The sequence below is a fragment of the Calypte anna genome, chromosome 5A, assembly GCF_003957555.1.
Source record: "Calypte anna isolate BGI_N300 chromosome 5A, bCalAnn1_v1.p, whole genome shotgun sequence".
Classification (NCBI taxonomy): Eukaryota; Metazoa; Chordata; class Aves; order Apodiformes; family Trochilidae; genus Calypte; species Calypte anna.
Genome location: NC_044251.1, coordinates 3,570,353 through 3,640,498, shown reverse-complemented (window position 1 = coordinate 3,640,498; position 70,146 = coordinate 3,570,353). Strand labels below are relative to the sequence as shown.

The window sequence follows — 70,146 nt, the reverse complement described above, 5'->3', positions numbered from 1 at the left end:
GGATGTGAACGGAAAGCAGAAGAGGGAAAACAAGAAGCTATCTGAGTGATAAGAAAGCTTCTGAGGAGAAAACAAAAGAATCTAAGTGCTGCAAGGTATCATATTAAACCTTTCCATCCAGTGCACACAGAGCAGACCTCTGCAGGGCCTTTCAAATGCTCCATTTGATAAGGGCTCCAGTTCTCTCCCTATCCCACCCCTTCCAGGAAGCGCAGAGCCAGGAGCTATGCAGGTTCCTGATCCCAAACCCCTTCTAGCTGCCTGGTTTCCTTGGAAACTGTCCAAAGCAACCTTGGTGCAACAGTCACTAACCAGGAGCATGTCCAAAGAGGACAATTCCCTTTGACTCCTGCTCTTTGAGGGCCAGCACCTGATGCAAACGAAATACAAGACACTGTGGGAGAGGGAAAGAGGCAGAGCACTACAGACAGGTCTAGTTCACTCCAGCTCTCGGGGGAAGAAGTGCTGCCAGTTCATCTCCATAGGAGTCTGAATGGAACCTGTCCTCCTATATCCTAGAAATAAATGCTGACAAGTTGTAAGATTTTCACATAAGACCTGTGATGCTTAACAACAGCTTGAGCTGGGCTCCCATCTGCTTCGTAGCAGCTCTTACCTCTTTCTTACAGCACAACTGGTTGTACATGGCTGGTTTGGGAACTGCTTCTATCTTCACCTCCTGGGTAGATGTTCAGTACGAGGGGTTAATGTAGGTGAGGTTGCCCAAGGCAGGGTCTTTGAACTTGGATTTACTATGCCTAAAGAGAGAGAACTGTCAGAAAAGACACAAGGTCCTACTGCCAGGATAAAAAGTTCCTGAGTGCTCAGTGAGCAGAAAACTCCAGCAATCTTCACTGACCCTCAAGAGACAGAATGCTGCCTTCACCTGGCTGTTCAACTACCAATACAAGGCACTGCCACCATAAAAGTTATACTGGCAGGAACTGGTGAAGTTTGCTGGCAGAAAGCACATGAGTTCACGCAGGTACTGAGACATGAACTATCTCAGATTTCTGTCCATAATTCATAAACCCTGCAGAAAATGTTGTCAATAAGGCTTCCAATAGTAGACTTGCATGCTCAACACTCCAAAGGCACAGAACTCAAACTTTGCAAATAGTCATCAAACAGTGCTTTTCATGGAGAACAAAGGGATTGTTAAGTGACAGTAAAGAAAAATTAAGTGCTTTCAGGAGCTTTCTTCTCCTACAAACCTAGATTTTCACTACTGACCAGGAGAGGGGAAAAAAAAATCACTTACCTATATATAATTAAAGCAGCAGTAAGCAGCAAAATAAACAAGACACTAAGAAGACCTCCAATGATGTAGCTGACATGCAGTCCTTCTCCTGAAAGTGAACAGCAAAGGTAATTAATGCACTCTACTTTCACTGGATAATACTGACCTTGGTGTAATACCCAATACACAGGTTTCACACCTCACAGAAGTTTGTGAAGTGTCAGCACACCAAGGTTTATCACAGGGTTTTGTTTGGCTTCAAATTAAACCCAACATATGATGACCACTCCTCCCACCCAGGCCCCAGCAAACCAAGAAGCATCAAGATATTTGTAATGGGGTTGGATAAGGGTGAGTCAGACCCCCTTGCTGAGAGCTTGCAGTGGGGAACAATTACCCTACTCAACCATCCTCAACTAAACACAAAGGGAATGGTGAAGAAGAGTATCATTAATGGGAAGAGCCCAAAGGATGAGACATGGGATGAAAGAAAACAGAGCTATTTTTCAAACGAATGTGTCACTTGGACAAGTCCCCATGTGGGCTAATGAATGGCTATGACTAAGGTTCATCCTTATGACACACTTTGCTCTGCTCAGAGGGCATTTGAGTAATTCAGGTTTGAGTTTCAGAAACTGGTGTTTCAAACACTATGGACTAGAATTCCCTGGGTGTAGCGGGATGAGCCTTTCTTGCTCCTGAGGCTCGATGAGCTGCTGATCTCTCCATTGCCTTGCACAAGAGTGAGCTGCTCTCTGTGGGTGTGAGTCCCACCTTTATTGGCCCCCTGGTAATAGGGGGCCTGTCCTAACCAGGCACAGGTGGACTCACACCCACTCTTTGGCAACTCGAGGCACCTGGTTTATCTTGTTTCTCTACACCTGGGCACATCTGGAGGAACAACTCATGTGGAGAAGAGTTAAAGAAAAGGAACTCACCCATGGTTGCCAACACTGCCTCATTGGAATGGGCACACAGACCTCGCCTGGCATCTTTGTCAGAGTAGCTGAATGACAGAAGGACAGTTAATTACTCAAAGTAGTATCAGCAGTATCAAAGGTACCAAAGGCAACAGACAGGGTGGAACGAGCTACCACTGATATCCCTTCCATTTCCCAGTTCAACAGTAGCCTTCTTTTCTCTTCACAAATCACAGACTGTCAGGGTTTGGAAGGGACCTCTGAAGATCAACCCAACCAATTCAACCCAACACAACCTCTTCTTCAGTGTCTTTCTGTATCTAGAGGAGAGGACTATATACATATATATAAACCTTTGTGTGGAGACACATCAAATATAGGTCTGCTATATATTTGTACCTGAGTCATTCCAGATTCACCTCTCAGGTACACACATATGCCTATCTATCAGTACACAGCATTGATGCTGAATCAAAAATCAGAACAACCCAGAGTCAGCACAAAGATCTTTGTCTAATACATCATATTCAACAAAGTGCAAGTTCTGCCTTGTAAATAACCCAGCTATATTTATTACAGAACATAGTTTTTTCCTGGGCAGTAGGAATAGCAGGCTGTAAGGAATTAGCAGAATTAGCAGAAAAAAAGTCTCTTAACTACCTGCATTGTAATTTAAATGCTAGAGCTGCAAAGGTTCTGATCTGCCCCAAACTAGCTATCCCTTTGAGGCCAGGGCAGAACCACTTCCTCAGATGTCCAAGTCATGTCTGAGATGCCTCAGTGAATTAAAGCAACAGCCTCTTGGCCAGGGAAGGGTACATTTGGATGATGTCAACCAGAGGGGGCTTGCATGCTGCACCGTGGGCAACCTGTGATTTTCACACCCCAATTCCAAGAGAACAAGAACACTTACTTTCCTTCCACTGCTTCCAGAGATGTGAGAGGTTTCGCTGTTGAGGTACCCACTCTGCCAGGTGGTGTCTGACTTCTCTCACTTACTCTAGTAGGTTCAGAACCAGGGGGTACCACGCCAGGATCTAGAAAAAGAACAAAATAAACAAGCAGGATGCCAACTTTATGAGACAGATGAACAAGTCTGGTAAGCTATAAAAGGTTCTGAAGGGTCCTGTACGAGAAGCTCTTCTATCTCAAACCCAGCCAGCACAGAATGCTCACACCCGCCTCACTTTCAGTATATGACTCTGTAGAGAAATAAGATAAACCAGGTGCCTCGAGTTGCCAAAGAGTGGGTGTGAGTCCACCTGTGCCTGATTAGGGCAGGCCCCCTATTACCAGGGGGCCAATAAAGGTGGGACACACACCCACCAAGAGGAAGCTCACTCTGGTGTGAGGCATGGAGAGGTCAGCAGCTCTTCAAGCCTCAGGAGCAAGAAAGGCTCTTCCTGCTACATGACTCTGCATGAGGTTTTATACAGTGGAGGGCTCCAGATGTGCTGGTTGCCACTGCATAAGTAGTGTCAGGGGGAGTTACTACCCAAGTAACACTCAGCAAACTCACCAGTAGAACAGGGACGCCCATCTGGTTCATCTGGACACAAAAGTCAGAAGCCCTGGCAAAGCAGAGACAAGTGCAGTCTCCATTGTTCACTCCACAAGCATCAGTACCTGGAGGGAACAAGCAGTTTTCTAAATATGTTGCAGATTACCAGGTAGGAGCTAAGAGCAACAACCTTCTTTCTAGCTCAGCCAATAATCATTCCTAGAAATCCAGCAACTTACTACACCCTGATGCATGCCCTTCATCTGACTGCATCTGTGATGGCAACAGCCAGGTACTGGTAGGATTAGGGGAGTATTGAAAGGAAAGCACTGGAAATTTTTAGGGAGGAGCCCAGTCAACACAGTTGCAAAGACTGAAAAACAAAAAGCTAACATTCTGTTTTTAAAAAATGTCAGCTGAACAGCATAGAAACTGACGTTTGCTAATCAAAGCTGTAACAGAACACCGTTAAGGTGTACTTGACTGAAACATCACAGGCAGGCAAGAAATGTGTCCTGGGAAGATGCATGAACAGTGAATACAAGAAAGGATGCCAACATCACTTCACATCTACAGTAGCACTGTAGCTCCAGAGTTCTTTTTTGTCTGCAGATAGTAGTTGTCTGAATCAAGGTCCAACTATTTACCTGTCTGTCTCTGAGGGGAAACCACAATGATATCCATCAGTCCTTCAACATTGGCTAGGATTGTCTCTTTGTTCTGCCCAGAGTACTTGTCCACTCTCTGGATAGATTTGGTTTGCCAGTCAGTCCAATATATCCACCTGTCCTGCTGCTCAGAAAAATCAGTCACTAGCATATTTAGCTGCACAGACAAAAGATGCCCATCAAAAACACATCCTGATGGCAGAAGGCCTCAGACAAACACCTTTTCAACTGCTTCCCCTCACAGGACTGTCTTCACCTCACAGGAGTTAAGAAAAACTTCCTTTGTTAGGTACACAGAGGAGCTCAGCTGCCTTGGTTTCCCCAGACTATAACATTTTGCTGCCCCCAAGCTCCACTCTCCAAACTCAACAAGACACCAAGGAGAACAGTGGCAGCAAAATAATAATCTTACCTGTGTCAAAGCAAAGGGATGTGACACCTGGCTGACCAACACTTGCCGTAGCTTTCCATTGAGATCACAGCTCTCTATTTGATCAAGATGTGCATCCACCCAGTAAATCCTGGAGGAACAGGCAAAGAGGTGAGCTTCCATCTACACAATTACTTCTTTACTTTGAAGTCATTCATGAGCCAAGATGGATCAGACAAAAAAAAAAAAGAGAAAAAAACCCAACCCAATCCCACAATGCTACTCCAATACACCAAGCTAAGGATAAAAGTTCATTATGTCCCTTAACCCTATGCAACTGTAAGAAAAATCTCTGACCTCCTCGTGTCATAATCCAAAGTCAAGCCATTGGGCCATCCTAGGTCAGTATTAATCAGGATTTTACACTCAGAGCCATCCAAGTTTGCCCGTTCAATTTTTGGCCCCAATCTGTCCAGAAGAGGTACCTGAAGAGGAAAAAGGCAAGTATGAGATGAAAAAAATATTTCAGTAAGTCTAATGGAAGTTTTAGTTGTGAATTCAACTTCCAGATTCTTCAGGTTCAAAAAAGATCATGTGGTCTGCAAGCTTGCTTCTCCCATATATCTGCCCAACCTTAAAATTAACCTGATTAATTAATTAAACATTAATTAAAAAATTATTTACCAGCCTCCACCACTGGCCTTTATACTCTCGTTGCATTGATCTTCCAGTAACCCACTTAAGGAAAGCAGATCACACTTTTATTCAAGACCTTTAGTGCTTCTAAAGCAATGGCTGGCAAGCTCTTTCCTACCCAACCTATCTGCAGCACCACAAGGCCTTATGATTCAAAAGCAAAATCCATTACTGAAAGACTTCTTTTCTGTTCCCGCTTTTCATAGCACAGCTGATGATTCACACTCAGTGCTTTGAAGCCAAAATGCCACTAATGTTACAGCTTGCTTGAGATCAGCAATAATTTACCTGAGGAAATCCTTCTGACTGAACTCCAGTTGATAAGCAGAGAGATTGAGTGCAAATTCAACAGTGATGTGAAATTAAGAAACAGAAAAGGTCTAGACAGCCTCATTCTCAGTATTTTTGTACCACACCTTTGTTTATCCTGAGGATATAATAACTAAACAAAAACACCAGCCAGCTCCTGCAAGCTCTACAGCACAGCAGGCAATTATCTTGTTCCACTGGCATCCAAAATCAGGTGTCTAATTTCAGACTTTGGCAGGACATAAAACAATGCCACCAGAGAGAAAGATGACTGCACAAAACCAAAGAACCCAAACGTTGTTAGATATGCAAGAATTGCCATGTCATCCCAGAGGAAAGAATCTCTCACCCTCCAACAGGGTCCACCACAATATCTCTAGGTCTGTCCAGGTTCTCCCAGATTAGAACAGTTCTCATGGTCCCATCTGTGTTGGAGACCTCTATCCGATCTGTTCCTACAAAAGTCAAGAAAGAGAATGAGAGAGAGATCAAAGACCTCTGGAACTGCAAGAGCTAAGGCAGAAAACATCCATACAACAATGTGTAGAGAGACATTGTCAACCAGGTGCCTTGAGTTGCCAAAGAGTGGGTGTGAGTCCACCTGTGCCTGGTTAGGACAGGCCCCTATTGGGCATGAGCAAGACCAGGGGGCCAATAAAGGTGGGACACACACCCACAGAAGGCACCTCAGCTCACTCTGGTGTGAGGCATGGAGAGGCCAGCAGCTCGTCGAGCCTCTGGAGCAAGAAAGGCTCCTCCTGCTACACTTCTACCCTGGAAGCGCTGTGTGGTGGCTGGAGTCCTGAAAGAGACCAGCAGCTCGTCGAGCCTCAGGAGCAAGAATGGCTCCTCCTGCTACAACAATGCATTCTTCCCCCTCACCCATTTCTGTTCACATCTGGAAGACAGGTAAGAAATGTGATCCAAAGCATCACCTTCCCTTAGATCTCAAGTCACCCCTGTGGCTGTCACTGATGCAGAATCCTGTATATTTGTGAACCAGCTCTTTCATAAGACCCCATGGTATCCATACAAGCATGAGAGATCAGCTAGAAAAGAACTGCCTCTCCAGTAAGGTACATCTTCCAAATAAAACCTGCTGCACCCCAAGATACACTGCTGGGAGATACATCAACATACAGAATCACAAGTTCTGCAGAGGGACAGGAGCAGTGCTTGACTTGACCAAATCCTTTCTGCAGAATTAGTAGTGAGGATACTACAAAGAGAATTAAAAGTAAGGATTCATCTCCATTGCCATTTTGTTAGAAGAACATGAGATGAAACTCCCCTTTTTGCTAGACAGAAACAGGCACATCTGGAATGAGACAGACAGAACTATCTAGCTGCTTTTCTGTTTCATTACTCATAAGGAAGAGAGAAGCTTATGTAAAGCAAAGGATCCCAGTACCTGCATCAGTCCAGTATAGCTTGTTGGTGACCCAGTCAATTGCCAGTCCAGCTGGACTTTCCAAGCTGGTGTCCACCACAACCTTAATACAAACAAAAAGAAAAAAGCCTTAGTGAGATTAGACCTTGGAGAAAAAGCACTCGAATTCACTACTTGTTCACAATCAATGTTAACTTTCAAAAGGTAAAAGCCCAAGCAGAACTATGCCATATGAGAGAGAACATTAAGGACTTCAATGTCCAAAGAATTCTTCCATTTGGAGAAACATCTATTTTTCATATCTGTTCAAACTGCAACTACAAACCTCAAGCTTTGTTCCCCTTATTTATGACAACATTAGCCTAAGGGCATGTGCAAAAAAAGCATTCCCAAGGAGTGTGGCTTGTCTTCCAATGTAGTACATGACAAAGGATGTAATACTTCCTTTCAGATGCTAGGGCTACAAGAAGGTAATTGATGATAGCTTAAAAATCAACGTGCTTTTTGTCCCAGTTCAAGGCTTGTATACAAGCAGAAAATTACACTGAATTTGTATATAAAGTGTTCAGTAGTCTCCGGGCTCTTCTGAGCCAGAACTAGTCAGACTAATAAGCAATAAATTCAGCACAAACTGCAGCTCCTTAAAAGGCCAGGGGATCCCAATGACTCCAGATCTGATACCCAAGGAGTCTCCTGACCAGACAACCTCCACACAGAGTTCACACTGTATCTCCTGGCTTGATCCATCCCATTTTGCTCGGCTGATTGAGTCAGTGCTAACATCTGTCCAGTAGACATAATCATCCTTTGAGTCCCAGTCTAGAGCCACAGCACTGTGAATGTCAGCGAGGGGGATGACATCATCTGAAAGGTCATCAGTGTCAAAGCTGATCTGACGGATGTCCATCCTTCAGGCAAAAAGCAGGAACTTGTCAAGACCTGATCAAAGGTCGAAAGGTCTTCTTTTAATTTCTCTAAGTTCAACAAGACAGCAACAGACACACACAATTCCCTGCTATAGCCAACCTTAGCCACTTACATCACCTCTCATTGGCAGGTCACAGCCTGGGATTTTACTGGTAGCAAAATGGGGGGGTGGGCAGGTGGGGACAGAGGAGTAGTGAGTTGTGTTCTGGGGGTAACCTATGCTGAGGGAACACAGCCAACCACCTTCTTCAAAGAATGGAGTAGACCTCCCTCCAAATCAAGTAGCTATTTAAGAATAGCTCTTGAGAATCTAGGAGATAGTTGGCCTAATTCTTCTACATGGTTGCAAACCAAAAAAACTATGGCAATCAAGACAACTGAAATTTTTGTTCATCACTGACACAGCTCCTATGGGAATTTCAGGGACAGCTGTGACAGGTAGCATGGCACCACCAGCAGCCCTGAAACAAGGATCCAAGGATTGAGCTTCCCTGTATCCCCATCCATCAAGCCTAGTAAGGACAATGGGAATGCATCAAAAAGGTGAAGCATCCTCTGGCAGGGAATACTCTTAACTCAGTCTGTCCAGATGCACCTCCTCGGAAGCAACTCCCGATGCTTATTCCCACTGTCAACCCTCAGCCACCCACTGAACATCTGAGCACACAGGCTGAGGTCCCACCTCACTTACTCTGGGCAGAGGCATGGCTGCTGGTCTTGCGGAAGCCTGTAGGGCAGGCACAGGTGTAATCCTTGCTGCTTGGCAGGCAGAGGTGAGTGCAGCCCCCATTGTTGGCCCCGCAACGGTTTCTCCCTGCTGAAGTAGCCAAAGAGAAAAACAACCACGCATAGAACAAAGAGTAAAGACAAGAGAAAAAAAACACCAGCTGAGGTGTTAAGAACTCGTCTACCCAGAAGTTAACTGAGAGCAAGGAAATGGATCAAATAAAGCACTAACTCCCTTTGTAGGGCTCAATTCTAAAATAAAGCGTTTTAACTCAATCCCTTCTAGAGCACTGCGTGGCAACTGAAGAGATATAAGAGAGGTGTCAGGCATGATTTTTTCCCCCTTCCGAAAAGATCTTGCCTAAATAAGACTCAAGGATTCCCGACTGGAAAGGCTTCTCTTCCAGGTGTCAGCAGGGGGAGCTGGGGTAACACTAAACACAAGGCTACTGGGCTGAGGAACCCCCACTGAACTGCCAGAGGGACCAAGTTCGGACACAGCTCTGGATGGAGGGGGTGTACGTGTCAATACACTGGCTTCACAGTTACCACCTCCCTCATTTACGGGTTGTTGTGTGGTCTTCTAGTGGCAAAAAATGTTTGTCTACACTCTGCAGTTATCTGCTGGCTGGCGCTGAGGATGCAGTGTGTGGATGTCCATCGGGAAGTGGAGTTTGTTGTGGATGATCTCCTGGTTCTTGCCTGTGAATTTGTTGGCACTGTTGATGCTCTTGGTGTGCCAGTCTGTCCAGTACAAACTGTCCTCAAACACTGTGATAGCAAATGGGTGTGGGAGGCCTGTAGCAGACATTCAATAAGGAGATATAATCAGAGACAACAGGATTCAAGCTCGGGGAGACAAGGAAAAGAAAATTCTTTCCATAGCCCCTTAGACCTTGCCACAGTCAACCTGCCCAAATCCACCTTACACTAATACAACAGACAATTCTTTCCTGTCCATCAGAGACTGAGTAGCAAGACCTGCCCCCTCAGTGCTGGCAGAATTCACCCCACAGTGAAAGGAGACAAGCACAGAAGCCACCAGCCTCTGGAACCCAAAGCAGCACTGCGCTACTCCATTTCCTTCACTGCAGAGAGCACTCCCCATACATAACCCAGTTACTGACCTTGACTGGTAACAACCTTCCTGTTCTGCCCATCCAGGTCAGCCCTCTTAATGACATGGTGCTTGGCATCCACCCAGTACATACGATGTCCTGCATAGTCAATGGTCAGCCCGTTGGGCCAGAAGAGGTGTGTGTCAGCAATGATGTGCAGGTTAGAGCCATCCATGTTGGAACACTCAATGCGGGGAGCGTTGCCCCAGTCGGTCCAGTAGATAGTGCTGGACAAGGCAGAAAAAGACAAGCTACAAAACTCACCTCCCACACAACGCCCCCAGCATCACACCCTAACAGGACTGAACAGTATCAGTCCTGTGACCTCGAGCGGGAAACTGGCTCGCAGCCCTGAGGGAAGTGACAGCCAATAAGGTGACACCCAGCACATTCAGGCTGGTGAAACCATGATGAAACATGTATGATTCTATACATTGGAATGGGCTGCCCAGGGAAGTAGTGGATTCTCCATTCCTGGAGATATTTAAAAAGAGACTGGATGTGGCACTCAGTGCCATGGGCTGGGAACTGCAGTGGTAGTGGATTGAGGGTTGGACTTGATGATCTCTGAGGTCCCTTCCAACCCAGCAAATTCTATGACTCTGTGATTCTATGAACCAGAAGGGCCCAGAATAGGATTAAGGCCCTGAAAGCTCCCAGCACTGCCAGAGTCCCTAAACTGGCAGTACTAATTGAAGGCTGAACTTCTTTTTACCCAGAGCTTTGCAGCTGTGCTTGTCAGCTCGCAGCCTTGCTCACACCAGCACTGGAATCCTCCTTCACTGTTGGTACAGCCTTGGCTGCAGTAACAGAGGCAGCCACCATCCAAGGGTGGAGGTTTTCAATGTTCACCTGAAAGCACCTGCGTGGAGGGCTCCCTGGGGTCCTATGTTTTCACTCACCCTTCAATAGGATGTAGGGCAATTGCTCGAGGCTTCTCCAGATTCTGCCACAAAAGCACTTTCCTGTGAGTGCCATCCAAGTTTGCTACTTCAATTCGAGATGTCCCAGAGTCTGTCCAGTATAATTTGTCATGGATCCAGTCATTAGCAAGTCCACCTATTTCCACGGGAGAATTAAGCACAGAATAAGAACGGGAGAAGGATCTGCTCAGAAAATAGTTCCCTTTATCTCTCTGCCTCCCAAGAGGCCCAATTCAATCCTCCTGTCTCTTGCCCCATCAGCCAACATGAACTCCAGGGGGACAGTAATGCCACACCCATTCCACCCCACCCACTCCCTTGCTCGGGGTGATGCACTTCATTTTGACTGCTCAGTACTCACTGTTTCCTGCACACCCACCCTTATTCTCCCCCCACAGCCAGTTCCCAGGCTTTTGTCCTTCTTTTTTTTGTGTGGTGATGCACCTGGGCTCTCCAGCCCCATGGAAACCACCTCTTCCACATTGCTGCTATTGAGATTGGCCCTCATGATGCGATCCAGAGTGACATCAGACCAAAACACCAGCTCCTTGCTGTGGTGGAAGTCCAGGGCAATGGCATTCTCCAGGTTGTTGAGGAGCAGGGTGTACTCCGAGCGACGAGGCAGCACTTGGTGGATGTCAATCCTATTGGCAAAGAGCAGCACTGGCTCTGGCCCTGGGAACACACAGGAAGGCAGAATTAGAGGAGTTTGAGAGGGTGCTGTCTGCCATTCCCTTTGCACCGAGTCCTGGGACATAGTTTTGCAGTACTGGCAGCAAGAGTTTAACTTCCAAGTGCAAAGATGTTTTCACATCCTCAGTACCCAGTCCTAGCTCCAAGATGGGGAGTTTTAAACGTTTTGGCAAACATTCACTCAGCAAGAAGTGATCACTCCAGCTCCCACCTAAGCCCACTTCCTCTCACCACTAGGCAGCCACCTGACAGCTGGATTAGTTTCCTCTTACTATATCCATCTCCTAGCCATACAAACAAATGCTCTATCACAGACATGACACAGCTAAAATCTGCCTCAGACACATAGAAACTCAGCAGGTACTTTCACTACAGAGAGAAGAGGAAAAAAAAAAAAAAAAGAGAGGAGAGAGAAAAAAATAAGAAAAGTAATATTTACATTCTTTATATATTTTCTTATTTATTTTCTTATTTATTTTATTTATCATTTCTGAATAAATCTTAATTCTTCACATGGACTTTCTAGTTCCTCAGCTTCTACGTTAAAGGACCCAACAAATAAAATCTAACAAGTGTGTAGATGCCCTTAAAAAACAGCAGATGTCCATACAGCAGCCACTCACAGCATTCAGGACTGGTGACCAGCATCAGGGGTCAAACCATAAGGAGATGTGATACAACCTCACTGACTGGAAAGGTTAAGACACTTCCTGAAGAGAGACAGAGGCGGGAAGATGGGGTCCCAGGGTCTGGGTCACCAGGAATGACAGAGGACTAGAAAAAGAAGGCCAAGGGTGTCCTGCTGGCAGGGAAAGGAAACAGTGAAATCTCTCTCCATGGTCAAAACCACAGAAAATTTTCATGTTCACCAACAACCTGAGCATGTCTAATACAAATACAGTACTTTCTTTTCCTCACGTGTTGCCTTGGTGAACAGCTGCCAATAAAGCGTTTGAGACAAAATTAGGAGAAATGGAACAATACACACACACCAGAAAAAGCCTGAACTCCTTTTTACCCAGAGCTTTGCAGCTGCGCTTGTCAGGTCACAGCTCGTAGCCTTGCTCACACCAGCACTGGAATCCTCCTTCACTGTTGGTACAGCCTTGGCTGCAGTAACCTTCCTCAGCACATTCATTCACATCTGCATGGCACAGAGAAAGGGAGGAGCTTGAAGGTTACCACTGGATCATTCACAAGCCAGGCAATCTCACGGGTAGTGTGATTCTGCCTCTCATGCTGTGATATGCGCTGTATCATTGACGTCAACTTCAAGCACAACAACAAGCAGCAGAGAGGAGGCTGCTGCTCCAAAAACCCACCTTGGCATGACCTGCCATCTTCCACGGACTTTGCCAGCATTTTTGTGTAACAAACCTGTGAGGAGAAAGTTAGAGGCAAGAACCTATGCTGGGAATAATTCACTGTACCTCAAGTGTGGACAAGACATTCCAAGCCCTGAGAGAAGTCTCCAGAAGGGATAGAGGAAGGGGGCAGACAGGAGATGATGCTTGCCTACATAGGAGTCTGCTGTCAACAGCGTTTGAAGAGGCCTGGAGCCACAAAGCAGGAATTCAAGGGTGAGCATCAGCCCTGTCCTTCCCCCCACAGATGAGAGGAACACTCAGCCCTGGGAGGTTCAGGCTTTTAAGTGCTGCCAGCTGTGGCAGGGAAGGGGCTGCACAGGTTCCTGACAGGTGAGTTCTCCAAAGAACAACGTTTGCTCAGCAGTGTGAAGGAGTGAGGGCTGGAGAGTTGAATGCCTGAAACTCTTTCATCCCAGCCCAGCTTGCCAACAGCATCCCCCATCTGTCACCAGGTGGGCCAGCCCTCTTCTGCTATGCTGTTACATCTTCTCCTGCCAACACTGCCCTGGAGATGGGAGTGTGAAAGGAGGGAGGTAGGTAAAAGAAGGTGAAGACAGCAGCCACACACACAAGGAGGAGGATTTAGTAAGAAGAACAAATAGCCACATTTTCAGCTTTTTCAGCTTCCTCGACCCTCCATTTCCCCTTGGTCCAGGACTGCTGTCAACATCCTGGATTGCACTATGCAGAATCATCCACTGCTCTCTCTAGCAGGTCCTCCCACGTTTCTCACCAAGTGTCTGTCCTAAAAGCCTCCCACCCTATGGGTACACTAGCACAGTTACATTCAGACTTGTTCTAACACTGCTTTTCCTAACCACAAGTTCAGATCATCTTCTCAGCTGTTTCTGTAGTATGGCAGACGTAGGCATCTCTAAGCAGATGTCATTGCTCTCAATGCTGAACTGTGAACCAAGTGACAAAACACAGAACCTGGCACTGGGCCTTGGGAAAAGGTTCTTCCCACCATGTCCAGGATGCCCCATGCAGATTTATGTTCAGGTCAGGTTCAGCTGCTTCTAGGCCCCAGAGAGGTATGAAGGGACGGGAAGCACACAAGTCTGTGTGTTGGGCAGCACTCTGGCCTCCCAAGGGCTGACCCATTTCCTCACACTTTGCTGTCACTGAGCACCTCTGTGCTGTTATCAAAATGGAGCGAGACCTTACCCTCCTTCCCCAGGGCAGGCAGAAGGGGAAAACACTCCAGTTCCCAAACCCTGCTTCCAAAGAAAAACGAGACAGATTTTTCGATTCTCAGGCTCAGTCCCACAGATTTGCCAGCCTCTCTCCACCCAAGCATCACTTCCATACACTGCATGCAGAACAAACCTTCCCTGGCCTCAGCTGTGGTTTCAGGACTCTGACCATCCCCCCAGCATTTGCTTTTCTGTCTGCTCTCCCCAGTCCCAGCGTGACTAATCACCAAAGGACTGCACAGGAGCCCCTGGAAGGGAATTTGCATGCTGGCTCTCCAGGGGAGAATTCTTCAGGCTCCCAGAGGGTTAGGCCATTAGCGCTGGTTCAGAGCCCATACCATTATCCCACTGAACTGCTGCATCTCTTCATGAAGTAATGTGAAAAATAAGGGTTTAAAATTGTAGTTTATTGTTTTGTTGAGTGTATCTTTCAGTTTAATAATGTTTGTTTGGTCAGTTTGTTCAGATAGTTTGTTGTATCATGTTGTTTTGGGGTGTATTTGTAAGTGTATGTTTAAGGAACAAAAGCCAGACAAACAGGAGGAGGGGCCGACTGCAGGGGCCCGCGAAACAGGGACGTAACGTGAAACCATTCCCCTCAGCAGCAGAGCGAAGCCCGCGAAACGTGAAACGTGAAACCGTTCCCATCGGCAACAGAGCGAAGCCCGGGAAGCAAGAACCAGTGCTGGGAGAGCCCTCGGGATTGAAACCTTGATGAACTGATGGGAGACTGAGGGGAAGGGCTTTGTGAAAAGTATAAAGGGCCGGCTTCACCTCATTGAAGGTGCGAGCCGGTGGCGGGGCTGTGGCCCCTCCGGCCGCCCAGCGTGCTGCAGCACGCTGCTTTACTTACATCTCTCTCAATAAAAAGTTTTTAAACATGTCAGCGTTTTTGACAGGTAACAACACAAAATGAAATTCCACCCCTACAGGGAGCAGTTTAGCCAATTTCATGCTCCCTCTAAATATAAAAATTTTGCTTCAAGCACAGGGGAGGGGGGAGCAATGGGAAGAGGGCAAAACACAAAACTGCCACATACAAAGGAGGACCTAATTCCCACCCCAGCAGACAGCAAGTGTGTACTAGCCCATACAACACCATCAGGGAGATAAATCACCTTCTATGGGAGCTCTCCTTTAAAGGAGAAGAAAAAAAAATACAAACCCCACTTAAGGTAAATAAAAACCAACCCAAAACCCTAAAGAATGAAGGCTGATGTCTCACAGAGCAGAGGAATTGCCAATGGGATGAGGGCAAGAATTCACTTCAACTCATATCCTGAATCTAATAATCATCAGAAACAGATACTTCAAAGGAGAATGCAAGAGGTTCTCAGACAGCTTCCACACAGGGCCAGTCTCCTCCTAACCTCCACTTCCAGCTCTGCCTTTCCAATCCACAGTCCCTTCTACCTGTTAAAAAGCAACCTGCCTCCACAGACACATTCCTGTTTTTTTCTATTCATTCTAAACACATCAGGCTCCAGTTCCACTGAAACCCTTTGCTTTAGGGCTGTAATTATTCAGCCTTTCTGTTGGTCATTTTTTACTTGATATTTTGATGAGTGTCATTCCTATGGACTTAAAGCCAAGGGCATGCCACTAGCCCAGAGTCAGTGTTTAGTGCTGTTGTAAATATATCCAAGGTGTTTGGAATTCTGAACTCAAAAAGAAACTAAAAATTTAAGAGGTAACTTAAAACACTCAAACAACCTTCACTATATTTTGCCCTGACATCACAGAGCAGCTCTGTAATTTGTTATGTATTGGTTTAAGTCATATAACTCATTTTAAAAGCCAGACTGCCATGGTCAGAAGAGTGGTACATAGGAATACAAATGAGTTGGTAGGAACTTAATCCCTGCCAGAGATGGAGCACAACCTCTCTGGACAAGCTGGTCAAGAAGACCAGAAAGAGAACCTCTATATCCTATTCCCAACTTGATATTGATGTTTGCTTTGTCTCTTCAGCCCAACCTGTAAAATGGAGGCTATTTATTGCTTCCTAAGAAAGCAACAAGTCTTTTATCAGCAGTGATGAGTGATCACACAGTGCAGTAACATGCTCTTACCATAGAACTGGTTAATGCCACAGTAAACACAGTTAAGCCTCACTACCTGCTCAATTTCCCTGCTCAATGTCACCACATCTGTGCTAAGAAACATTATTTTCCTAAAAGAGATGAGCACATGTAAGTCCTAGGATGGAGCTGAAGACAGACAAATGCCCAAAACAGAGAGGGACTACTCCAGCTCCCCAGGCAGAGCAGAGAGGCAGGATGGGGATCAAGTCCAAGGAAAGGGAGTGGGTGGGAAAAGGGAGGCTGGGCAGAGACAGCCCAAGAGAGCACATCTGTCAGCAGAGAGTGAGCAACACAAAAAGGCCTTTGAACTTCCAACCATTTCCCTGAGCTCATCCCTCTGCATGGTCACACTGGACATCATCCAAGGTTTCAGAAAAGCTAGGTCTATCATAAGCCTGCTGTTCCTCTCCCAACTCCTGTTACACAGGGAACTCTTTTATGGCAGAGTAGAAGGGGAAAGGGGGAGGGCGGGAGAAAAGGGAAGCTTATAAGGTGAAACGCAGGCTGAATCACGTCCCAGTGTCCTTTGAAGACTTTACCCCTGCTTCCTGTGGTGGGCAGGTTGCTTTATATATATACATATACATGCTTTATACCCAAGGCCAGCAAATGATTGGTGTTCGAGCTCTGGAGCACAGTGGTTTGAACTAAATTACTTGTTTCATTAGACAAAATCCTGTTCACATGAAGAATCAGAAGGTGATTTAAAATAAAATTTCAAAACAAAACAAAACAAAACAAAAATCATGCCACCTGCACTAGAAACAACAGCAGCCTGACCCCTATCTATATCCACACTTGTGAACGTGTATGATGAGCACAGGCTTATGCACAAACGTGGATTTGTTTGCTGAGATCTGCAGCAAAGTGAGCAGGAAGTCCAGGAACAAGGATAAAGGTTGTTCAATCACTCTCAGAAATAGGAGACACTGCATTTTACTAACCACATTTTGCAAATTCTAGTTTCAGAATATGGCACGTTGCTTCCAATTGCACTGCAGAACTGTATTTAATGGATGTAGCTGGTCAAAAGGAAGAAAAAAAAAAAGAATTAGAAAAGAGTATCAGCACCCAATCTTTCTCAGTCCTTTGATCACAAGCGTTCTGCCCAAGGGGACACTGCATTAATTCTTATTCCTTTTAAATGAACCACACCTATTCCAGGGCCAATAAAATGGTTAAGTATGGCTGCAGATATGGAACTGGTGTCACTTCAAGAGAAATTTGGGGCTCTCATCAAGAGCTCCTAACTAGTGAAACTTGAAGTTTAGAAGTGAAGTTTCACCTGAGCTCAAGATGACTGATTTAAGTAAAGGGCAGAGGGAAAATGATTCTTCTAAAAGTTTCCATTAACTTTACTAAAATACCTCAAAGGAGCAAGGCTCTGCTTGGATGCTTTCAGAAATGAAATTGAAGGGCATTAAGTCTCTAAATACTTTTGTGGATCTTAGCTTATGTAAGAAGTATTAGTGTCATAGGATTGTTGGTTCCACTCCTTTACTCCTTCAGGTAAATCCTGCCAGTTTTCCACACATTTCCCTGAGAAAATACCCAGCCTGCCAGTGCCAAATCCTCAGTGCTTTCATTTACTTTGGCAAACCTTGAGCTGGCTGCTTCTTCTTTGGGTTTTCTGAAGTGTTGATGTTAACTGGACCGAAAGGGGTGACTTCTCACCAGCCCCCAAGACTGAGGGTGTGGAATTAATACTGCCTGAGCAAAAGCATCTATTCTGGCATACCCCCAAATGCAGATCAACAGGGAAGCTTTGCTGGGCACTGTTCATTCCCCTCAATCCAAAGGAACAGATTGCTAAAAGAACTGTCAAGAAACAGATGAGTTTTTAGACAGACTTCGTCACCTTGAAGTACAGACAGAGCTGGTCCAGATTGGGTGCCTGGGGGGAATCACATCTGAGGTTTGCTCTGATGCACCCAGGTTTCTCTGGTGCCAGTTCTGCTCTTCCTAGCTGGAAAGCAAGGACAGATCTGCATTAACTTCACAGACAAGTTCTGATCTTCAGAGCAAAGCAATCTTACTGATAGCACTCTGGCTCCTTCTTCCTACTCTGCAGGAAAATGCAGATATTCATCCAGGCTGCCTAACCTCAGAAACACTGTTAGGGAAAAGATACTGTGCAAAATAACTCGGATCTTCTGGGAAGGGAAGGAGCTCATGGTGCTTTGGCATTTTGGAACATCTGTGTGCAAAGCAGGGTATCAAATCCAGAAAAATCACTGAAATCTGTAAATTTTAGGTCAAAACAAGGTTGTGTTTGGAACCTATTGTGCTCAAGCAGGCTGCTGTTGTATGGCATCAGCCACCTGATGCAATGAACTGTGTGTCCCAAGATACAGGAGATGGCACCTCATGAGCTTTCATTTAGACCACAGAAAACAAGACCAAAAAAATTAAATTAAAGCATGCTCTGATAGGTTTATGTTTTGTTAGTTTAATAAAAATAAATGTTTTTTACATTTCCTGTTACCAAATATATATAAATATATATATATACACACAACAGCTTTTCATTCAAAGATATATAATTAAGAGAAATCAAAGGTTTCTGTTCATAATCCACTGGTGGAAAAAACTGAATTCAGTCACGGGCTTCTTCTCAATCCAGAGATGTCTCTGAGCTTCTCACACTTTTGAGATCTTTTTCTCTTAAGAAGGCTTTTAAAAAGGGGGAACATCTAGAAAGCACAGAATGGTAAAACTTGATCTGCCTCCAAAATTTCCTGTCCCAAAGGTCAGGTTGGCATCCAGCTTAAGGGACCATATGCTCCCATACTTGCAAATGCTCAAAGGACCACAAAAATCCAGAATTACCAAAGCTACTGCCCAGGCACATCCTTATGAGCTGCATTTTCCTGCACTCATGGAGGCAGAACCAATGTTTTCCTGCAAAAGTTTGGGAGTGTAGCCACCTCTGGAAGAGTCAGCTGTGAGAGACCACCAGAATAAACCAGCTACAGAGGAATCTGCTTCCCAGTTTTCCTTTGGCTTTTCCAAGGCTGACTTCTGCTGGAAAATCCCAATAGTCTGCATTCCTCATTTCAACCAGAGGAGGGCACCTGCTCATCAGGAAAATTAATCCAGTTTCCCCAACCCAAGTTCACCTCCAAGTCCTAAACCTCAGAATTAATAAACACAATGAAAAAAACCCCAAACCCACAAAATACTTTAAGAACATACCTTTTGATAAACCTTTTCCCCTTGATGTATGGTGAAACAACCTCTCCTTGCTCCACCAGCCCCAGCAACCACTGCATTTTTATTGCTCTTCAACCATTATTCATTGTGTGTGATTAATCTGCTAGGAAATCAGAGCTTTTGCCAAATAAAAGACTATTCCCCTTACAGTGCCATGAAAGCACTTCTGTCAAATGAGACTTGACAAAATCTGTAATTTTAAGTTGTGCTTTGCACCCTCTCTCTGTTTTATGCTGTGTTATTAAACAGATACTAACTGGGAATTGCAAGGTGTTGGTGGGGGGTTTAACTTTGAATTTCACCAGAAGGAAACACATCAATTCTTTGCTCTGTTTCTGAAGTCTTTTGTCCTCATCAAAGCAATTGTGAAAGAACATTTTTTTTCGAAGTTGGGAAGTTTATATTGATAATTACAGCCCTCATCCCTGTGTCACCTGAACCCCTGGACACAGAAATCCTTTCCCTCTTAAAGCCATGGTAGTGCATGGACAATTCAAAGGCATTTTAAGTGAAGGAAATGTGCCAACATTATAAACCTACACATCTTCTTTCTCTGTTCATCTTAATGCCAAGGACTAATTTCCTGCTTCTGAGGGATGCAACCTGTGCCAGATGAACCTCAGACCCCTTCTTCTCAAAGACCCTCTAGAGAAAACTTATTTAGTCCTTTTCACTCTGCACCTTCCTGCAGAGCATCTCTGAGACCTTAGAATCATAGAATCATAGAATGGGCTGGGTTGGAAGGGACCTCAGAGATCATCGAGTCCAACCCTTTTACCACCATTGCGGTTGCTAGACCATGGCACTGAGTGCCACATCCAGGCTCTTTTGAAATATCTCCAGACACGGAGAATCCACTACTTCCCTGGGCAGCCCAATCCAATGTCTGATCACTCTCTCTGTAAAGAAAATCTTTCTAATATCTAACCTAAATTTCCCCTGGCACAACTTAAGACCCTGCCCTCTTGTCTTGTTGAAAGTCGTCTGGCAAAAGAGACCAACATCCACCTGGTTACACCCTCCTTTCAGGGAGTTGTAGACAGCGATGAGGTCTCCCCTGAGCCTCCTCTTCTCCAGGCTGAAAAGCCCCAGCTCTCTCAGCCTCTCCTCAAAGGATCTATGCTCAAGCCCTTTCACCAGCCTGGTTGCCCTCCTTTGGACCTGCTCCAGGACCTCGATATCCTTCCTGAACTGGGGGGCCCAGAACTGGACACAGGACTCGAGGTGTGGCCTCACCAGGGCTGAGTATAGGGGACCTTCTATCCCTGCTTCCCCATGAGCCACCCCAAGGTGCTTCCTGTACATAAAAAGCTGGGAAGTTGCTTGCTTGCATCTCGCTGTCCCAGAATGGTTCTGATCCAGCCAGGCACGGCTTGAGCAACACCAGATGAGGGGGCTTGAGGCTTCTTGCACCCCAAAACAAGGCTGCAAAGAGCCAGAAGGTGCAGCACAACCAGCTCTGTGCCTGAAGGAGACAGACCTTGTGTACAGATGAAGCAGAACCTAAAGAAGGATGCATCATCCCTGGAGCTTGGAGTCCCAGGGATCCCAGAGTCCTACTGTGCAGGCTGATCCACACAACAGCCATGACTTGGTTGGGTAAAGACATTAAGTCCTTCCAGAAAGAATTTCTTTGACAGGGAATGGTGGTTGGATTTGAAAGGAAGATGGCCCAAGGCAAAACCAGATTTCTTGGCTGAAGGACCTGTTGGCTGCTCTCTGGCTGCCTTTGAGATAGGATTTGTTCTTCAGCCTCACCAACCCCCTAACAATCTGCTTCTCCAGCCTGTGTGTTTTCTTACAGCACTCGTGTCTATTCCCTAGCTGAGAATCCAGCCTACTCTGTTTGTACCTTGCAAAAGATGCTGTTTATACTAGGGCTTTTAGTTTCCCATCTGTGCACAGCTCAGCTGCAGCATCTCTGCAGATCTGTTTCTCCTCTGTTGCCAAGTCCCTCTTGCAAGCAAACGATTAATTTCATCCCCTCTGATCAAACTCAGCCTCTTTGCAAGCTCTCTTTTAGAAGTGACCCCAGATCTCAGTAAATGCAGTGGTGTAGATTTAATGCTCCTCTACAGCCCCACTGATTCATACCCAGGCAGCACTGAAGCATAACCAGCTCTACACACAACCACTGATGCATCCATAGCTCCAGGCTGCCCTCAAAGCCATTGACACAAATTCATTCAGGCAGGGGCACAATCCATTTGCACTCCAAAATAATCACTTTTTATTTTAAACCCATTTTTCTTGAAGAAACAGCTTTGGCACGAGTCCTCCAGGGGGAATATTTTGAACCCAGGCTTCCTCCCTCAAAGTAGGACATTTTTTTGTGAGAAGCAGAACCAACCTACATGCTCAGTACAGCTGTCAGGGCACAGGTGAGGAAGGCTGAGAATAAGAACAAGCAGGCATTGCTTCACCTGCCCCACAGAGCCTTCTGTCTTTATAGGTTTTATACGTTCTTTATAGGTTCTATATTCTGGCTTGGACATTATGGGTATAAGCCTGATGAGATATTTAAATTAAAGGCAAATGCTGTTGCAGAGAGTGAAAGGAGAAAGAAAGAGGGCTTTTGATATGCTGCTTGAGAACAGGAGTGGGTTTCATTGCAGGTTAATTCTGCTTGAAATGAGATGCTGGAGTGCTATTGATTTCCAAAGAAAATCACTAGGCCCAAGGCTGGCTGTAAATGGGTTTTCAGACACCACCCCAAATAATTCTGATGTGAAATTTGTCCTCATGTTAGATACTAACAACTGATCTCACGATGTTTTTAAGTAAGAGAGAGGAGTCTGAGCAAAGTTAATTATTTTAGGCAGCTTGCAGGCCATGGGTATTGCTGTGGCATATAGAGGTGATAAGCCCAAACCTACAAAAGCCCCTGGGCAGAGTCAGTAATTTCATTTCCACCTTATAATCCTTGTTCTGCTTCAGCACCTGCATTTCAACCACCTCTCCCTGGCCAAGCCCAGATGCCAGCTGCAGATACCTGCCAGGAAGGGTGCAATGTGTGTGTGTGTGACACTCAGCAAGTGCCACCTGCTCTCCAGGTACAGCTCCTTCCCATGGCCCCTCCTGTCCCATGATGTCCAAGATGCATGAAGGAGGGGATTTCTTATGTGTTTGCCCATTACACGACCCTCATCCTGCCAAGAAGGTAAAATGTTTGTAGGATAAAACACAGGAAAGCTGCTAAGCACCACTGCTGCAAGAAGGGGATGTTTATTCCTGATAGAAGAAGGTTAGAAGAGAATGGCAGAAAATGTTCAAACTGGGTGAGGCTCTGAATGGAAGAATAAAAACCAAGTGCATGCAACACATGAAGCAGAGCACAGGAAAAGGAACTTTTAAAAAATCTTCAAAGCCAGGTGTCATAGTGAGGAATCATCCTGCAAGCACAGAAAAGGGACTGAGAGGCATCTTGTAAGGACAAAGTGAAGTGGCCATTGTATACCTGCCTCGGGACAAAACCCAAACTGGTTCTTGCTGCCCCAAGGAATAAGGTCTGGGACCTTGAGCAGCCCGAACATGCTATTCCTCCTCCTGCCAGGACAGTGGGAAACCTAAAAGTGAGGAATGCCACTCCTCCACGGGATGAGGGACCTCTTGACCTCCCCTCATTTTAGGATTGTTCCGATTGATTTGGTTTTGGTGCCTTGGAAATGAGGATTTAAAGTGGATCGGGTTTAGGTTACTACTGGATTGGCTCAGCATTGTTAGTTTTATTCCTGTCCTGCTAGGAGAGAAGGAGGCAGGATCCTGTTGGGCAAGTTCTGCTGCAGGTCAGGAACAAAGAGCCCTGAGCTTGCTGCCTGCTGGGTGAAGCGGATGCAGTGCACAAACCAGGGAAGGCCGAGGGAACAATGCAATGGCTCTGGGTCAGCAGAGCAAACAGCAGCCACAGCACCCTGGCACCTCAGCCTCATTGCTGCACTCACTGGGGCAAACAAAAGCTTAATATGGGCTTTGGATGGAGAACAATGTGGCAGCCCTGCTGATGTTTACAGAGTTCACCAGGGCAGTAAAATTGCCTGGTTGGAAAAAAAAAAAGAAGAAAAAAATCTTTCTGTGGGTCATCAGGCTTGCTTACACTTGACAGAGAGTCTCAGCATGCACATCACAGGAGCAGAAAAGCTGTGAGCGACCTTAAATAGTGTGAATTTACCTACTTAATAGGCTACAGAGGGAGAGCTTTGCATGAGGGGGGTGACACAGGACCATGGCAAGCAGGGACAAAGGACCTTAGAGCAGCAGCTGGGCAACCGGCCTTAAAGGACCAAGGTCATAGAATCATTGAATTATTTTGAGTTGGAAGGGACCAGTCATCCAGTCCAACCCCCCTGGCAATAAGCAGGGACACCCTCAACTAGATCAGGATGCTCAGAGACTCCTCAAACCTCACCTTGAATATCTCATGGAATGGTTTGGGTTGGAAAGGACCTTAAAGCTCCCCCAGTGCCAACCCCTGCATGGGCAGGGACACCTCCCACCAGCCCAGGTTGCTCCAAGCCCCATCCAACCTGACCTGAGACACTGCCAGGGATGGGGCAGCCACAGCTTCCCTGGGAAACCTGGCACAGGGGCTCAGCACAGAATGCTGAGCTTGGAAGAGACCTCCAAGCTCATCCAGCCCAACCTTGCACCAACACCACAGCCAGCTCCTAACCCATGTCCTTAAGGACCAGCTCCAAATGCCTTTTCAATGCCTCCAGGGATGGGGACTCCACCACCCTCACCCCAAAGAATTTCTTCCTCATCTCCAACCTCAATCTCCCCTCTCCCACTTGGAAACCATTTCCCCTTCTCCTCTCCCTACCCCCCCCGTGTCCAAAACCCTCCCCCAGCTTTCCTGTAGCCCCTTCAGATACTGGAAAGCTGCTCACCTTGAACATCTCCAGGGATGAGGCCTCAGCTACCTCCCTGGGCAACCTCTGACATTGATCCTCCACCCTCATGGTGAAGAATTTTCTCCTCACATCCAATACAAATCTCCTCTTCTCTAATTTAAACCCACTGCCCCTCATCCTGTCAGTCCAGCCCTTGCACACAGTCCCTCTCCATCCTTCCTGTAGCCCCTTCAGACACTGCAAGGTCACTCTTAGGTCTCCCTGGAGCCTTCTCTTCTCCAGGCTGAACACCCCTAGCTCCCTCAGCCTGGCTTTGGAGCAGAGGTCTCCCAGTCCCCTGACCATTTCCATGTCTCTCCTCTGGACCCAATCCATCAGCTCCATGTCCTTCCTGCGCTGAAGGCTGCAGAGCCGGATAACTTGCCCATAGCCGGAGAGGGCGAGGTAATGCCCAAAGCCTCAGGGGTGAGAGGTGCGGACAGGAGCTCAGCCCCGATCCACGCTGTTCGTTCCGTTTGAGGAGCGCGGACAAAGGGCAGGCAGGAGCCGAGCCGGAGCCTGGTCCGGAGCAGGGAGCCCCGGGAAGGAGGGGGAAAGGGGGGGAGAGGGGGGGGAAAGAGGTCTGCGGGCAGCTGAGGGCACGGCTCGGTCCCGTCGGAGTTCCGCATCCTCCCCGAGCGGGGGGCAGCGCCCGCCCCGGGGCTGGCTCAGCGCAGCCGCCAGCTCCGCCCCGCGGGGCCAAGAACAGAACCGGGGCCACAGCGGCGGAGGGAGGGAGCGGACGAGCGAACGAGCAAACGGGCAGCTGAGACGTCCCGACCCCGCCGAGTAGGTAGGCGCCGGGTTCGGTTCGGTTCGGTTCAGTTCAGTTCAGTTCAGTTCTGTTCTGTTCTCCAGGGGGCAGCCCGAGAAGGGCTCAGGGCTCCATCTGCCGGGAACCCCCCTCTTGCCCCCCTCATCTCTGCGGAGCGGGGAGATGCGGAGGAGCGGTCCCGGGTGTAGGGGACTTCCCCGGGGCTTTCCGCGGAGCTCTGGAGGCCAAGCAAGGCTTCCCGGGCCCGCTGGAGAAAGTCCCCTCCGTGGTTGTCGCAGCCCCTTTCAGGGGATCAGCGGGGCCCGGAGAGCCCCCGGTTCGGTGTGGGTTGGTGCCGGGGCTGCGGGAGCCTCTCCGGGGCCGAATCCCCATCGGTGCCAGCTGGGTGTGTGCCCACCCGGATTGGTGGGCGAGTTTTGATCCTCTTGAGGAGCTGTTCGGTGGCCTAAAAAATAATAAATAATAATAAAAAAATATCGTCGTCAGGTGCAGTGGAGCTGTTGGCACGCAAGGATGTGCCCTGCAAGGCAGGATGTGCTGGGAAGCGATTCCTGCAGGATCCGTGTGTGCTGGGCAATGCAGCTGTCTCCAGCAGCACTCTGGCTGCAGTGGTTTTTAGGATTGTTGATTTGATGCCTCTGTAGCAATCCTAGCCCTATTGCAGCTCCAGAAAGCTGGTCCCGGCCCAGCCTCCTCCGTCCCGGCCCCCTCTGCCCCGTTCCTCATAAGATCCCAGGGAACGGAGCAGTTTGGAGCAGTCCTTGGATTTCAGCAGCTGGCTGGCTGTGAATCACCCTGCTAAGAAATTTGTTGATGTGGAGCCGGCTGTGCTATTTCTCACCCAGGGCATGAAATCTCTGCCGGGGGATGATTTAACATGCAGTGGAGCACTTGGTTGGGAAAAAAAAAACCAACAAAAAAACCCCACAAATCAGCCAAGCAACGTCCTGGAATTTAAATGCTGGCTTCAGGAAGCTGTAAAGCTAGTTCAGGATAAAGTGTTCCTATGTCTTGGACCGGTTCTTTTCCATCTTGAGCGTGAAATGAGAGCTTGAAAGTTAACTCTGTGTAGCAGGGAGGCTCAGTGTCATACTGCAGTGCTTTGGGAGGGGGTGGCTGCAAAGAAGATGGAGATGTTTGAGTAGAGGTTCACAGGGGTGTAAACCTACCCCAGCACCAGTGAGACCTCTCTGTCCATGTGGAGCTTCCGTGCAAGCAAGGGTGTGCAACTGGAGGGTGCTCCAGTGATCTCTGCCATCAGCAATAGTTTCCACAGAAGACATTTTTTTTTGTTTGGTTTGGTTTTTTTTAACTTTCTCAGGCACCTTGGGGTTGAGAAAATTCTTCTTCAAAGCCTGAGGCAGGAGCTTGCTTGCTGCATCAAAGCAGAAGCACCTGGCCAGGATCCTTTTGGTGGGCCAGAGGTTTGAGTTGTAGAAACACAGCTGTGAAAATCCAGAGGGAGGTGTTGAATGGAGTGGTCTTGGTAGGGTGCTGCTGTGTGTCTGGCACACAGGCTGTATAAATGACAAATTCCTTGCATCTTACCAAGTGTTTCATGAGGACTAAGGGGGAAGGAAGTGTTAATGGAGAGAAATGCAAGGTTCAATGTGTCACTGCACAGGTGGTGGCAGCCCTGGCAGTGCCCCATCACAGGGAATCAGTGTGGTTGGTAACATTCATGCTTGTTTTCTGGTCATCTGGCTGAAGCAAAAAGCTGGGCTTCAGCTGTACTTCTTTCAAAGAAATCAAACAGGGCAAGAAAAGAAAAAAAAGTAAAATCCATGGGTGCTTTCTCGTGTTGTGTGGCCACATGGGTTAAAATTTCCTTTGCCAACTTCTCTGCAAGCCAATGTGGGTTTGGAGTGGCTCTGGAAAATTAGAAGCTTCTCCTCACTCCTAATGTCCTTTCACTGAACGCTTTTTTTCCCCAGAAGGGTCTTGCTTCACATGGGAGAGCTTCTCCAGAACTGAACCCCTCTTGGCCTGGGCTTCTTCTCCCTCCTTGCCAAGGGCTCTGAGGGTTGTTGAGATGCCCTCCTTATCCCAGTGCTGCAGGAGGGTGGTTGTGTGAAGGTTTGCAGCCTTCTCTTAGCTGTGAGCAAGAGAAATGGAGCAAGATGCAAGCTCAGTGTCTGGAGAAAGCTCTCCCCGTGGGCCATCTCTTGTCTTGATGCACAGCAGCTCCTCCCTTAAGAGGATTTAGCAGCTTTAATGATGCAGCTGATCTGGACTCCCTTCGTTCCTGTTATTGTCTCTATTTTAGTTCTCAGGGGACAGACAGGTGTAGTGTGACCTACAACTCTAAGCTTGGGCAGAAAATCTTCTAAGAAGACCTTCCCACAGCTCCAAGGAGGTTTCCTGCACTCTCTGCTTCACACTCCCTGAAGTGTGGGGGGGATTTTTGAGAAATTCCTCACCTGACTGTAACTGAGGAAGATTTTTTTTCTTTCTCCTGTATCTTCAGGTCCCTTTTGTCACAGCTGCAAGGCAGCAGGGAACTCTCCAGGGCTGCTGTAGGGTTTAAACTGGAGAGGTGCTGGTGGGAATTTTGCTGGGAACCACGGGCTCTGAGGCACTTTCCAACTCCAACCTGGGTTCATGGCTTTGGTTCTTGGTCCCCACTGACACTGTTACCTTGGGAAGGAGACAGCAGGGACAAGAAGCACTGCTGCAAGGACATTGGGCACTGGTGGCACTGGTGACACATCACACAAAGCCAGGGTGATGCTGGGAGGTGGACCATGCCCCCTGCTATCTGAAGTGGTAATTATTGCTTCACTCTAATGGTGCCAATGGTATGGCAGCCACTTTCTTCCTGGTTTCTCTTCTGTTTCTCCTCCCTGAAGTGAGAGTGGGATGTGCCAGCAGGGCTCAGGTTGTTGTGGAGTGTGGATGAGGTAGGGATGCTCCCAGTGGGCCTGAGCAACAAGGGATGGGAGGAGCCTCAGTTTTTGCACTGTAGTTTCTCTCAAAATTCACTTCTTGCTGCCAGGAAGTCTGGCCCTCACCCTAGAGTCCCTTAACTTCATTGCTCTTAAAACAGGAGCACCAGATCTGCATCCCCTTCTCCTTCCCTGCCTTCCCCGGTGGAGCTTTGCCCTCTTTCCTGGGAGGGCTGAGCAATGCACGGGGCTCTTGTGCTGATGTTTCCATGGGAGGAAGCTTGAAATCAGAGCTTTAAATGATGAACACCACGGGTACCAGGGGAGGGTTCTGGGAGCTGCCTCCTGACTCCCTCCTGTATTCCTAAGGAGGGGATGAAATGGAGGAAAGGCTAAAAATTGCAGGGTCTCCCTTGGCATAGTAAAAGGAAGAAGATAGGAGGCAGAGCTGGAGCCAGCAGTTCCTTGAGGACTGTGGCAGATCCTGTTTGCTGGGAGCTCTGGGCTGGGGAGCACTGACATTAACTAATGGCTGGCTGGGTGCTGAACAGGGTGAGAAGTGAAGCAGCAGCTCTGGGTTGGAGGTGCCTGAAATCATCACTGTGTGTGCTGAGAGTGAGCTGGTGTTCCCAAGGGAAGGAAGGGAAAGGAAGGAAGGAAGGAAGGAAGGAAGGAAGGAAGGAAGGAAGGAAGGAAGGAAGGAAGGAAGGAAGGAAGGAAGGAAGGAAGGAAGGAAGGAAGGAAGGAAGGAAGGAAGGAAGGAAGGAAGGAAAGGAAGGTAGGAAAGAAAGAAGTGAAGGAATGAAGGAAGGAAAGGAAGGAATGAAGGAAGCAAAGAAAGATGTGAAGAAATGAAGGAAGGAAAGGAAAGAATAAAGGAAGGAATGAAGGAAGGGAAGGAAGGAAGGAAAGAAAGAAGTGAAGAAATGAAGGAAAGGAAGGAATGAAGGAAGGAAAGCAAGAAGTGAAGGAATGAAGGAAGGGAAGGAAAGAAAGGAAGGAAAGAAGGAGGTGAAGGAAGGCAAGAAGGAAGGAAAGGAATGAAAGAAAAGAAAGAAGAAAGGAAAGGAAAGGAAAAGGAAAGGAAAAGGATGGATCAGGTGTTCGTGCGGGCAGCTCTGTGCAAGTGCCTGGTAGAACCAGGGAACAAGGTAGTGTCCTCTGGGGACTTGGGGCTCAGACAAAGCTGAGGAGAAGCTTTCTCCTGTGGGAAGGGACACGTGCTGGGGCTGTCTGGCTGACTGCTCCAGTTCTTTTTCTCTCCTTGATGGAGCTTCAGAACTGGGGCGCAGGCATTTCAAAGGCAGTCAAAGCAAAGTGCAAAGCCCGTGCTTAATTTCTGGCACTGGCTGGGGAGGGAAATGGCCTCTCTGTTTATAAGGAGCTTTTTGGGAGCTGGGAAGGGCTGTGCCAGCAGGAGCCTTGCCTGTGGATGGAGGTCTGGAGGTGTTTGGTGAGGTTGCTGCTGGGTTGCTGTTTCAGTTTCTTTTTAGTGCAGCCCTGAGCAAACAGGTGTGTCAGGCAAGAACTTTACCCTTTAGAAAGCAAAATTATAGCAGATTGTTGATGTCTTCCAGTGTGATAATTCCATGGCTTGTGCACACTGGAGAAATGCTGGTCTGGAGTGAGATAAATAAATATATTAGGATACGCAGCAATCCAGAGGTTTGAAGTTACTCACTGGGGAGCTCCCCTTGCAGGCAAAACCCAGTTCTGCTCCAGTCAGAGGGAAGTTTCTGGTACCAAAGCAAAGGAGGGGAAGAAAAAGGATTTACATCCACATTTGCTGTGAAGTTGTTTTACCTGCTGGGAAAGAAGGAGGCTGTTTGCTGCTCTGGACAAGGTCACTGCATGTGACTGTGTCCTTCACCTTCCTTTGCCCGCTGCCTCTGAGATCCATGGGGTTTGTGTGCCCTCACCAGGATGGGATTGAGGGACCTCAGCTCCAGGAGAAGCTTCATGCAGCAGATTGTCAAGTTTTAAAAGCATCTTGCTCCAGAACCCTGGTTTTGCTTGGGCTGGCACAGATTCCCATCAGTTGCCTGTAGGTGTTTTAGTGCTGGGGGCTGTAGGGTCACAGCCTGGGCTGTACTGGTGTGGGGTGGCAGGAGTGGAAGTGTTATACTGGTACTTGGCTAGGGCTGCTGCTGTCATCCCATAATACAAGAAAATGCAGTTCCTAAATGCCCAGAGCTGGCATGTTTCCTGTGATAAATGATGAGCAGTTTGGTTGGGAATCAATTCCTAAGTCCAAATTAAAGAGGGGAGCTCTGTTGTTGAACCAAATATCTTACTGCACTAGTTAGACCTTTCCAGGAAAGGTTCTGTACCTTTCATGGCATTTCAGTTTCTAGGTGGAAAAAAATAGAGGAAAAAAAAAGTGTTGGTAATGTTTTATTTCCTTCCTATTTTTTTTTTTTTTTTACTTTCTGATTTCTCCTTGGAACATGTAGGGACAAAAATTAAGGAGAGGTTTTGTATTCACTTATGTGGAGTGGTTTTTTTTGGACTTTGGTCCCCAGAGTTATCATGCCTGCTGTCAAAAGGAACCATGCAGGCTGCTCTGATCCCCTCCTTTATCCTTGCAAACAATTTGCAGGGCACTCTTTGCAAAGAGGGGCCCATTCTGGCTGGTGCAGTGGTAGAATGCCACCTCTGGTTGTGCAGCTGTAATTGTGCGTTGGTGCTGGGGCTTGTTTCATGCTGGTGATGTGGTGCAATCCAAGCATCTTCTTGACCTCTGTGGAGCCCTTCATGTGTCTGCTATGTGTGTGATGTGTGCTGGGGCTGTTAGTGATGTGTTAAGAGTCTAGAAGAGCTTTGCTGGAATGTCCTGAACTTCCCAGCACTCTGTGTTCAGTAAACTCTGCTTCCTGTTCCCTTGTTCCTTATCTTCCACTGGCTGAGAAACTGTGTCTGTTCATCCTGGAGAAGAGAAGGCTGAGGGGAGATGTTCTGCCCATGTTCAGGACTTCCAGGGCAGCTCCAAAGCAGCTGGAGACTCCCTGTGTCCAAGGAGTCCCATGGACAAGACGAGGGGCAATGGGCACAAGGTGCTCCTGGGGAGATTCCATTGGAACACAAGAGGGAAATTTTTCCCCATGAGGTCAGTCAGACCTTGGAATGGTCTCCCAGGGGAAGGGGTGGATTCCCCCACTTGGGAATGTTGGAAGTCTCAGCTCCAGGGGGTGCTGGGACATCTCCTAGAAACAATCAGATGAGAAGGGTTGGAGCAGGGCATCCTGGAGGTCCCTTCCAACCTCACATCCTGGGATTCTGTGTCTTGTGATCACAGAGCCAGGCTCCCTGTCCATAGGGAGATGTGGCTCCAGAAAACAATGCTGGCCTTGGATTGAGCACACTGCTGACCTGCAGGTTATCCAGGCTCTTTCCTCCCTGCTGTTGCCTTGAGTTTTGCACTGGCCAAGCAGCAGTAGGAACTATTTTGCATCATCTGTGCTGGATGCTGAAGAAACTGGTGCTTAGGAGACAGGCAGCAGTTCTAGTTGTGCTGAAGTCTCTTCTTGGGGTGAGGGGAGAGGAACCCAGAGCAGACCAAACTCAGCTGCCTGGATGTACTTTCCCAGCAGTCTAAGCAGCTTGCTGGGCTCTTCTTTGCATTCAGCTCCCCTTTCTAATGCAGGTTTGCAGAGCTGCTGTACTGGGAATAACTAAAGAGCCTCTGTGTGCTGTGCAGTACATCTCCCTGTTCCCAAAGGAAGCTCTTTTAATTAGAGAAGACCTCTCCTGCTTGGCAGCTGCTGTGCAGAACAGGAGCCTTGGTGAGCCATGTGAAACAAGGTCAAGGCAGAGCCCTTCTGCTGCTTCTCTTAAGGGGTCTGGGAATGATGCCCAGGAGTGAGGAGGAGACTGTGGGTACAGGACAGGTCCCTGGTGGGGCAGATCAGCCTTAAAAGTGAGCCCCAAAGCCTCTGTGGGACTTCTGCAGGAGGTGGCTGTGTCCCTGCACAGGGCCCAGCTGTTCCTTCCCAGCAAATCCTCCAGGGTTGGTGACACTTTGTGTGAGTGCAGGTAAAATAGGGGTGGTTGTGCCTGCTCCTGGGAGGTGAGAGGTGATGCCCATGGCTGCTGGCACCTCTCCTGCCTGAAAAAAGGGAAATCTAGTGGTTGAAATTTCCTCTTGCCCATCTTGTCCCCTTGTCCACTGTGTCTCGGGGCTTCTTGGAAAAAAATGCTGTTGCCAGGACCGCATGGGAATCTCTTAATGTCAAAGGCAGCATCAAACTGGCTGCTACCTTGGCAGAAGAGGCTGTTTCAAGGGAGGGCTATTTCAAGGAACCCCTTTAATTCCTGAGTGTGAGACCTCAAAGGCTTCTTTGATTTGATGCTCCAGTCCTGCTCGTTATCTTAGAGCCTGGGTATTCCTGCATTCATCCCCACCCTGTGGCACTGCAGCTTTGGAGGCTGTTGTGGTGGGGATTTAGGCTTGACCCTGTAGTAAACCAGCAGCTTCCCTCTTTGCAGAGCTTCTGGCAGGTGGGAAACTTCTTTTCTAGCTCAGCTCTCAGCTACCAGCAGGACCTACCAGGGTGCATACAAGGAGATGGCCATGAACCTGGTATTATCCCATGAGAACCTAAACATTTGATTTTTTTTTTTTTTTTTTTTTTGGCCCAGAAGAGAGACAGATTTGTCTACAGGGTGTTTGCTGTCAGGAGAAACATGGGCCATGGGGCAGTGTTGCCTGGTTCCACCAAGACCCCAGAGACAGCCCCCTCATCCTCTGATGGGTTTCTATGCTCTCCCATCCCAGGATTAAGAGGCAATGGGGCTTTACTGGGATGAATTTCAAGTAGCAAGGGGTGGGCATGTATCCTGGAACAGAGAGAGCCTTGTGCTGCAGCCTTGACCTTCCAGGGAATGTGTTCAGGAGACCCTTTGCTGTAATTTGATGTCATGAGTGCCTTGGTCTTGATTAAAAATTGTAGGGATGATGTGAAGTAGAAACAGTCTCTGGGGAGTGGGGTGGGTGGGACAGGGGCATGTAAAAAAAAAACATGTCTGTGGCCCTATTAAAAAGTAATCTTAGCCTCAGTTGTAATTCAGAAATTAATGAAACAACCCTGCTTTTTTTGCCTTCTGAAATGGGAGCATTTATCTCTGCACTGAGGCTTGTCTGATATTTATAAATCGGTTAATTAATATTTTGGAGAATGGTTCTTTCTCTTTAAAATAAACACATCTGCACTATTCTTTGACCATCTCACTCTCTTCTAGCATTGCACCATTAAATAGTCTCCTGAAATGTTCGTGTTCTAAATTTAGAAAAAGAGAACCTTGCAAGAAAGTACCAAAGGCCACCCAGCCTCCCTGGGTTTTGCTTCAGCTGAACCCATTTTCCAGACAGCTCTGCATAGATCTGCAGGCTCCTGGGAGGCCCCTCTTTTTCCCAAAACAGATCCAGCTTTTCCAAGTCTTGCTGTCTATTTTAACTGCCAAATTCCTGAGGAACTTATCCCATATGTCTGCTCCTCTTGGCTTGAAGCAGCCCTGTCTGTAACCTCTGCGTGAGATGCTTGGATTGATTATTGATTTTTTTTTTTTTTTATTTTATTTTTTTTTTCTTTGACTGGTGAAGAGGTGATTTCAAGTGCAGGTGACAGGTCTCTAATTGAGTCATATTATCACATTGCTCCAATTAAATTGCTCCAATGAAGTCCGCTGGGCTTACCTGCCTGGTAACGCAGCAGTCAGCAAGGCAGTAAACCAGGGGTGTGTATCCCAGACTCTGCCTCAGTTTCCAGGACTATCTTAATAATTATATCTTCATGGAAAGGAACACAACATTTTTGAGCATCTGTTTCATCTGGCTAAGTGTTTTCCAGCTTTATCTGCTGAGATTCCTTAGTGTGGCATTTCACTTCCTAAAATGCCAGGGCTGGGAATGAAGCAGCTTCACTGCAGCTCCTGTAGCAGCTTCTGGTGTGTCACTGCAGCTCCTTTGCTCCTGTGCAATGCAGGTTTCTTTTCCCCTTTCTCCCTCCCCTAGGAAAGGCTTAGAGGGAGGTGACTGCTCAGCAGGAGTGGAAGGAAAAAATGAGAGATGCTGCTGCTGTTTTGCTGTCTTCTCCCTACCAGGATTGACTCTCCCAGGCTGAAACATGAAATTGCTTCTGAGCAGCATCCTCAGAGGGACAAACCAGTGAGGGGTTTGGCTGCTGTGGCCAGGTGCTGTCAGCTGCAGATATGAAACTATTTCTATTACCCACCTGCAACCCTCTTTTCCCCTTTCTATACCACTGTGAGTATTTTATTTTTTTCTAGTGGAAAGGAATGACTTAAAGCACCTGTGCTCTAAATCCTTGTTAGGGCTTCCCTTGCCCCTCCTGCCCTCTTCTGAGTCATTGTAGAAAGAGGAGCTGCTTGCTGGGGACACAGTTCCTTCCTCTGGAGCTTTTTTTAGGTCTGCCTCTTTTCATTCATGCCTACTGGTAGTGTCAAGTGGTGTGAAATCCAGGATGTTGTGAAATGTCCATCCTCAGACTTTCTGTGGTGATGTGCATCTCCAGCACACCAGGCTCTGCTGGGATGAGGGGGTGTCCAAGGGCTTGTGTGACCCTCCTGGTCTGATGGGAAGTAAAACTTCTCCTAGAAGCAGAGGGCAGGGAGTGGAGAAGCTGGGTCTGGTGGTGACACTGCTGTTCTGTACCATTGGGTCCATTGATTCTGGAGATTCTGGCTTAGCAGTCCCTGTTGGGTTGCATCAAATGGATTTGTTGAGTTTGCATTCCTTGTCCTTCCTGGTACCCGTGTCCAGGAGACACCAGGACTTCGTGTGGGAATCTTGCAGTCCTCTTCTTCTGACTCTGGGTGCTCTCAGCCCTGCAATGGGGTTCCTCCAGCTTGTAGAGTTATGATAGAGCAGATCTTGTTGATAAGAGGGATGATCCTGACATCTGTCCTTTCTCTAGAATCACATCCAACAGTGCCAGCGTGGGGAAGAGGAGTGGTTCAGTGTGCATACAGGTAAAGGTGAGGGGTCTGCAATTATCTGAGGCTCTTTTTGGCAAAAAGAACCTTCCTGAGATGATTCTAGGACTGTTTCTGTGGATGGGCCAGAAGATGCATCTCTTTGTGGTTGGGGCACTTGCTGTGCCAGTAGGATTTCTGTCACTTGCTGGTCATGCTGGCTCTGCAGTAATCCTTGAGCTGTAGGTCTAAAGGGTAGAAACCTCTGTTTCTTGAGATCAGTGGCCTTGTTCTCATCAGGGATCTGATACAAAGCCTGTAATGTAGTTGAAGGAGACAAATAGCCTGTCTCTCGTGGTTTTTTGGGCTTTGTTTTTTTTTTGAGAAAGCTGACCTAATTCTAAAGCTTCAGAATCATTCTGAATGATGATCCAGAGCTCTCTTCACTGTTTGCTCTGTGATGGGGTGGTTTGGTTTTTTGGTGGTGGTTTTTTTTTTTGTTTTTTTTTTTTTTCCTTTCTGCCTCTTAAAATTATGTGGATAGACTCTAGGGGAAGAGGTCTTGGGGAAAACCCTGGTCCCACAAATCACTTCCATTCTCCAGTGGGCTAGTCCCCCAGTGGTGTGGGACTTGAGTGCTCTGGTGACCACTCAGCCAGCCTCGCAGGGTATCCAAGCTCTTCCAGAGCCTGAAAATCACAAGGGAATTATCTGTCCTTGTATTGGATGGGCCATCTCTAGTGCTTGGCTTGTAGCAGCATCTGTCCCAAGCTATGGAGTGAACTCCTGGAGCTCCTGCTGTTGTTGGGAACAGGGATGGGTAATCCTACATGGGCTCAGGTTCCTTCCCATGCTGGGTGCCAGTGTCCAGGCTCTATCCATCTCTCTTTGGAGAAGAGGGATGTGATCCCAAGGCTCAACAGGCACTGAGGAGGTGGAGAGAAAAGGTGGTTTTTTTACCTGCTGTTTGCTAAGTTTGGGAAAACTTCCTGTTTATGAAGTGGAACTCCTCCTTCTGCACCTGTATTGTATCCTTGCTGATTCTTGGAAAGAACCAAAAAGAGCAGGAGCCCTTATTTCCCCGGTCAGGCAGATGCTGTAACTTCTGAGAAATGTGTTTGGCGTGGGCATGCTGAGTCTAAACACTCAGCAGTTATCTGCCCTGGAATCTGAGAAAGTGGAAGTAAGCTAAAACCAGTTTGTTTTGAAAGGGAACTTTTTACAGTAGAGAGTCCTCGACCTTGACCTCTTGCATCTTATGGGAGGAGGAGGAAGAGACAAAAATCAGTTACACTCCTTGGCTTCTAATCTCAGCCTGGCAGTCTCATGGGTGTCTGAAAAGATAGGGAAAAAAAAAAACCAACAACCTTGCATTAAGGCTTTTTTTCCTGTTTGGACTTTGGGTGCTTTGGGTGGGAGGGAAGGCTGCTGGGTCTTGGGAAGGTATCTCCAAGCCAAGTGGTGTTGGGAGGGTTATTGTGCAACTCTTTGGAGGAAATTTGTTGTTCTCCAAGGCATTGTTTACACGAGGGGGGAGTATCAGGAGCCCAACCTGTACATGTCCTGGGGATTTCCAGGCTGATGAGCCTGAGAGCAAAGGCAAATGTCAGAGGAGCTGATGGGGGCTTTTGTTTCCCAGGTGAAACTTAAAACAAAGCAACTCCAAGTGCAGAAAACAAAGCTGGCCTGCTGGTTTTTGGGTTGGTTTTTATTATTTTTAAATTTTTTTTTAGCCATTAAAAAGCTGATGTAGTCAAGTGACAGAGCTGCCCAACCAGTTTTGTGAAAACTGAGCTTTGTTCTGGTTTTAGGCAGTGCAGAGACCTCTTTGTGGACCCCACCTGCAGCGTTTGTTGCACAAATAACTTTCTAGTCTGTGGTAATCAAAAAGAGAGGAAAAAAAAAGATTCCTTTAACTGTACTTGTGGCTTTTTTTCTTCTGTCTGCTACTTCTGGTAAACTATTGGGGGAGAGGAGAACCAAATGACTGCTGGGATTTTGATTTTTTGGGGTTGCTTGGTGTTGTTTTTTATTTTATTTTATTTTTATTTATTTTTTTTTGTTTGGTTTGGTTTTGACAGACTTGTGTAGCGGGAGGAGCCATCTTGCTCCTGAAGCTCGACGAGCTGCTGGTCTCTTCCAGGACTCCAGCCACCACACAGCGCTTCCAGGGTAGAAGTGTAGCAGGAAGAGCCTTTCTTGCTCCAGAGGCTCGATGAGCTGCTGGCCTCTCCATGCCTTGCACCAGAGTGAGCTGAGGTGCCTTCTGTGGGTGTGTGTCCCACCTTTATTGGCCCCCTGGTCTTGCTCATGCCCAATAGGGGCCTGTCCTAACCAGGCACAGGTGGACTCACACCCACTCTTTGGCAACTCAAGGCACCTGGTTGACAATGTCTCTCTACAGACTTGTATCTCTGGTCTTGCTGAATGGAAAGTTTTCCTTACATTGGAGCAATAGTGTCCTGCAAATATCACCATGCTGTGCCAGCATCAGTAGATGCTGAAAAGAAGCAAAGAGCTTTCTCAGCTCAGCAGTGGTGGGGACTGGAGACTGTTTAGGTGTTGGCTCTCAAACTGACCTGTGAAGTCCAGATGTTCCTAAAATCTGATTGCAAAAAAATACGGGGAGGTGACAGTGGGCACTTGTAAAACCTGTGCTGCTCTTTGATGCTGAATTGGGAATTGGTTCCTTTTTAACAGAGTGCCAGTGGTTTATAAACATCTCATCTCTTCCCCCCCAGCATCAGAAGTGCATTTCTGAAATACTCATTTCATCTTTTTTTTTTTTCCCCTCTAAATCCACACCATGTGCTTGCTGTGGTGAAAGGTGCTGAAAAGCTTCTGCCACCCCAGGCAGTCCTGGGAGTGCTTTCTGGGCTGGGGTCTCACTGGATGATGCTCTCACTCCTCAGATTATTCAGGCAGCTGAATGCCAACTGCAGAATTTAAGTGGAAAAGCTTCCTGATTTACCAGGTGCACCAGGAGCTGCCTTTGCAGTGGGAGTTGATGGGTTTGCTCAGGAGAAATCTCCTCTTCCCAGGGTTATTCCTGCGGTTCTGGCAGCCAGCTGTGTCCTTGCTGTAGGCTGCTCCTCTTGCTCCAGGGACAACATATTCCTGGGGTTTGCATGCAGACCTTGGTCTTACAAAAGTCTTGCAGATGCTGCTGTTGAGATGAAAGTTTGCTGACAATTCAGTATCCTTGTAGAGACTGGAGCTGAAAAATCTACTATGCAAAAATTACCTGAAGGAATAAAGAGAGGAAAGAATTATATGTCAGTTATTGGAACAAAAGGAGGACCTTTTAAAGTGCCAATCCTGGAAGATGTGGAAACAGAGAATACAATTGGCTTGAATAATTTGCTTTTGCTCCCAGAAGCAGAGTATAATCTACTTAGCAGAGACTTGATTTTAAAATTGAAAGTAAATATTCAAAGTGATGGAGAAAAATTGAACATTAATTTCTGTACCTTGACTGAAGCAGATGAGGAGAGCAGCTGTGCTGCTGTCTCTGTCTGTAGCCCTCAAAGCATCTCCTGGAGCCTGAAGGCAACATCTCTACTGAATATAAGCAGCTATCTCTAGAGGAGCTGGAATAAGAGACTCTGTTCTGCATACCTTCTGGTTTTCCCTTGTGTTTCCAAGGTTTGTATTCTGCAGAAATACAGTTTACCACCTTGCCCTGCCACTTGCCTTCAGAAAGAAACAGGATAGCTGAACCAGTGCCATAAATAAAAATACAAACAATCTCTGCATCCACAAGGGTGGCCTGTGTGTAATGCTAATTAGCAGCCTTAATTTTTAGGATCCAGCTTCTCCCTCAGATACCTCCAGTGTAACTTTAGAGGAGCTGCAGCTTGGGAGAAGTCCACAACAAGCAGGATCTTGTTTGGGTTTTCAAGGTCAGTGATGCAGCTGGCAGTAGAATTGCAGTGGAGCTTAAAGAAAAGTTCAGTGAATTAAAATCTGGGTCTTTCACTGCCTCTTGGCTTGCTGGAGACAAGATGTACTTCCCAGGTGTATTAAAGATCCAAAGCCTTTGAATATTAACATCAAGATGATGAACTCCTTTGGGTGTTTTTCCTATGTTAGTGTGTCTTTAACTTGCAGGCCATGGTGTAGCTGGTTAACAGGAGACTTTTGTTAACTCTCTCATTGTTCATTAACTGGGGCTGTTGTGTGAAACTGTCCTGTCTCATCACTGATCACCAAGAGACCATCTGATTGTGCTTGTTCTTCATGTGCACGGAGGCAGAAGCATTTCTAGCAGGTGAGCTTTGTGCTGCAAGGGCTCAAAATCCTGCAAAAAAAAGGGCTCTTTCCTCTCCTGCTGATAAAGGAAAAGCTGGTAAAGCTTTCTGGGCTGCCCCTTCCTCATCCTCTCCTGTGTGTGGCTTGGAGCTGGAAGAGAAAATGATCATTTAAAGAGCAACTTCTGATCCCCAGCTGCCTTCTGGGCATCTCTAGCCTGGTACATGGCTGATCTAGCTTTTTCTGCAAAAAGTAACTGCAGTAACCTTGAAAATGGCCTTTGCCTAATGGCAGATAAATGTTTTTATGGAACCAGTGGCTTGCTGATCCCCTCTGCCAGCTCCTACCTCAGAGGGAGCCAGTTCTGCATCCCAGTGCATCACTGGGAGCTCCTCTTCCAGCGCTGCTTGGATGATCTGGTCAGAGTATCTTGAGGGCAAACAACCTGTTGGGGTGTATAAGGTTTGGGTGTTGCTTGCCTGATGGGTGAGGAGGCATTCACAGTGCTCACGAGGCTGCTTTGGAGGTTGTTTCAGCAGCCTCATGGAATTTGGATCCAAACATCCCACCTGCCACAGCAGATGCAAGAGGTGAAGGATCAGGATCCTCGTGGTATGCTCCAGGACCTTCACCTGCATCTCTGCATAAAAATTGGAATTTCCCCCTTCACCAGGCAGGAGGCTGCCTCATCTCTGCTGTGCCCAGCCAGGTGTAAGGGGAACAGCAACTGGAAGAGCAATTCCAATGCTGGTTTGACCTCATCCTCTCCTGGTAAAAGGCTGTGGCAGCACATCCAGTGGGTTCTGCCTCTTGTATGCTCCCTGGTCTTAGGGCCTGAGGGTTGGTAGTGGACAGGAACCAGACAGAGTCCATGGAAACAACCTGCAGCATCTTGGTATCCGAGCATTTTCTTCCCTTAAGGAAGAGGATCTTGGGGAGAGGGAACAGCATCTTCCAGGCTATGTGGATGCACTCCTATATGAACCATCTTCTGCTTGACTTGGAACCTAAGGACTGACTTTCAGAGCTTGTTTCTCTCAGGACCAATGTGCTCTTCTTGAGGCTTTGTGGGAACTTTGTCCTTGCTTGTGAATGCACGGAGAGGGGGATTTCTGCAGCTGATCAGCCCTGCTTGGTGTTAAGGTTGTTCCTGCTTTTCTCCCTCTCTTTCAGCAGGTTGGTAAATGAGCCCTGATCTGTGCTGTGAAATAACTTGGCAGCTGAGGTGCTTTGGCTTCCAGAGCTCATCAGGAAAAAGGCTGCAGTGCCAAGGCAGGGGCAGAGTTGCAGGGGAGGGCCCAGCTCTACCCCACAGAGCTGCACAGCCAAGCCCAGCCAAGTGCCAGAACCTTCAGTGAGCTCCAAACATTCAGGGCTTGCTCAGTGGAGGCAGTGAAGGATCTCATTTGAGAGAGCAGAATTGCAATTAAAAATTAACTTGGCCCCTCTGGCCCTTGACCCGCGTCACAACATCACAGAATCATGGAATGGTTTGGGTTGGAAGGGCCCTTAAAGCTCCCCCAGTGCCAACCCCTTTCCATGAACAGGGACACCTCCCACCAGCCCAGGTTGCTCCAAGCCCCATCCAACCTGACCTGAGACACTGCCAGGGATGGGGCAGCCACAGCTTCCCTGGGAAACCTGGCACAGAATGGTGAGCTTGGAAGAGACCTCCAAGCTCATCCAGCCCAACACCACAGCCAGCTCCTAACCCATGTCCTTAAGGACCAGCTCCAAATGCCTTTTCAATGCCTCCAGGGATGGGGACTCCACCACCCTCACCCCAAAGAATTTCTTCCTCATCTCCAACCACCATCATCTCCCCTCTCCCACTTGGAAACCATTTCCCCTTCTCCTCTCCCTACCCCACCGTGTCCAAAGCCCTCCCCCAGCTTTCTTGTAGCCCCTTCAGATATTGGAAGGTTGCTCTGAGCTCACCTGGGAGCCTCCTCTTCTCCAGGCTCAACAGCCCCAATCCCTCAGCCTGGATTCCCAGGGAGCTGCTCAGCCCTCTGAGCATTTCAGTGGCTCTGCTCTGGACTTGCTCCAAGAGCTCCAGATCCTTTCTGTGGGGTCTCACAGGAGCAAAGGAGAGAGGGAAATCCCCTCCCTTGACCTTTTGTCCTATCTGCTGTTGATGCAGCCCAGGATTTATTTGGCTTTATGGGCTGGAAGTGCACATTGAGGTCTCATGTTGAGCTTGTCCTCAACCACCACCGTGAGTCCTTCTCCTCAGGGCTCTTCCCAATCCATTCTCCGCCCAGTCTGTTTTTGCTTGGCATTGCCTTGACCCCTGTGTGGGACCTCGTGCTTGGTCCTGTTGAACTTCACCAGGTTGCCATGGGCTCATCACCCACTGCCTTGGCAGTGGTGGTATGGCTGTGGGGCAGAGATTCCCCCAGTATTGCCAGAGGGTTTTACACACTCCTGCAACAACAACAAAAAAGTCTCAGAAGGGTGATGGGACTCATCAGGAGCTGCTAACTAAGCAGTTCTATGTATACTCCTCCTCAGACACTGGTTTTGTCCTGGTTTTGTGCAACCTTGCTGTCACCACTCGCTCAGAGAATGCCTTGCCTGGGAGTTGGAGGTTGTTGAGGGGACAGGAAACCATCCCTGGATGCTGGTTTAGCCTGGCTCAACTTGTCCCTTCCCCACAGGGAACCCCAGGGTCCTGGATCAATTGGTGCTTTCCTGGTCTTAGTTCTCCCTGCAATTCCCTGGGGCTGATGCTAAGGAAAACCTGGGATGAACCACACAGGAACTGAGCAGGCTGTGTTGGCAACCAGGTTTTTCTAGCTGTAGTGTCTCAAAGCAGCAAACTGGCAGCTGGCCCTAAATATTCCTGCGTGCCTCTACAGGATGGAAAATGGGAAAAATGCCACTCTGCAAGCTGACAGTGGGGTCTCTTATGAAAGCCTCTGCAGAGCTGGCATCAAGGTGGATAATTTGGGGAAAATCATAGAATCATAGAATCCTTGGGGTTGGAAGGGACCTCGAAAGATCATCTAGTCCAACCCCCCCTGCCAGAGCAGGGCCACCTAGAGCACTTCGCATAGGAACGTGTCCAGGTGGGTTTTGAATGTCTCCAGTGAAGGAGACTCCACGACCCCCCTGGGCAGCCTGTTCCAGGGCTCTGTCACCCTTACAGGAAAAAAATTTTTCTGAATATTCAACTTGAACCTCCTATGCTCCAATTTACACCCATTACCCCTTGTCCTATCACTGGTCACCACTGAGAAGAGCCTAACTCCATCTCCCTGACACTCACCCCTTACATATTTGAAAACATTGATGAGGTCACCCCTCAGTCTCCTTTTCTCCAGACTAAAGAGACCCAGCTCCCTCAGCCTTTCCTCATAAGGGAGATGTTCCACTCCCTTAATCATCTTAGTAGCTCTGCGCTGGACTCTTTCAAGCACTTCCCTGTCCTTCTTGAACTGAGGGGCCCAGAACTGGACACAATACTCCAGGTGCGGCCTCACCAATGCAGAATAGAGGGGGAGGAGAACCTCTCTTGACCTACTAACCACACCCTTTCTAATGCACCCCAGGATGCCATTGGCCTTCTTGGCCACAAGGGCACATTGCTGGCTCATGGTCATCCTCTTGTCAACCAGGACCCCCAGGTCTCTTTCACCTACACTGCTCTCCAGCAGGTCAGCCCCCAACCTATACTGGGCCATCGGGTTGTTCTTCCCCAAATGCAAAACTCTACACTTCCCCTTGTTGAATTTCATCATGTTTCTCCCTGCCCAACTCTCCAGCCTGTCCAAGTCTCTCTGAATGGCAGCACAGCCCTCTGGTGTGTCAGCCACTCCTCCCAGCTTAGTGTCATCAGCAAACTTGCTGAGGGTACATTCTATACCCTCATCCAAGTCGTTGATGAAGATATTGAACAACACCTGGTGGTATATCAGCAGGTTTGCTGAAAAGGCTGAGTGTGGCTGTGGAAAAGAACAAAAGACAATCAGTGCAGTTTGAAAGTTGAAAAACTTCATGTGTTCAACCTCTGGAAGTGTTGCTGCAGGATGTTAAGCTTCAAGGTGACCAACTTCAAGTGGTCAGCTCGATGGGTGGTGCTGGGGGGTTGGATGTCAGCACTGGGTGGTGCTGACCAATTTTTTAAGAATTGGAAAAGCTTAAATATTTCAGCATGTGGAGCCCTAAAGTATGTTAGAATCTCACTCCAAAATCCTAAAAACTGGTTCTCTTTTGGCTTGAAAGTTGTGTTTTGAATCATTTTCTGGCTAGGAGCTATAGAAGATGTGCATCTCCCTGTGGCTAGAGGAGCATGGTGCATAATGCTGTCATGCACAGTTGGTTTTGTGTGGGTTTTTTTTTAATTAAATATAGATGCTGGTATGTCTAACAAATAGCTGGGAGTAGAGGAGCCCATGCACAGTTGGGTTTTGTTGTTGGTGGTTTTTTTTAATAAACACTGATGCTGGTATGTCTGACAAATAGCTGGGAGTAGAAGAGCCCAATGCACAGTTGTTTTTTTGGTTTTTTTTTAATTAAACACTGATGCTGGTATGTCTAACAAATAGCTGGGAGTAGAGGAGCCCATGCACAGCTGGGTTTTTTTTGTTTCTTTTTGACATAAACCTTGATGCTCGTACTTCTAACAAATAGGTGGGAGTAGAAGAACCCATGCACAGTTGGTTCTTTTGGTTTTTGTTTTGTTTTTTTTTAATAAACCTTGATGGTTTGTCTAACAAATAGCTGGGAGTAGAGGAGCCCATGCACAGTGGGGGTTTTTTTATTTTTTTATTTTTTTTTTTAAATTAACACTGATGATGGTGTGTCCAACAAATAGCTGGGAGTAGAAGAGCCCATGCACAGTTGTTTTGTTTTTTTTTTTTTTTAAAAAACACTGATGGTTTGTCTAACAAATTGCTGGGAGTAGAGGAGCCCATGCACAGCTGGGGTTTTTTTTTGTTTCTTTTTGACATAAACCTTGATGCTCCTACCTCTAACAAATAGGTGGGAGTAGAAGAACCCATGCACAGATGGGTTTTTTGTTTTTTGTTTTTGTTTTTTTTTTTAATAAACTTTGATGATGATGTGTCTAACAAATAGCTGGGAGTAGAGGAGCCCATGCACAGTCGGGTTTCATAGAATCATAGAATCCTTGGGGTTGGAAGGGACCTCGAAAGATCATCTAGTCCAACCCCCCCTGCCAGAGCAGGGCCACCTAGAGCACTTCGCATAGGAACGTGTCCAGGTGGGTTTTGAATGTCTCCAGTGAAGGAGACTCCAAGCACTGATGATGGTGTGTCCAACAAATAGCTGCCAGTAGAAGAACCCAATGCACAGTTGTTTTTTTGTTTTTTTTTAAATTAAACACTGATTCTGGTATGTCTAACAAATAGCTGGGAGCAGAGGAACCCTGAAAGCAATCAGTGACTCTTGTCACCTCAGGCATGTCTTCTTCCACACCACCTCTTCTCAACTTGTTTGGCTGCCTGATAACCTTAGGGAACTATTGTGAAGCTCCTAACAGCTGTGCAAAGCTTTTTTTTCCTGCCTAATCAAAGCAGTGTGGGCAGAGCTGGGAACACAGCACACACCTACCTTGGGCCAGCAAGCAAATCAACAAGTCCTGGGTGTTGTCCCTCCAGCCTTGAAAATAAATTACACCTGGAACCAGGCATTTTAAGGCAAGAAACCCAGTGCCTTGTGCAGGAGCTGAGCTGGATGGGTTCTTGGGGAGGTGGAAAAGTAGAGAAACACTTGTACCCCCCCCCCAACTCATTATTGCCCAGGGACCTGGCTGCCTCAGTGTCCTGCTGAGGTTGCCAGGCTTCTGTTTGGGATGCTATGATGTGCTAAGATGTGCTTGTGGTGAAGCCAACAAGCAAGCCAGCTGCCTGGGAAAACTTGTGTCTTATTTATTTACCCTCTCCAAGCACAGTCTGAAGTGTTTGGTGCTGCCTGCACTCACAGCCCCAAGAGGTCCCATCCTCCTGCAGAGGAAAGGAGGAGAGGACACGATTTGAAGGAAGTGAAGGTACAATTTGTGCTGTCCCTGCTCAAATACTTCCCTGTTTTGTTTTGGTTTTGGTGTTTTGTTTTTTTTTCTGAGATATCATTACAGGGCATGGAAGCCCTTGGGTGACAGCTGTTGTGTGACAGCAAGCTGACACAGGATTTGTGGTAGTGGAGCTACCAGGTTTGTTGGGTAAACTTGCTGCTGCTAATCCAGGATTAAAATCAGCTCAATAAAGAGCCTTCACTCACTTTTTCACAGGTTGGGAGGGTGCAGGTGCTGTACAGTTCATCTCTGCTGGGGCAGAAGCAGCACGGAGCTGGTGGCTGGAGTAGGAGTGCTGTGATTTAGTACCCCTTGTAAGTATGGACCAGAAACTATCACAGGAGCTTTCCCCAGCTAATTCAAAGGACTTGCCTTTGCCTTCTGCTGGCTTTGTGCACTCTGACCTGAGGAGTCTGAATAAAAAGTGGCTGAGAGGATGCTAACCTGGCTGGCTGTGCTCCTGGCTCCTAGCAGGTGCAATGCTGTACAGCTGGGATTTTTTTTAATGGGATTTATTTTACAAATAAATATTATTTTACAAATACCAGCTGGCTGAGATGGTATTTGTGTGATGCTGTCCCATCTCCCCAGCATCTTGCTGTGTGCTGAATTGCCTCCAGCTGTGGCATCTTTTCTAAAGCATTTTTGTTGTCTTCAGACCCAAGAGTTCAGGCTTCTGGCATCTTCTGGGTAGTTAAAAGGTAGTTAAAAGAGTCTTCCCACTGCTTGGTGGGAAGACTCTCCAGTTTGAACAAGGCCCACATACCAGTTTAGCTCCAGGGTTAACCTAAATATTTAATAGGATTAAAGGAAAGCCTTTGATTGAAACAAAACGTCCTGGGCTCTGGTGACCCTGGGCACAGGGAGCAGGGAACCTGCCTGACCTTGCTCTCTGTTGGGGCCAGAATTGTGTTCTGGGAAGTAGTAGTGAGCTACTACATCTTAGTAGTCAGCTTTTAAGGCTGTTGCTGCTTAAAGCAGCAGGGTCTGGTTTGAGCAAGGAGCTTGGTAGAGCAAGTTTTAGGAAACTTAAGTCCTCTGTTGGTGAACACAACTGAGCATGGGAGAGAAAAAGCTGAACTGAGACATCCCCCTCCTCATCTTCATGATGCTCTGCTGCAGGAGGTTTACTCCAGCCCTGAGATGCTCTGTGAGACACTTTTTTTATACTTTCTGAGCTCTTTGCTGTCAGAGAAGTGAGAAATGGAGTAGCTTACAGTAACTGTTCACTTCCTGCCTTCTGTAGCATAAAGATCTGATGAGTGTCTTTTTTTGATAAGCTATCTAATTTTTGGTGGTTTTTCTTCTCTTGCTGGTTTACTAAGGCTTCAGCTGCTTAACTTTCAGAGTTAACTCTAGATACAGCAAAATATCTGGAGTTTGGCTTCTACTTTCTGTGTCTTGCCTGCTGGCTGCCCCGTGGATGTGTGTAGGTTGTATGGCTGGCCCCAACAGAGTAAAACCAAATCTTGTCTTCTCAATGCTCCCCCACTTCCTTGGACCTGTGAAGCTGTTGGAAACTGGAACTGGTTGAAATCTTGCCTGTCTTGATCTTGGAGCAGAGTTGGTGGTGTGGAACAGACTTGCTGGTGGTCCTCGTGTTGTCAGAGCATCAGTGGGCAGAGCTGTACACAGAAAATTTGATTTAATGCTGCCTTTTAAACTCACCCTTTTAGGTTTTGCTCTTCAGTGACCCCTCAGGTGCTCAGGGCTCACTCAGAGATGAGTTTTTCTGGGAGAGGGAGCTGGGCTTGTGAGCTGCCTCCAAACGAGGAAGGGATCCTGGGAGCTGGAGTTGGTGTTTGATTTGATGGTATTAATGCAAATTCCATATAAACAGTGATTGAATTAGCAGTGTGTTTGTGATTAAATCCCTTCCACAACTGCTGATAGTCACTCTCCAGGGGGTCTTAGAAGCAGTGGCTGTTTGTATTGTGTACATATACATCATATAGAGATACATCATATACATAAAAATATACATCTATTTCTGTGCTTCTAGTCAGAGCCCCATCAGATGATCCAGAGCTCTGCACAGGGTGAAGATGTTGCTCTGGAACTGTCTGGATTTGTCACTAACATGAAGCTGTTTGTCTGCTTTCCCCTTAGATCCCCCTAAGTGAAAGAAGATGGGGTCTGGCTGCCTAAAAGTCACCAAATACTTCCTCTTCCTCTTCAATCTCCTCTTCCTTGTAAGTATCTTGGGCACCTGCAGGGTAGAAAGGAGGACCTGGGCTTTTTTTCTGCTTGTTGGCCCAGCTCAATAAAATTTCCAAAGCTCTGGAAGGTGGGAAGGAATCCCTGAAGCTGAGGAACATCACAGTGATTTCTGCAGTGGTTTCTTTCTGGTGCTCAGAGCAGCTTCACCCTCAGCACCCACCTGCTGTCTCCATAGGAAAGGGAAAACAGGAATTCTGGGCTCCTTCTGGAAGCAGAGTAGTTGTGATTACTTTCTCTGCCCCATCTCGAGGAAAGAAGTGAGCTGCCCCTGAGCAGCAAAGCTACAAAACTTGCCATGTAATGGCAGTGCCCTCCTAAAATAGGCCAGACAGGCTTCAAGGAACAACTCTTAATTTTCCTTGAGTCCCAACAGTGGGGTTGGATTTTTAACAGGATGAATTAGTCCAAGTTCCCTATTTGGAATTAGAGTTGGGAGGTTGGGGAGACTGGGACAGAGTTGCCTGAGGAAACCAGACAGCTCTCTGGGTTCAGATATTTTCAAGCATGAGGCTCAGCAGAAGATGAGCTCCCTTTGGATCAGAGTGGGGGTTTTTTTGCATGTTTTTTTCCTGCAGGCATCCTGCTGTGGAGCTCAGGGATTGTGTGCCATGGGGATGGGGATACTGAAGTGGGAGGGCGAATGGGTAAGCAGAAGGTTTCAGCTTTCTGCATAGCAGGGAGGAAATATCATCTCTGAGATTGTTACCTCTTGTGCAGCATGGGAGGGGGGGAAAGAACAGGCTGGGGGGGCAGGAAGGGAAATGGAGCAGGAGAAGATGAGCACTGCCCAGAGGCTCTGTCCCTGCACACAGTTTCACTCTTTCTGCCTGCACGGCTGCATCCACGGAGAAAACTCCTAGGAGGGAGAGAAGAGAGGAGATTTTTTTCTGAGATTTTTTTTTTTCTGAGATTTTTTTTTCTGAGATTTTTTTTTCTGAGATTTTTTTTTCTGAGATTTTTTTTTTCTGAGATTTTTTTTTCTCAGATTTTTTTTTGTTGTTGTTAAAAATTGCCCTCCTCTCCCTCTCTGCTGAGCCAGGCATGGTTGGGGGCAGAACTGATCCATGTCTGCTCTGAAAAGCTTTTTTCCTGGGTTTTGCAAGACTGGATCCCTCTGGGGATGCTTGGGCTCTCCTGTCTGGATTGGAAGTGATGGGAAGCATCTATGGACACCCAGCTCCAAACCACCTCTTCTGCTGTAGCATCCCTCCTGGGGAAAGCTGTTCTGGTACCCTGGAAAGGAAGGGTTTTAAGGTGGGATGTCAGGGGGTCTGTGCAGAGTGAAGGGAAAAGCTGCTTTCAGGAGCTTTCCATAGAATCATAGAATCAGCTGGGTTGGACGGGACCTCAGAGATCATCAAGTCCAACCCTTGATCCACTCCCGCTGCGGTTCCCAGCCCATGGCACTGAGTGCCACATCCAGTCTCTTTTGAAATATCTCCAGACACGGAGAATCCACTACTTCCCTGGGCAGCCCATTCCAAGGTCTGATCACCCTCTCCATAGAGAAATTCTTTCCAATCTCCAACCTAAACCTCCCCTGGCACAACTTGAGTCCGTGCCCTCTTGTCATGTCTTTGGCACAGGCACTGTCATCCTCTGGGACTGCTCTGTCCCTGGAGCCTCTGAGTTCTGGTGGGGAGCTTGATATTTCTCTGAAGGGAAAATTTGGAGTTTGCTTCTGTCTTGACCACTGTCAGACATGTGCCAGATGTTGGGGTTTCCCCTTCTCTCTCATTCTCATAGAAAGGAGTTGACACCAGAAGCTTTTTCTGGTTCAAGATCTGAACGGGGGGGGGAGTGGTGGATTCTTGACCTTACAGAATGTGGCAGATCTATATGAATCTATCAGAGAAACTGTTGAGTTGCTGTGGTGAGCTCCCTGCCAGGATGTGAGGTTTTGCATACCTCAGCCTGGTTTCCTGGGGCTGCTGAGTTTTGCTGGGGAGGGTGCTTGCACATATGGGAACATTGGTGTTGGTGATGGAGCTCTGGCTTCTCTGGACTTGGAGCTTGAGACAGTTGGAATTGCACCTCGTGCAGACCAGTCCTTGCTATTTGAAAATATTTGTTCTCCAAATTTTCAATTTTTTTTTTTGTTCTCCAATTTTTGAAATATTTGAAAATTTTTGAAATATTTGAAATTTTCAAATTTTTTTTTTGTTCTCCAATATTTGAAATTTGTTCTCCAGCCTTGCTTGGAGCTGAAGAATGACACCTTTGGAGATGTGCTTAGTGACTCTTTCAGAAGCTAGGCAGAAATAGCACTTCTCTACCAGCTTGAGGCCTCATAGGTCTTGCTGTAGTTGAAGTAGTTCAGGGACTTTGTAGCATTTGAACCATTACTTCAGGAAAGGGGGTTGGTTTCACCTGCTTTGACTAAAGGAAACAAAATTACTTGTACTGCTTGCTACAAGAGGTACCAAAACTGAAGGATAAGCTTAGTTTCACTTATAATCTTAGTTTCTCTAATAAAAACTTAACCTATCTCTACCTTCCTGGGCAGCAGACATGAGGCACAGCAGATGTTTCTTCTTCAAGCTAAAAAAGTTCTGCCATACGAGTTCAACAGTCCTTGAAAACTATTTGTTTAGAATTTATAACTGTTGGTCTGTCTTCTAACCCATAAATAGAGCTGAAGACAACCACCTAAAACAAACCCTGGAGTTCCAGAACCTTTCTCTTGGCTCCAGGTTATGTGAAGGAAGGGAAGTGCTAGGGGAGGACAGGCAGGGACCTCCTTCCAAAAAGGTGAGACAGCTTCAGAGCAGCTTAATTCCTCCTCACTGGGAGGAAAACTGTGGGAAACTTCCCTGAGGAAGCTGCATCCTTCTGGCTTGATTGTGTCCTTGCTGAAATCAAGGATGAAGTCCTTGGATTTCGTGGAGGGAAGACATCTGTCCCCTACTTCAGTTTAGGGCAGTGAAGCAGAGGAATTAAACTCCATGGAAAGTAGTCATCATTTTTCTTTTTTTAATTATTTTTTTATTTTTATTTTTTGTGGAAGGTCTGAGGCTGAGCCAGAGGCAGAAACAGCCTTGCTCTGATCTGCAAACTCCAGGAGATGCTGAGCAGAGATAAATTTGCCTGTTGTAAACAGGGCAGGGTTTTCTCCCTGGGCTTTTATTTTTCTCCACGCCTTCTTAGAATCATAGAATCATAGAATTGGCTGGGTTGGAAGGGACCTCAGAGATCATCGAGTCCAACCCTTGATCCACTCCAAATATCTCCAGACACGGAGAATCCACTACTTCCCTGGGCAGCCCATTCCAATGGCTGATCACCCTCTCCAGAAAGAAATTCTTTCTAATATCCAACCTAAACCTCCCCTGGCACAACTTGAGACCCTGCCCTCTTGTCTTGTTGAAAGTCATCTGGCAAAAGAGACCAACGTCCACCCGGTTACAACCTCCTTTCAGGGAGTTGTAGAGAGTGATGAGGTCTCCTCTGAGCCTCCTCTTCTCCAGGCTGAACACCCCCAGCTCCCTCAGCCTCTCCTCATAGGGTCTGTGCTCAAGTCCCTTCACCAGCCTGGTTGCCCTCCTTTGGACCTGCTCCAGGACCTCGATATCCTTCCTGAACTGGGGGGCCCAGAACTGGACACAGGACTCAAGCTGTGGCCTCACCAGGGCTGAGTACAGAGGCAGAATCCCTTCCCTGGACCTGCTGGCCACGCTTCTTTTTGTCTTTTCCACAGCAGCTCCTGGCAAACACACAAACTGTGGATAAGAGCAGAGAGCAGTGAAAACAGGCCCTGGATAATGCTCTGGGTGCCTCAGAACAAGAAAACTTCCCAGGAACTCAGCTCAGCAGCCGTTCTGTGTTTTCTCAGCCACAGCAAAACTTTGGTGACATCTCAGGGTCAGCGAGCCAAGAGAGTTGTCACATACAGCCCCGTTTATATCTTTGTTAAGACAAATATTTTATTACGACTGTAGTTTCACGTGAGGCTGCCTAAAATCAGCAGTTCTTGGCAGTACCAACTGGGAGGGGAATTTTTCAGGCACCACAGCTGTTGGATGTTGAAGGGGCTTCTTTTTAAATTTACTCAGCAGATTGAGTCTTGCAGCTGAGCACGTTGGGATGTAAGGCAAAGGGGATTTCGTATTCCTGCCATCTTGTAGGTTTTTTTTCCTGGAATACCTCAGCTGGATGCTTTCTGTAGCTGAGTCAGTTCTCTTCATCCATCTCCAGAGATGGGAACGTGCTGGGTGACTTTGCCAAGCAGGCAAAGCTTGCAGAGCAGCTTCTCTCAGGCTATTGCTTTATCTTTGCCCAGAGCTGCTCTATGTGAGGAGCTGAAGCCCAGTGTAAAGTTGCAAAATGTGGAGCAAATAAATGCCTGTCCATACAACCCTGTCTGCCAGCTTACATCAGGTGGTGGTTTGGCATTTCCCATGCCAATAGCAGGATGTTCCCTAACGAACCACATCAGCTGGAAGGCAGGAATGCTCTGCAGAGGGACCTGGACAGACTGGAGAGTTGGGCTGATCCCAATGGGATGAGGTGCAACACAACAACCCCATGGGGAGCTCCAGGCTGGGCACAGAGTGGCAGAAAGGGACCTGGGAGTCTGGATTGCCAGGAAGCTGAACATGAGCCAGCAGTGTGCCCAGGTGGCCAAGAAGGCCAATGGCATCCTGGCCTGGATCAGGAACAGTGTGGCCAGCAGGTCCAGGGAAGGGATTCTGCCCCTGTACTCAAGTGCTGGTGAGGCCACAGCTTGAGTCCTGTGTCCAGTTCTGGGCCCCTCAGCTCAGGAAGGAGATTGAGGTGCTGGAGCAGGTCCAGAGAAGAGCAAGGAGGCTGTGAAGGGATCCAGCACAGATCCTATGAGGAGAGGCTGAGGGAGCTGGGGGTGTTGAGGCTGGAGAAGAGGAGGCTCAGGGGAGACCTCATCACTCTCTACAACTCCCTGAAAGGAGGTTGGAGCCAGAGGGGGGTTGGGCTCTTTTGCCAGACGACTTTCAACAAGACAAGCAGGCATGGTCTCAAGTTGTGCCAGGGGAGGTTTAGGTTGGATATTAGAAAGAATTTCTTTATGGAGAGGGTGATCAGACATTGGAATGGGCTGCCCAGGGAAGTAGTGGATTCTCCGTGTCTGGAGATATTCCAAAAGAGACTGGATGTGGCACTCAGTGCCATGGGCTGGGAACCACAGCGGGAGTGGATCAAAGGTTGGACTTGATGATCTCTGAGGTCCTTTTCAACCCAGCCAATTTTATGATTCTATGATTCTGTGATTTATTATTTAATTTCATTCATTCTATCTTGAAATCCTGCTGGTGTTAAGAACTACTGCCTGCAGTCCATTTGGCTTGCAGTCCTTGTCCTTCCCTTGGTTCTCCAAAGTCTGTTTTAGATTTTTGGGCAGCCACTTGGCTGGCCAGCACAAGTTTCAGCTTCTTATCAAACCCACAGCCTCTCAGGCTTCTCATAGTCCCTTTATTATGGGTATAATGGTGCTCTCGGCCTGATTTGGGAGCTGGGGTCATTTATGTGCAAGCACCTCTCAGTGTAGCATAAGCCGTGGTGATACCTGGAAGCTAAACCAGAGCCTCCCTTTCTCCCCCCTCTTTCAAAAAAGAGATGGGAAAACTGTCTCTTGCCTTCTAAGCTCCATGTCTGGATCCAGCTGTGTCCTCTTGCTCCAGTGGTCCTTGCCCTACATAAAACTCTGTGTGTTGGATTGGGGGGATGATGTTTCCCAATGCTTGACTCTTTGTGCCTGGTTCAGGAAGATGAGTGGTTCTGGGTTATTCTGGCATAAAATAGTGACTAAATGTTGAAGGCTGGCTTTGGAAGGGGCAAAGCAGCTCACACTCAAGGGAACCTGCACACACAGAGTAAATCCTGCTGGCTTTTTTTTTTTTTTTTTTTGCATCTGTGGGTTGAAGCCATAGCATTATAACAGAGCCTGAAAAGCCAAATATTTCCTTCCTGGCAATGTTCCAGCTGCCAGATATATCTAATCCTTAGGCAGCTGCCTTCTAGTCTGGCCCCATAGGGTCAGGGATTTCTCTGTCCAAACAAATCTTTAAAATTCTACACGAGGTATGTTTGTCCTTGCTCGGTTCCTCCAAGCAGCAGTGCCCTTACCTTTTGCTTCTAGTAACAGGGTTCTAGCAGCAGGACATCCCTTCCTCAGGCAGTTTTGAATGGTCCTCCTGTACAGCACCATGTGAAGGACTGCCAAGCAGAACCTGGGGCTCCTGTGCAGTTGGCTGAGGCCCTTTTCCTGGAGTCATGCTAATCCTGTTTATTTTGGGAGGAGAACCATGGGGGAGATGGGTGGGAACGGCAGGAGAATGGTTGTTTTCCCTCTGCAAGTCTGGAGAATGGTGATTTCCTCTTTTTTTTTGTATTTATTTATTTATATTAATAAGCTGGCTGGGTGTGTTCTGTTCTTACTCTTTCAGATCCTGGGTGCTGTGATCCTGGGTTTTGGGATCTGGATCCTGGCTGACAAAAGCAGTTTCATTGCTGTTCTACGTAAGATGATGTTTTCTTCTTTTTCTTCCTCTTCTGCTGGATTAACTCTGGATTCACCACAGTGTAGTCTGGGGCTGGCAATGCTTCATGTCTGGAGTGTGCGCTGAGCAGTAACATGGTGGATAGCACCAAGGGACTCCAGCAGGGACAGGGGGAGCAGGAGCAACCCTGGAGATCCAGCACTCGTGCTGCTCTTGTGGATTGCAGCCCAGGGTCAGTGCCTCCTCACCCAAATACTTCACTTTCACTATAAGGATGAGTGTTCCATCCTTTTTTCACTCTCTGTGTTTCCTCAGCATCGTGTCTGAAGGCCCCCCCAGTGCCTTAGTGTAGTTTTGCTCTGCTAGTCCCCTCTGCTACAGCTTTCTGTAATCTATTTCAATTTTTTCTGCAGCTTTCTGTAATCTCTTTCCATTTCTTTTTTTTGTGTAATGAATTTCAATTTTTTTCTACAGCTTTCTGTAATCTATTTCAATCTGTCTAGTTTAAATGCCAAGGCAAAGATGGAGCTGGTTTTATCAGTGCTTCATGTACATCCTACCACCACTGTTCCTAAGCAGCAGAGGATGTAGATCTGAGGGAGGATGGAAGGTGTGGGTCTGTGTTTAGTTCTCTAGCTTCTAGAACATACTCAGTTATGGACACTTTAAGACTTTGCCTGGGCATCCTGGGTGTTTTGTGCTAACGTTCTTCCCCTTTGAGTCAGCCAAGAGCATCCACTTGAGTCTTACCTGTGGTTCTGCTTTCTGCACCAACCAAAACAACCAAAACCAAATGAGTAGCTCAGCTCCATCCTTCACAAACTCCTTTGTGCTTTTTCCTAGAGGAGCCTTCAAACAGCTTTTTCTGCCTGGCAGCTCTGGTTACCCATGGCCACGACTTCCAGAAGATCCTGGCACCAGTGCCAGGTGGTGCAGGAGGGCTTCCTGCCCACTGCTTGCAGCCCCAGGGAAGGAACAAGAATAACAATAATGGCCTTCAGCTATCAGCATCCTGCAAGGGCTTTATCCTCCCAGGTTCTACTGAACACCCTGGCCTGGCTTTGGAAGATTCTGGCTTGAGAAAACATCCCTACTACTGCCCTACTAATGATGCAGGCAGCCAGAAAGGAGTTTATCATGTCCAGGCTATTTGCAGCATCCCTCCTGGTCTTGTGTGTGTTTGGTACCACTGGGCCAGCAGCTCTTCCCCCCAGGCTGATGAGTGTTCCTGCCTCTTGTGGAGGCACAAAATCCCTGAGTTTGGCTCTGCTTCTTCCCATTTTACCCAGAATCTCTGCAAGCAGAGCATTTAAGGCTTTAGCTTCCTTCCTGGAGATTTCCAGCCTCAGCTCTTTTTCACCCTCCCCCCTCATTTCCTTTCCCATGCCTTGCCCTCTTTCTTAGTGACCCAGGCATCAGGGAGGGAGCCCAGCAGGGCACTGCAGCCCCTGCCAAAGGAGCCTCTTGGACTTGCTTGGCTGCCTGCCCAGCACAGGGGAAAACAGGGGGTGACAGCAGATGCAGCAGAGTCACCTCTCTCTGCAAGACAGAGCATCCTGCAGAGCACAGCTCCTGTCCCCCTGCCATGGTCACTCCTCTGGTGGGCTTTTGAGTTAGGGAATAGGCCTTTTGAGCTAGGAAATACATTTTCTTTTTCTTCCCCCTTCTGGCACTGGGGAGGTGCTGCAGCCTGGGCACTTGAGCAGTTGGATGGTGATGGAGCAGACTTGGGGATGGGGAGCAGGATGGATCATACGTGGCACAGAGCTCTGGTGCCTTTTGGGAATTAAATTCTAGAGGAAAAGTTTGGTAGCTGGTGACTGGCAGCAGGTAGGAGAAGTGGGGTGAGGTATTTTTTAGGGGGCAGAGTATTTATCTGTGTTCAGTGACTCAGCTTTTTGGGGAGGAGCTCAGAGTAAACTTGTCTCCTTGGATTGCTGTCCAGGAGGCTAAATGCTGAGCTCTAGGAATATTATTATCATTAATCAGTGGGCATCCAGAATCCCCCTACACTGTGCAGCTGCAGGTCTAAGGATGCCTCTTAATGAGAAATGAGTTTTCTGGTTACTATTTCTAGACTGGGTATCTCTTCAGCTTTTCCACCATGCTGCTTGCTCCCTGTTCTGCAAGAACCACTCCTGTGAGCAACTCAAATGGAAAAGCTGGGTTTTTTAAATTGCTCAAAACACTAAATGCTGAAGGGAGAGGACTGAGAGCACCAGCATGCCTGAAATAAGTGGTGAAATGAAATAAGTTAACTACCTAAACTCAGTAGAAAAACCACTGGGCATTCATTCCAGACACCATAGCAGGGGCTAGCTAGGAGAATAGGTAAAGCAGCTAATTTGGACATGATCCCTGTTTTGGTCCTGGAAAAGCATCTGTTTGGAGGGGATCATACAGAGCACCTGACTTGTCAAGGTATCTGTCCCATCATCCATGCTCAACACGAGCTCCTGTGTCACCTTTCACTGCCCAGAGTTTCTGTGTCCCACTGTTCCCTGCAAGTGGGCAAATAAAACCAGAACAGCTGGAACAAGGAATAGTGCATTAAAATGAAAAGCTAAACCAAAAAGGGGCTTTAGGACTTGAAAGAAAAGCTTTCCTGCAGGTAGCAAAGGGAATTGAAGCAGACAGGGGTGGAGGAGGACATAATCTCAGAGGGAGTTACAAACCCAGGAAGCTTTCTCCAAACAAAGTTCATTTGTTTGGTGTGGCCTTGAGTCTTCCAGGCTCTGAGTTAAGAGGTGTTCAGGTTGGCTTTGAAAGCCTTCCTTCCTCAGAAGACACTCAGAAGCATCCTTCTGTCCCCATGTTCAGCATGCAGTCCCTTTGCAGAAGACAACAGCCTATGATAAATAGATACTGAGGGAGTTCTCTAAATAGTGACAGCAGATGTAGCTCTTGTCAGGATGTAATTTTGTGCCTTCTGGTCTCCACAGAGATGTCATCTCCTTCTCTGAAGACTGGTGCCTATGTCCTCATTGGTGTTGGGGCTCTCACCATGCTGATGGGCTTCCTGGGCTGTCTTGGAGCAGTCAATGAAATCCGCTGTCTCTTGGGTCTGGTGAGAGAATTCATGGTTTATATCCTCCCTTTAATACCACTCCTGCAAAATATCCCTTGGATATTTTCCAAGGGATCCCTGGGGATGGCAGGAGGGCAGCTTGGATCAGAATTTGCACACTGAATTTTTAGCCAAGGGGCTCTGGCAGCAGTTTCTGGGATGGGACTTTATAACTGCTGAATGAGAGAGGATGTCACTGATACCTCCTGAAAACAGTGAGATGAGGAGAAATGTCCCAGGTCCCCCTGTGTCTTGACCTCCTACCCTGACTTCCCTGTTTTCATTGTGCTCTCAGTGGTGCAAGGACAAGTATGAAGGGCAGGGAGATTGAAGAGTGACAGTGTCCTCCTGTGCCAAAAACCTCAGCTTCTCTGCAAAGCACAAGAATGGAGAGGCTTGACCAGGAATGCCCTTGTCTGTCAGGACCCCTCCAAGGGGTTCATCTGTAGGAAATCTTCTGGATAAGGTGACACATCAGCCTCTTTCTTCAGCTCCTGCTTACTCAGAGCATGTATTTATAGGAAAGCAAGGATTTATAAGAAATGGTGTGTTCTGGCACTGAGAGCATCTCCTCATGTAGTGTAGGAGTGGCTGCCACTGTTGAAAAGTAACCTTAGGTGGCAAACTTTCCTTAAAAGCATCTTAATGATCTCAATTTAAATTCATCTAGATGAATCTTAAAATTAGATCCTCAAACAAATAGCTTTTTTTTTAAAAGGCAGTTGACTTTCAAAAATAATAAAAAAAATAATTAGGTTTGTAAAATTGATTTTTAAATTTTTTTTTCTTGCCATGGAGGCTTGGGATAGGCAGGGTCAAACTGATTGAGGTCGGAGTGGACTGGGAATGGAGCAGGAGGTGGGAGAGGGATTCCCAGGTGGGATTACACATTCAGGAGGTGCTTGTAAACCCTCTGCCCCTTCAAGTCTTCCTGTTGGCCTGCTGGGAAAAATGATAAAATGCAGGGTCTGCTGCAGGCACTTGTGCTTAAGCATTTCACTGGGGAGGGCATTTTTGCTAGCAGAGCTTGTCTGCAGGCAGGCACAGAGTTTTGACCTTTCCTGTAGATGAAATCTTACTGAACTTGTGCTGTTATGTTAAGAACTTCCTAAAGGCTGATAGTGGACATCTGGTTTGTTTCTAGTATTTCACCTGCCTGATGGTAATCCTCATAACTCAGGTTGCTGCTGGACTGGTCATCTACTTCCAGAAAGAAAGGGTAAGTGTTTCTCCCTGTGCATATTTTCCTTTGCCTTGGGGAACAGGAGACACTTGGATATGATTTCTCCCAAAGTGGGCAGGCATAACTGGAGTCTCCTGTCCTCTACCCCAGCTCAGCAGTTTAACTGGACACTTGGCTGCTTCTCTATCTGCCAGTCTCAGTAGTGCTGCTTTCTCAAGGCTTATGAAGCTCTCTTTGGTATTCAGGCTTTATTTTTGGGTGCTGGGAACAGGAAAAAGAAATTTGTAAAAGGCTGCTGCAGTGAAATCTGTAAAATTTTTAGCAGTGGTGCCTTGAGAGGTTACCAGCCTGAGTGATTACTTTTTTGACTGTCCTCTCTTGCTGTGTCATCTTCTTCTGAACTTTCAGCCCTTCTGCATCTGTATGTAAAACCTCTTTCCCCAAGAGCAAGCACGAGTATCTGAGAGTATCATGAATATCTCTACTACAATTTGAGCTTAAAGCCAAGTGGGTTAATGTTTTGAAGTGGAGCACTTCATCAGGAATGCAGTTCCATGGTGTGTTACTTGTAGAGCTCCAGTAGACATGGAAGATGGAGGGATTGCCTTTCCCTCGTGTAGGGAATCACTTCTGTGTAGAGAGACCTTGTCAGCCAGGTGCCTTGAGTTGCCAAAGAGTGGGTGTGAGTCCACCTGTGCCTGGTTAGGACAGGCCCCTATTGGGCATGAGCAAGACCAGGGGGCCAATAAAGGTGGGACACACACCCACAGAAGGCACCTCAGCTCACTCTGGTGCAAGGCATGGAGAGGCCAGCAGCTTGTCGAGCCTCTGGAGCAAGAAAGGCTCCTCCTGCTACACTTCTACCCTGGAAGCGCTGTGTGGTGGCTGGAGTCCTGGAAGAGACCAGCAGCTCGTCGAGCTTCAGCAGCAAGAATGGCTCCTCCTGCTACACTTCTGAGCTACTGGAATATACTGCAGCAGCTCATCCTCTGGATATGGGTTCCCTGGCAGTGCCCTGTCAGGCCTCCAGCTGGTTGGCAGCCAAACTGGGAGCCCCATTCATGTAGTGGGACTGCCATGGCTGTGGGGTGAGGGTGGTGAGGATGCTGAATGCTTAGCATGCCTTTTTTAGCTTGTTGCTCTTTGGCTTTTCCTCTGCCAGGTGTCAAAGAGGGATCAGTAGGAGATGCTGTGATTCTCTTTTGGGTTTTGCCCTGCTGGGTAAACCTGTGAGCATGGTTTGTGAGCATTTTTGGAAAGCAGAGCTGTCTGGCAAACTTCTTGCCTGCTCTGACATGAGAGCAGGGGAAGAACAGGGATACAGCTTCCTTTGCAGCTGTGCTTGGGGACATCCCATTCAGGCCCTGGGAATTCCTGTGGTGGGGAATTCCTGGGATGGAGAAGAGAGGCAGTAGCTGGGATTCTTGCAGAAGGAACATCTGGGCTCCAAATGGCTTAGTAGCTAAGGGGCTAGATGGGCCCAGGGAATGGCACCAAACCTTGCTTCCCTCTGCCTGTGGAGCAGCAGGAAGGGAACTGGGAGGTTCAGTAACTGATAAGGCTTATGGCAGCAGCCAAGGACAATCTCCTTAGTGAGAACCAGGTCAGGTTGCCTTGGTTTGAAGGGCAGGAAAAGGGGATGGGAAGTAGTTAAAGGGGGAAGGAGCTAGACATGATGAGAAGACAGATCGTGCATCCCATCTGTCTGGCCTGGTAGAGCTGATCCCAGGCAGCAGAGATGCAGTTTTCCCAAGAAGAGTGGTTGCTGTTGTAGGGAAGCTTCTCCCTGATGGTTAATCCTCTTCCTGGGTGTCCCTGGGTTTGCCATGGTCATTTGCAACAAGCATTGCAGCAGAAGGGAAGGGGAAAAAAATTACATTTCCAGCAGTCTGAAATCTGCTGCAGCAGCACAGGCAAGGTAAGGGAGGGAATGGGGAGCATCCTTGTGCTCAGGCTGATGGAAATCTGTCCCATCCCTCAAGCAGTGTAATACTCTCTCCAATCTCTTGTGATCTGGGTCTGTCCTTAGCAGTAACATGAGCAGTCCTCATGTCCAGCCTGGCTGAGAAGAGCTTCAGAAGGAGGTGCAATAAGGTGAAAGAGTCTTCTGGCTGGTCCAGCTGGCACATCTCAGCTCAAACAAATCCCTCAATAAGAAATGGGGATGAAGGGCTGATTTGATAGGGTTTGTGGTGAGGGTGTTGATGAGCAGTTTAGATAGCTGGAGCATTTACTGTCTCAATACAGAAGCAGCAGTTAGAGGAGTCTGGGCAGAGGCAGATCCATGCCTTGTGAAAAAGGAAGATTTCCATCAGCTGAATGTCAAAATAACCCAGCTGCACCCAGGAGCAGAGTGACAGGAATTGTTCAGCCTGTGTCTAACCAGGAGAACCATCCCTATTTCTGTTCCCTTGGTGTTCACCACGTTTGGAGCCCTTCTCTGTGCCTGGGCAAGGACTTGCTGGGAAGCACCAAGACTTTGGCTGCTGAGTTCCCTTCCCTTCCAGACTGAGGCTGTAGAGATCACCTTATCCATGCTTTTTGCAGGAAGCTTTTTCTGAGTGACTGAAGCTGCATGGAGCATTTCTGAAGAGATACAGTTTGTGCTTTGTACAAAATTTTTCCTCTTTGTCTCTCCTGGGAGGATTTTCCTGAGGCAAACTCAGGCTGTTTCTGTTTTCTGACTCTGGACCACTGGATCCTGTAGGGTTTTTTTGTTTGGTGGCCACCAAGCATCCCTTTTTATTGTGGTAGATCTCCAGTTGGCCTCCATACATTATAACATTCATTTGCCCAGATTTTCACAACTTTGCTTTCTTGTGAATGAAATTTATTTTCCTTTCTTTTCTGGTCTTAAGTGGGATGGATGCCTGATTGCTTGGTCTGATGTCTGAACTTTTCTGTGCATCATGTGTGCTTCCCATCAGTGCTGGAACAAACATAATGCTATACTTAATAAGCAAAGGAATTTATTCCAAGCCTCAGCTTTTGAGGAACCAATCTGCTTAAGAAGCTTGAGAAGAAACTGGTGGAGGAAATGGGGACCTAGAATTAATGAATTTTCTCATGGGTAACTTCCTAGTTCTGTAGCAGCAGGCCATGCAATGTTGAAAGCTAGGGTATATATATGCATATATATATGTATAATGGATTTGTATAGTTTACTTCTGCCTGGAAAAAACGTTTCCTTAGCAAGAAACACTCCCTGGTTGTCATAGTGTGATTTTTATCTTCTGCATTGCATTCAGTTGATAATATTTATTACCTCTTTTCAAAAGCATAGACAAGACTGCAGAGCAAGGTATTTCAAGGTGCCAGTCTGGGGGATTTGTCTCTGCTTAGTTGCTTTTTTCCTTTAAGCATTGCTTTATGTGCAATCAAATGCTGATTTTTTCCAGTGTTTTGGATATATTTCTACCTGTCTCTTTGCTGCAGGTAAAAAATGCTTGTGTTGTATGAGTGACAGCCTGAGCACCTGCTACTCTTTCCTTCAGGTCCTTTGGAAAAGACCTAACTAGAAGCTACTGCCTGTTTTGGTTTGGGTTTTTCTTTTTTTTTTTTTAATAGTACTTTTAATCTCCAATTTTTGTCTTTGCTCTAATTCCCTGGAGCTAGAGGAAAGCAAAATATTTTCTCAGACATACTGGTGATGAGCTCGTGGTCTTTTCCACTGGACAAACATAGGTGATAGGGAGGGGTGTTATCCACCCTAAACCCCCCCAGGAAAGGCTGCAAGGAACTGACTGCTCTGCTGCCTTTTTCCTTGCCAGCTGAAAGAAGAGCTGTCCCGCATAGTTGGAAATCTGATTGAAAATTATGACCCTTTGAATGATGATGAGAGGAACCTGCAAGATGCATGGGACTACGTGCAGACACAGGTAAGTTGTGGCTCTTGCCCCTGAGGTTTGGTGCTTGCACTCTAGAAAACTGCCTTGCTTGCTCATTGCAAGACCCTAAACCTTTCCTGCATGATTCCTCTTTAGGATGAGGTAGGATTGGCTGCATAGCTTGAAGTATCTGGCCTGCCAAATGGCATCTCCAGGGCCTTTGGAATGCTACCAACCTTTGTGGAAGCCACACTGCATCCTATTCCTGGAGGAAATAAAATCCCTAACTTATTGCTAGGCAAGTCAGCAGCACTGCCTGCCCTACTACGTGTTGCTTGCTGATTGTTACAGCTTTTCTGCAAATGTCAGCCTTCTTGGGAGTCATCCAAGGGCCTGTGGTTCCTGCTTTAGCAGCAGGGTCAGTGTTTGAGCAACTAGGTCAGTGTTCATGCAGCCTGGAGTCATGATAGTTATTTACTGCCAAAGCTCCAGCCTGAGAGCTGGAGTGGTTTAGATACATGCCCAGCGTGGGACTGATGAGTAGTAAGGACAAGTAATAGCATTTTCCTACTGTCTGTTCTTCAGAAATACTGACCTGCAGTATTCCTCCTCCTTGGAGGGAGAAGGATTTCTTTGTTTTATCATCACTGCTGCCAGCAGACTTGAGAAGGCTGAGTCTGAGAGAGGGTCCTGGGTGAGCTTTCTTCTATGTGGGAGCAGCAGAAGGTTTTGTAAGGTGGATAAGCTGAGTATTAGGAGTCATAATTTCACTTGTATACACTAGAGTTAGCATTTGAAAGGGGTGGGCATTCTCTAGACCAGTCCTTGAAATTAAAAGCCCAAATTAGTATTTCCTTCTGGAGGTTGGATCTTCAATACTTGTTTGGAAAAAACCTGCTTGTCCTGGGGTGAGTGTTGAGCTTTTTGTACCTCCCCTCTCCTGTCTTTTACACCAGGCTGAAACATTACTTTTCTCCTCTGAACAAAGGGGGCTTTTCTGTAAACTTCCACATGGGGTTTGGGGAGCTTTTCTGCTCTGTACCACCATGTGAGCACCAGGACCCACACTTAAGACTAAATCTTACTCTTCACTGGACTCCCTGATGTGCTTTCCCCTCCAGCAACTGCAATTTTATCACGTGGCTGGAGAAGAATGTGAATTTTTTTTCAGATGGAAAAGTTTCTTCACCCCATCTTCCAGCCAGTCCCAACTGCAGCCAGATGGGTGCAAACCCATCCTGACTCTGCGGGGCTTGGTGGCATGTTGATGCCATCATGTGGTAGCTGCAGATGTCCCCTGGGAGGGGAGCCAAGAGTAAGATCAGTGGTGCCTTGCAATTGATGAACCAGAAAATGAGAAGTTCCTGCCTCCTGTCTGCACAAAAAAAAAAAATTAAAAAATAACTAAAATAATGTGTGCTGCTCAAAATAAAATCAGGTCAGTGTTTAGACTGGTGTTAGCATTGGTAGTGGAAGACCAGGCAGTATTTCTTGTGAGGTATCTTTGAATATATGTGATATACATTAATTTCTTCCTTGCCTTGCTTCTCCTTCACCAAATCAACCTCCTGAAAATGAACAGGAGGGACTCAAAGATCTCCAACCTGTCACACTGGGCAACTCCCCTCCTCCAGCTGTGACCTCCCAGCAACATCTGGTTTGCATTTTCACTTCTGTTTAGCACTGTGAGCAGAGATGAGGCTTGCTGGTATTCACTCTGCAGAAATTAATCCAGATTACACTCTGTAGAACTCATGTAGAACTTCATGGCCTGTGAGTATCTAGGTCTGTGCTTTAAACCTTGTGAAGTATTCATATTCTGGCATGAGTGGTGTGCTAGAACTGTAGGGATGGGCAGAGCATAGAATCATAATCATAGAATCATAGAATAGGCTGGGTTGGAAGGGACCTCAGAGATCATCAAGTCCAACCCTTGATCAACTACTGCCACAGTCACTAGACCATGGCACTGAGTGCCATATCGAGTCGCTTTTTAAATGTCTCCAGGGACGAAGAGTCCACCACCTCCCCAGGCAGCCCGTTCCAATGTCTGATCACCCTTTCCGTGAAAAAATTCTTTCTAATCTCCAACCTAAACCTCCCCCGGCACAATTTAAGACCCTGCCCTCTTGTCTTGCTGAGAGTTGCCTGGGAAAAAAGCCCAACCCCCCCCTGGCTCCAACCTCCTTTCAGGGAGTTGTAGAGAGTGATGAGGTCTCCCCTGAGCCTCCTCTTCTCCAGCCTGAACACCCCCAGCTCCCTCAGCCTCTCCTCACAGGATCTGTGTTCGAGTCCCTTCACCAGCTTGGTTGCCCTCCTTTGGACCTGTTCGAGGACCTCAATCTCCTTCCTGAACTGGGGGGCCCAGAACTGGACACAGTACTCAAGGTGTGGCCTTACCAGGGCTGAGTATGGGGGCAGAATCCCTTCCCTGGACCTTCTGGCCACACTGTTCCTGATCCAGGCCAGGATGCCATTGGCCTTCTTGGCCACCTGGGCACACTGCTGGTTCATGTTCAGCTTCCTGTCAATCCAGATTCCCAGGTCCCTTTCTGCCTGGCTGCTCTCCAGCCACTCTGTCCCCAGTCTGTAGCGCTGCATGGGGTTGTTGTGGCCAAAGTGCAGGACCCGGCACTTGGCCTTGTTGAACCTCATCCCATTGGAGTCATGTTATAATCTGCTGTGCTTAAAGTTGACTAGAAGTGGCCTGTTGTCTTGTTAATAGGGATTCTTTAGTAGGAAATGATGAAATTCTTCAGAGAATCATAGAATTATAGAATCATCAAGTTTAGAAGAGACCTCTAAAGATCATATGCCCTACAACCCCTAACCACTAACCCATCCAGTGTAGCACCTCATCCACCCTGGATGGCCCTTTGCATCATCTGGTAAGCAGGGTGATGTTCTAATGGTACTAATTGATGCAAGCAGTATGGCCTGTCTGGTGTTTTTATATGGGGAGAGAGCTCCTGTGTGTTTCTGCCTCCCCTGCCTGCCTGTTTTCATCCCCAGTATATTACCAGTGCAAAGTGTAAAACCATGATGCTATCTCTCTGTGTATTAGATTGCTTGCTGTGGCTGGACTGGAGCAAAGGACTGGGAAAATAATGAGATTCTTATCAACCAAAGCATGACTGCCTATCCATGCTCCTGCTCCAATAGCTCCAAGGACTTGCAGGTGGATAGTGGTTTCTGTAATCTGGATGTCCTTGTCAACACCACTGCAACCTCTGCTGACTGGCCTGTCCATGAGCAGGTAAGTGGCTGTGTCTGGCTCCTGTGAACCTTCAGCTGAACTTCCATTCTCTTTGCTCCTGGGGGAATTTTTTGGATCATTTTTTTTCCACATCAGTTTTGCCTGTGGAAGTTTGGGCAAGAAAAATTAGAAATGATCATAGAATCATAGAACTGGCTGGGTTGGAAGGGACCTCAGAGATCATCAAGTCCAACCTTTGATCCACTCCCGTTGCAGTTCCCAGCCCATGGCACTGAGTGCCACATCCAGTCTCTTTTGAAATATCTCCAGGGACGGAGAATCCACTACTTCCCTGGGCAGCCCATTCCAATGTCTGATCACCCTCTCCAGAAAGAAATTCTTTCTAATCTCCAACCTAAACCTCCCCTGGCACAACTTGAGACCCTGCCCTCTTGTCTTGCTGAGAGTTGCCTGGGAAAAGAGCCCAACCCCCCCCTGGCTCCAGCCTCCTTTCAGGGAGTTGTAGAGAGTGATGAGGTCTCCCCTGAGCCTCCTCTTCTCCAGGCTGAACACCCCCAGCTCCCTCAGCCCTTCCTCATAGGGTCTGTGCTCGAGTCCCTTCACCAGCCCAGTTGCCCTCCTTTGATGCTGTTTTCTTCTCAAGCTCTCTGTGAAGCTTGGTATGACCTGTAACTTGGGATCATCTCTCCAAGGAGAAGGAGATGTCTTAGGGGTTTTCAGCTGGGATACTTGGATTTGTGCATCTTTCCGTCCTGACCATGTTTTCTCTCTAGGGATGCATGGATGGTGTGGAGAAGTGGTTAAAGGATAACCTGGGTGTCATTCTTGGGGTCTGCACTGGTGTTGGTGTTATAGAGGTAAGTTACCCCCTGATGGGAACCCATCCTGTCTTACCATGCATGCTGTTAAAGGCAAAGCTGGTTTGGGTTTGTGTGTGTTTGGGTTTTGGGGTATTTTTGTGTCTGTATGTGTTTGATTTTTTGTGTGTGGTTTGGTTTTTGTGTGTGTGTGTTTGGGGTTTTTTTTGTGTGTTTGTGTGTGTTTGGGGTTTTCTTTGTGTGTGTGTGTTTGGGGGTTTTTTTGTGTGTGTTTGGAGGGTTTTTTTGTGTGTGTGTGTTTGGGGTTTTTTTTGTGTGTGTTTGGGGGTTTTTGTGTGTGTGTGTGGGTTTTCTTTGTGTGTGGGGTTTTTTTTGTGTGTGTTTGGGGTTTTTTTTGTGTGTGTTTGGGGGTTTTTGTGTGTGTGTCTGTTTGGGGGTTTTTGTGTGTGTGTCTGTTTGGGGGTTTTTGTGTGTGTGTATTTGGGGTTTTTTTTGTGTGTGTCTGGGGTTTTTTTTGTGTGTGTGTATTTGGGGTTTTTTTTGTGTGTGTGTATTTGGGGTTTTTTTTGTGTGTGTGTATTTGGGTTTTTTTTTGTGTGTGTTTGGGGGTTTTTTGTGTGGGGGGGGTTTTGTGTGTGTGTTTGGGGGTTTTTTGTATGTGGGGGTTTTTGTGTGTGTGTTTGGGGGTTTTTTTGTGTGTGTTTGGGGGTTTTTTGTATGTGGGGGTTTTTGTGTGTGTGTTTGGGGGTTTTTGTGTGTGTATGTGTTTAGGTTTTTTTTTTTGTGGGTGGGTTTTTTTTGGTTTTTGTGTGTGTGTTTGTTTGGTTTTTTTTTTTTCTTTCCAAGTATTAGACACCTGGTTTATGGCAGTGCAGTGCTTGGATTAAAAGTTGAACCAATCCCTATCTACTTGTTCCTGCCTGGCACTTGGCAATTCAGTTCAGGTGTAACCAGGAAGAATGAGACAAGCAACATCCCCCTCTAGTGAGCTGCCACTTCTTGCCTTAAAAAGCCCATAACATAGATTCCAGGTAAAGATCCATTTCTGCAGCAGAATATTTTTGTCATCCCAGTTATTGCCTTTTCCTTGCCATGGGGACCAACTCTTTTCAGCTGTTATCGTGAAAAGAAGACAACTGTATTTTGCTCCCCTCTACCACCCTTTCCTGCCCGGTTGCTGATTTTATTCCTGTTTTTCCTTACTTATTCCAGCTGCTGGGGATGATCCTGTCCATTTCTCTCTGCAAGAACATACACAGTGAAGACTACACCAAAGTGCCCAAGTCTTGAGTTGAGTGACTCCAGAGCTCTGGCACCCCAGAGAAAGAAGCAACCAGAACATTCCTGCCTCACACCCAGACTGTTTAACCATTGACCACTCTTCCTGTGACATCCCATTTCTGATACCACTCTGCTAAGGACTCTTAGAGCTGCAATACAACCTGATTTTCTGGCAATAGGGCCCTGAGGCCACCTGCATCCTGTCTCTGGATTATTTTTACTTCAAGAAGCAGAACTTAACTATCTCACATCACACAAGGCACCAGATAACCTGAGGAGACAATGCTTTTGCTGCCTGCTCCATGTTAATACACTTGATATTTCTGTTCTACAACCCACTGGGCCTAACATGAAATAAATCCCCTCTCCCCTGGTCCTCCTCTCACCCATCTTTCCCCCCAAAGTTCCATCTTTGTCCCATGAGCCAGGATTGCTGTTGAGATTCCAGTGCTTCAGTAGATTCAGCTTCTTCACTGACTGGTGGTGGTAACTAGTGGTGCTTTATAGGGCTTTTCCTCCCTTGCAGTTAACCTCATTGGACTCCTACTGTGCATCCTTCATCTGTGCATCCTTCTTGTGCAACTCCTCTGCCTCCTTCATCCTTGGCTCTCATCTGAAACACTGAGTGCTACCCTTGTGCTCCCTTCTCCTGCTTCTGGAGTCAGCTCTGCCTTGCCTTGGAGCATGATGAGAAACCCCTGAGAGGAGGGAGCCAAGCCCACCTATTTCTGGCTTTCCACCTTTTTTTGGCTTGGCAGACTGTGGTGGGGAATGGGTCCTTTGGGTTCTGGATTCAACACACATTTCTCCCCCTCTGCCTCTTTACCTTTTCCTCTCCCCCCCCCCTTCCCTTTGCTGGCTCTTGTCAGCTTGGAGGCACTTCAGAGGCTGCTGCCCTCTGGGGACTCAGCTCTGGGCTGGCATTGCTGAGGGCATTCTTGGGTTGCCAACTTTTATAGAGGTTGTGATTAGCTTTATTTTTCCCTTTCCCCCCCTTCATGAGCATAAAATCTGTTAGCTGTGGTTTTTAATCATGAATATTGAGGGATCTGACTGGATTGCTGATGCTCTGTGTTGGAGTTATCACTGCTCCCAATGCCTACTTTAGGGTCTGTAGCTGGGATGCAAGGATAAGTTGCTTTTATTTCAGTTCTCCACTCTTCTGACTCCACTGCAGTCTGAAGCCAGGGCTGCATCCTGAGCTCTGTCTCAAGTGGCAGTGTTGGAGCAGATCAGTACCTGGTTCTGGAAGTCATGCAGGCTGGGTGGTTTCTCATTCCCCAAGTGGTTTCTCTACTTAATGGCTGGACTGTTCACTCTTTTTTACCCCTGGCTGGCGAGGAGTGGTGTAGAGGAGAAAAAGGTAGGAAATGTGTGTGAAAAACTGCCCCGGATTCCTAAATAAGGCTGCAAATCCTCCCAGTCTTGGAGGTGGGATGGGCACAGCAGATTTCCTGCAGTTCCCTGTGTCTGCAGCCACCCTGGAAGCTGCAGGAGAGAGAAGGGGATGGTCCTTGCCCGAGACCTGATGCAAGGTACTTGGTGAGGGAGCCTTTGCCTTACAGAGGTGGTCCCAGAACTGTCTTTAGTCAGGGGATGGGGTCAGTAGGAGTAACCCTAAGAGCAGCTCAAAGGAATGGCTTTACTACCTACTCAGTTTTCCTTTTCTGTTGCAGGGGATTAGGGCCCCAGCAGCTGGGTCCTTGCTCTGTCCTTATTTCTGAGCACAGCAGTGGCTGGGGGGAGCAGACAGAACTGGGCAGCTGGGTTTTATGGAGGTCTGATGAGGTTTTGGAGCACCTGCCCCCCCCCCCCTGCACAAGGACCTTCAAGCTGACCTTTGCTATAGCAGAAGGCACTCTTAGCAGTAAAGCTTCCTGGCTTTTGTAGCACAGCCTATTCTCTAATGACATGGATGCCAATGCTGAGCAGCAAGTAAAAAGGAGCCCGTGCTGGGTTGCCTTTTTGGGGTTTTTTGTCTGTTTTTAGCAACGTCTTCCTACTGGGAGAAATGCATGTACAGATGCAAAAGTCTAGAAGGTGAATATTTCTGTAATAAAGACTTTGCTAAAAAAAAAAAATAAATCCCTGCCTCTGACTTGTACATTGCAGTATTTTCTCCTGGTTTCCTCTCCCCTTCTGTTCACATGCATCTAACTGATGTGTTTTGTTCAGGACAGCAAAGGGTCTGTCAAAAGCTGTTCTGAGGTCAGTGTGGACTGTGAAGACCCAGCTGTCACGGTTTAACACTGGCCCGGCAATTAAACCGAATAACAGACGCTCTCTATTAATCTCTCTCTCCTTGATAAAGAAAGGAGAGAGAATAAGGGAGAGAGACTGATGGGTTGGAAACTAAACTGCACAGCTTTAATGAAACAGTAATGATAAATAGGAAAAATTACTAAATATATACAAATATACAGGAAAATGGAAACCACATTCCTCCCCCCTCTTCCCCAATAACTCTCACGTCACCACCGAGGCTGCATGGCAGCCCTGGGAAAGTCCAGGCTGGAATCCTGGAGTCGGCAGCAGTTGGGAACTGGAGGCAGGAACACACAGATATGGGCTGGGATGGATCAGGAGCACAGGCAGATGAACGGACGGGATCCTTCCAGGATGCCGGGTGAAGGAAGGGAAGCAGGAAATCTGGCAAAGATCTGGCTCGGCCCTCATGATGCCTCAAATTTATACTGAGTGTGACGTATATGGGATGGAATCCTCTGTTTGGTCAATTCTGGCATCTATCTTGTCTGTTCCTCCCCAAAGGAGGGCTCAGGTGGGACCTCTGTATCCTCCTGGACGGTAAAATGTTTTCCTCAGAGCTGAGCAGTGTCCTTGGCTCTGCACACCAGTCTCTAGCAGTAACTATAAACATCAAGTGTTATCAATCCTAGAAACACACACTGTCTGAGAAACTTGCTGTTACTTACAAGAGACTTAGCTAAAAGT

The 70,146-nt window shown here is 47.3% G+C and overlaps 1 protein-coding gene and 1 pseudogene across 5 annotated transcripts; one reads left to right on the top strand and one right to left on the bottom strand.

Moving 5' to 3' along the window:
* Positions 1-12,843, bottom strand: part of LOC115598428 — a 14,131-nt pseudogene extending 1,288 nt beyond the window's left edge.
* A 12,049-nt stretch (positions 12,844-24,892) lies between these two features.
* Positions 24,893-68,436, top strand: CD82 (CD82 molecule). 5 transcript variants are annotated; one of them, XM_030452544.1, is made up of 10 exons: positions 24,893-25,023; positions 45,325-45,422; positions 47,218-47,300; positions 53,748-53,820; positions 56,744-56,868; positions 58,013-58,087; positions 61,822-61,929; positions 64,943-65,134; positions 65,869-65,952; positions 67,126-68,436. In XM_030452544.1, exons 3-10 carry the CDS (start codon positions 47,238-47,240, stop codon positions 67,201-67,203), a joined length of 798 nt encoding a protein of 265 aa, XP_030308404.1. In that variant the 5' UTR covers positions 24,893-25,023; positions 45,325-45,422; positions 47,218-47,237; the 3' UTR covers positions 67,204-68,436. The 5 variants fall into 5 exon arrangements, with proteins under 5 accessions (XP_030308404.1, XP_030308403.1, XP_030308401.1 ...); XM_030452543.1 differs by lacking the exon at positions 45,325-45,422 and having other exon boundaries at positions 24,893-25,019; XM_030452541.1 differs by lacking the exon at positions 45,325-45,422.
* Positions 68,437-70,146: the final 1,710 nt, after the last annotated feature.

What these genes read in the sequence shown, in the direction of transcription:
- CD82 (XM_030452543.1), top strand. Translation starts at nt 47,238, where the DNA reads ATGGGGTCTGGCTGCCTAAAAGTCACCAAATACTTCCTCTTCCTCTTC. An exon ending in TCCGCTGTCTCTTGGGTCTG is followed by an intron (nt 56,869 to 58,012) that starts GTGAGAGAATTC and finishes GTTTGTTTCTAG; the next exon opens with TATTTCACCTGCCTGATGGT. An exon ending in CTGGTGTTGGTGTTATAGAG is followed by an intron (nt 65,953 to 67,125) that starts GTAAGTTACCCC and finishes TACTTATTCCAG; the next exon opens with CTGCTGGGGATGATCCTGTC.